Source organism: Scyliorhinus canicula, unplaced genomic scaffold (genome assembly GCF_902713615.1).
Source record: "Scyliorhinus canicula unplaced genomic scaffold, sScyCan1.1, whole genome shotgun sequence".
Classification (NCBI taxonomy): Eukaryota; Metazoa; Chordata; class Chondrichthyes; order Carcharhiniformes; family Scyliorhinidae; genus Scyliorhinus; species Scyliorhinus canicula.
In genome coordinates this window covers 1,813-73,901 of record NW_024055493.1, presented here as the reverse complement: position 1 = coordinate 73,901, position 72,089 = coordinate 1,813, and the positions used below count along the sequence as shown (strand labels likewise).

Here is a 72,089-nt window from a genome sequence, read left to right as displayed (position 1 = left end):
TTGCTGGCTTTGAAAGCAGACCAAGGCAGGCCAGCAGCACGGTTCGATTCCCGTACCAGCCTCCCCGAACAGGCGCCGGAATGTGGCGACTAGGGGCTTTTCACAGTAACTTCATTTGAAGCCTACTCGTGACAATAAGCGATTTTCATTTCATTAAAGGGGCAGGAGCAGAATGTGTACAACAGTGACTAAGGGACAGAATACAGTGTAGCTGTTAACAATTGTTTCAGATTGGGTGGGGTACAGAGTGTTATTCTCCAGTGGGTAATATTAGCAGCACTGCTTTTTCTGTTATATATTAATAGACAGGACTCGGAACTCGGGTTCACAGGATATGAATTGAAATGTTGCATTTGTCTCCCAAATTGACAATGTAGTAAACAGGGAAGAGGATTACATACATAGATACATAGAAGTTCGGAGAAGGAGGAGGCCTTTTGGCCCTTCGAGCCTGCTCCGCCATTTATCACGATCATGGCTGATCATCCAACTCAATAGCCTAACCCTGCTTTCTCCCCACAGCCTTTGATCCCATTCTCCCCAAGTGCTATATCTTGCCGCCTCTTGAACATATTCAATGTTTTAGAATCAACTATTTCCTGTGGTAATGAATTCCACAGGCTCGCCACTCTTTGGGTGAAGAAATGTCTCCTCATCTCTGTCCAAAATGAATCCTGAATCCTTAGGCTGTGACCCCTGGTTCTGGACACACCCATCATCGGTAACATCTTCCCTGCATCTACATTGTCTCGTCCTGCGGGAATTGTATCAGTCTCTATGGGATCCCCACTCATTCTTCTGAACTCCATCGAGAACAATCCTTACATAGTCAATCTCTCCTCATATGACACTCCCGCCTTCCCTGGTGTTGTCACAGGGATGCGTCCAGCCTGGCTGCAACAGGTCACTGTTTTTTTCATGTACACAGGCAGATAGGTGGCAGCTAAAATTCAATGCTGAGAAGTAATGTATTAAATCTAAATATTGGGGGGAGAGCGGTCGGTTGCATGAAAAATTAGAAAACCAAAGTTAAAAGAGAAGGTGAGAGTGCAGGTTAATGATCAGGACATTAACCGAGTAAAACGGGCCGAGGGCTTAGGGGAGGTTAGTAAAGTTTCCTGAACACGTACTAGAGTACCGAGTATGGATAGAGGCGTGTATGCAACTTCAGGCACAGCAGAAAAAGGGACAACGATGAGAAGGGATGGTCAACGCAGAACTGAGGGTGTTGTACCTAAATGTGGGCAGTATACGGAACAAGGTAAATGAACTCATTGCACACATTGAAATTGGCATGCATGGAAAAAGGGGGCGGGGTTACATTGTGAGTATGGAATGAAATTAACTCGATAGCAAGAAGCAATTAAGATTCCGAAGGTGTAGAATCCCTGTGGGCAGAGTTGACGAATCGCAAAGGAAAAAAGACCCTGATGTGAGGTATGTACAGGCCCCTAACCGTAGTCAGAATGTGGGGCACAATGTCAATCAGCAGATAGAAAAGGCACATAAGAGAGGAAATATTATAATAATCATGGGGGCTTCAGTATGGAGGAGGACAGGGAAAGTCAGTTTGGTAGCAGATCCCAAGAAAAGGAATTTTGTGAAATATCGACGAGATTTTTTTTGGAGCAGCTTGTGATAGATCCCAGTTGGGAACAGGTAATTCTGCATTTGGTGATGTATAATGAGACTTGAGTAGGGAATTTAAGATGAAGGACCACTCACGGGCAATGACAACACTATGATAGAATTCACCCTGCAGTTTGGGAGGTAGAAGCTGTAATGAAATGTAACGGTATTCCAATTGAATAAAGGTAACTACAAAGATAAAGGGAAGAGCTGGCCAGGTTTGATTGGAAAGGGAGCCCAGCAGGGAAGACAGTGGAACAGCAGTGGCAGGACGTTTTGGGGATTATTCGCGAGGCACTGCAAAAATTAATCCCAAAGAAGAGGAACCATGCTAAGGGGAGGACAGGGCATCCATGGTTGAAAAGGGAAGTCAAGGACAGCAGAAAAGCAAAGGAATAAGCATGCAATGTGGCGAAGATTAATGGGATGCCGGAGGATCCGGAAGCCTTTAAAGGCTGATGTAATGTAAAAGCTAATAAAGATTTTATTATTACCTTTGAACTGAGGGCACTGATGCTACGTTTTCAGATGATGCTCAGATACGTAGAGGGACAGATGGTGCTGAGGAAGCAGAGAGGCTGCAGAAAGACCTGGTCAGGCTAAGAGAGTGTGCAAAGCAGTGGAAGATGGAATACAATGTAGAAAAGTGTGAGGTTCTGCATTTTGGAGGAAACAGAGAGTATTTTCTAATTGGGGTAGAGCTTATGAAATCAGAAGCTCAAATGCACTTAGGATTTCTAGTTGACGATTCTCTTAAGGTTAACATGCAAGTTCAGTTGGCAGCTGGGAAGACAAATGCAATGTTAGCATTCATGTCGCGAGGGCTATATTACAAGAGCAGGGATGTAACTGTTGAGGCTCTATAAGGCTCTGGTCAGACCCCCATTTGGAAAATTGTGAGCAGTTTTGGTCGGCTTATCTAAGAAACGATGTGCTGGCCTTGGAGAAGCTCCAGAGGAGATTCACAAGACTGATCCTCGGAATGACGGACTTGTCATATGAGGAGCGGTTGAGGACTCTGGGTCTGTGCTGGATAGACTTTAGAAGGATGAAGCGCCGTGTGGGGAGTGGGGCGCGGGGCGGGGGGGTGGGGGTGGGGTCACACTGAAACTTACAGAATAGCGAGAGGCCTAGTAGGTGAAACTAGAACCCGAGGGCACAGCCTCAGATTTAAGGGACGATCCTTCAAAACTGAGAAGAGGATATATTTATTCAGGCAGGGGGTCTTGAATCTGTGGAACTCATTCCCGCAGAAGGCTGTGGAGGCCAAATCACTGAGTGTCTATAAGATAGAGGCAGACAGGTTATTGATTAATAAGGGGGCCACGGATTATGGGGAGAAGGCGGGAAAATGAGGATTAGAAACATAACAGTCATGATTGAATGCGGAGCAGACTCGATGGACTGAAAGGCCGGGTTCTGCTACTATGTTTTATGATTTTATGGTAGGAAGACAATCTATGGACGATATTAGAATAGATAGGTGCTTGATTGTCGTTGCAGAAATGATCGGTGGAAGGGCATCTTTCTATACTGTAAAACTCTCAGACTCCATGACCCTATGACAGAGTCCAAAGCAATGATCACTAATACAAAGAACAAAGAAAATTACAGCACAGGAACAGGCCCTTCGGCCCTCCCAGCCTGCGCCGATCCAGATCCTTTATCTAAACCTGTCGCCTATTTTCCAAGGATCTACTTCCCTCTGTTCCCTGCCCGTTCATATATCTGTCCAGATGCATCTTAAATGATGCCAACGTGCCCGCCTCGACCACCTCCGCTGGCAAAGCGTTCCAGGCACCCACCACCCTCTGCGTAAAACACTTTCCATGCACATCTCCCTTAAACTTTCCCCCTCTCACCTTGAAATCGTGACCCCTTGTAATTGACACCCCCACTCTTGGAAAAAGCTTGTTGCTATCCACCCTGTCCATACCTCTCATAATTTTGTAGACCTCAATCAGGTCCCCCCTCAACATCCGTCTTTCCAACGAAAACAATCCTAATCTACTCAACCTATCTTCATAGCTTGCACCCTCCATACCAGGCAACATCCTGGTGAACCTCCTCTGCACCCTCTCTAAAGCATCCACATCCTTCCGGTAATGTGGCGACCAGAACTGCACGCAGTATTCCAAATGTCCTATACATGCCTCACCAAAGTCCTATACAACTAGAACATAGAACAGTACAGCACAGAACAGGCCCTTCGGCCCTCAATGTTGTGCCGAGCCATGATCACCCTACTCAAACCCACGTATCCACCCTATACCCGTAACCCAACAACCCCACCCCCTTAACCTTACTTTTATTAGGACACTACGGGCAATTTAGCATGGCCAATCCACCTAACCCGCACATCTTTGGACTGTGGGAGGAAACCGGAGCACCCGGAGGAAACCCACGCACACAGGGGGAGGACGTGCAGACTCCACACAGACAGTGACCCAGCCGGGAATCGAACCTGGGACCCTGGAGCTGTGAAGCATTTATGCTAACCACCATGCTACCCTGCTGCCCCCTAACTGTAACATGACCTGCCGACTCTTGTACTCTATACCCCGTCCGATGAAGGCAAACATGCTGTATGCCTTCTTGACCACTCTATCGACCTGCGTTGGCAACTTCAGGGCACAATGGACCTGAACTCCCAGATCTCTCTGTACATCAATTTTCCCTAGGACTCTTCCACTGACCATATAGTCGGCTCTTGAATTAGATCTTCCAAAATACATCACCTCGCATTTGCCTAGATTGAACTCCATCTGCCATTTCTCTGCCCAACTCTCCAATCTAACAATATTTTGCTGTATTCTCTGACAGTCCTCCTCCCTATCTGCAACACCACCAATCTTAGTATCATCTACAAACATGCTAATCAGACCACCTATACCTTCGTCCAGATCATTTATGTATATCAAAAACAACAGTGGTCCGAGCACAGATCCCTGTGGAACACCACTAGTCACCTTTCTCCATTTTGAGACACTCCCTTCCAGCACTACTCTCTGTCTCCTGTTGCCCAGTCAGTTCTTTATCCATCTAGCTAGTACACCCTGAACACCATACTTAACTTTTTCCGTCAACCTGCCATGGGAAACTTTATCAAACGCCTTACTGAAGTCCATGTATATGACATCTACAGCCTTTCCCTCATTAATTAACTTTGTCACTTCCTCAAAGAATACTATTAGGTAAGACATGACCTTCCCTGCACAAAACCACGCTGCCTACCACTGATAAATCTATTTTCTTCCAAATGTGAATAGATCCTATCCCTCAGGGGTACAGGGTGTAGATGAACCTAAATTGAGATTGAAATGAAATGAAATGAAAATCGCTTATTATCACGAGTAGGCTTCAATGAAGTTACTGTGAAAAGCCCCTAGTCGCCACATTCCGGCGCCTGTCCGGGGAAGCTGGTACGGGAATTGAACCGTGCTGCTGGCCTACTTGGTCTGCTTCAAAAGCCAGCGATTTAGCCCAGTGAGCTAAACCAGCCCCTGGATCCCGTGCAGTGATTACTGATGCAGGGTATAGATTACCATAAACCGAGACAGGTTCTAGTGCAGCGATTACCGATACAAAGTTTCATTAACTTAAATGAGATAGGATCTAAAGCAGTGATTATTCATAAAGTATCTAGGATATTATAAACTGAGGCAGGGTCTATTGCAGTCATTCCTGGTCAAGGTCTGGATTAATATACGTGTACAGAGTTATTAGGCCAGATGATTAAAAATGTGGTTGATGAGGCCGGTTATGGGATGATTATAATAAGGGAATTGAGGTAACGAGGTGTAGGGAATGAATACCAGAGCTGAGGACCGAGACATATGAAGATATCGCAAAATCAACCAAATAATTCTGAAGATAACAATACGCCTTGATCGATTGGAGTTGCAAAAATTAAGAAAAATGTTTCACATGCACACCTACACTAACGGCTAATACGCTTTTGCAGCCATTTTAGTTGCTCTTCTTAACCAGATGAGTGTTTTATGATTGGGTGGACATTTCTCCTATGGGTGCCCACCATTACCATCGTGGCGATACTGTGAGAATACGGTTCTGTCTAACTCTGCCAGTGCACAGGTGATCGGTTAATATAAATCGAGGCAGGAAAATAATCATCATCGTGAAAAAATACTTTCCAATCGATAGAGTATAACACAAGAGTAAATTCATCATTTTGAACAAAACAGAGATTTCCACTAAATTTTGGAAATAGCTGTGCACCGGTGTTCACATGTAGACATGTCTCCCAAGACCAATTCATTACTGGGATAGTGGTAAAGTATTCAACTCAATATTGCCCACATGATAGCAGAGGAAATACACATTTAATACAACTACTTATAGATATTAACATGAATTAACATAATCTCAAAATCAACGATGATTGCACTTGGAGAAACAAGCAAACATGTCCAATAATTTATAATATCCAGACAGGTAACAGGAACATTGTCCGGTGTAATATCAACAGAGACAGGCCTTGGTGTAATGTGAAGATACAAATTCCTGTGGAATATCATAGAGGCGGAACTTAATGTGATCTAATCCTATGTATGTTCTAGCGTATTATTAATTGAGTGCAGCACAAACAGTACAGTGTAGTATAGACAGGGACAGGGGTTACTTTAATAGAGATAAAGACAGGGTCTCATTTAACATGAGAATAAACAGATTTGATGTAATACAGTGACAGAGAAAATAGAGCAGGGGTAGACCATTCTGCCCTTCGAGCCTGCTCCGCTAATCATTATGATCATGGCTGATCATCCACCTTAGTAACCTGTTCCCACTTTCCCCCATATCATTTGGTCCCTTCAGAGTTTTGATCCCCAAGAGCTTTATCTAACTCCTCCTTGAAAACATACAATACTTTGGAGTCAACGTCGTTCTGTGGTAGAGAATTCAACAGGTTCACAACTCCCAGGGTGAAGATATTACTCCTCATCTCAGTATTAAATGGTTTACCCCGTATCCTTAGACTGTGACCCCTGGTTCTACCTTCCCCGCCATCGGACACATCCTTTCAGCATCTTCCCTGTCCAGTCCTTTTACAATTTGATAGGTTTATAATGAGGGGGAAATTAATATTTCATAAATTAGTGTCTTCTGATTTCTGACCCTCCTGCCAGTGAATCAACTTTCTTCCTAATTAATCAAACAAAGCCATTCATAATTTTGACCATTTTTACCACGCCTCCCAAAAACTGCTCGGTTCGAAGGAAAACAATCCGAGCTTCCAACCGATGTGACCGTGCAGCTCATGCAGTGTGAAGACCCAGTTGTATATATGTTTCTGCCTTGCTTGTGTTCAGATGCTATTTTTGGAATTACTGACATTTTATATGGAGCCAGTGGAATTACCGTTCACCATTACCATCGTGTCCGAATTAGACACAAGACGGGGGCAGCATGGTGGTGCAGTGGTTAGCACTGCTGCCTCACGGTGCCGAGGTACCAGGTTCGATCCCGACTCTCGGTCCCTGACTGCGTGAAGTTTGCACATCCTCCCCGTGTCTGCGTGGGTTTCACCCCCAAAACCCGAAGATGTACAGGGTAGGTGGATTGGCTGCGCTAAACTGCCCCTTGATTTGGAAAAAATTAATTGGGTACTCTAAATTTATAACAAGAATAAGACACAAGACGAAGAAAAGACTAGCCTCTGAAAATTAAATTGACCCATGTAAGGCTGCACCCAGAATAAGAACTTTAGATACACTGAGCAATATTTCAGAATGTAATGTCAACATGCAAACCATGATAGGTTAACAGTCTTGTCTCAGTGGAATCAATATCACTTCTCACAACAGATACCTGAGCCCATGACCCAGATGTGATCCAATGCAGGAGTATTTTATGTTTCAGTTGCTCCATCTTTTAGATGTGATGATATTACAGTCCTAGGGGTGCTTCGCAATATATTACTGGACTGGTAATCTGGAGGCATAAACTATTAATCCAGAGACTCGAATACAAATTCCACCAGGGCATATTGCAATGATGTGAGCAGTTTTGGTCTCCTCACCTCAGGATAGATATTTTGGAGGCAGTCCAGAGAAGGTTCATTAGGTTAATCTCGGGTGTGGATGGATTTTCATCGGTAGCTGGAATTTCACAGCACAGAAAGAGGTTCTTCGGCCCATCGTTACTGCGCCTGTCATCAAATAGAGAGGAATCCGGCCCTGGAAAGTCTTGAAGCACAGACCTCTCGGTTTGCAGCGAAAAACGTTGACCAATTGCACCACAGAGACTGACATGAGGAGAGTCTAAGTTGGGAAGACCTACACGCATTGGAGTTTAGAAGAGTGAGAGGCGAACTTACTGAGATATGTAGTATTTTCAAGGAGCTTGACAGTATGGATGCTCGAGGTTGTTTCTGCTTGTGGGAGAGTCTGGGGCCGTAGGGCACCATCTCAGAGTAAGGTGTCGCTCATTTCAGACGTGGATGAAGAGGAATTTCGTCTCTCAGTGGGGAGTAATTCTATGGTGCAGAGAATTGGAGAGGCCGGGTCAATAAATATGTCCAAGACTGTGACAGACATATTTTTCATTAGTCAGGGAATCAAGGATTATGAGGATAAGGCGGAAAAGTGGAGTTGAGGATTTATTAGATCAGCCACGATCTCATTGAATGGCAGATCATATTCCATGGGCCGAATGGCCACCTTCTGCTCCTACACCATATGGTTTGAAAATGAAAATTGCTTATTGTCACGACTAGGCTTCAATGAGGTTAATGTGAAAAGCCCCTAGTCGCCACACTCCGACACCTGGCCGGGGAGACTGGTACGGGAATCGAACCATGCTGCTGGCCTGCTTGGTCAGCTTTAAAAAGCAGCGAATTAGCCCAGTGAGCTAAACCAGCCGCTGGTTTTATGGCAGCTGGGGGACTTTCAATTGGATGAATTAATAATTCAGAAATAAAATTGTTGCGTCATTCATAATACTCATGAAGCTAGCGAAATTTCTCAAAGCCCAGCAGGTTCACCAATGTCCTTCAGGAGAAGAAATCTTCCCTGCTTACCCTATCTGGTCTCAATGTGTCTAGTTCAGCAGTGATGTGGTTGACGCTTAACTATCTCTGATATTGCCGAGCAGGCCAATCAGTTCAAGGTCTGCTGCCACAGAAAGTCAGATGTGAATTCAACCATCGGAAGTGCACCTTGTCTAAAAGGTGGTTCACATCCGGCTTCTCAGGTTGGACAGTTAATGCTGACTTTGCCAGTGAGGGTTATATTCCGAGAATGAATGTTAAAAACTGTGCAAAGTGCTGCAGATTCCGGAAATGTAAAACAAAAACAAAACAAAAGGCTGCTCAGCAGGTCAGTGAGCAGAGAGAGGAACAGATTCACATTTCAGGTGGATTGCCTCAATGACATAATTGTAAAGAGTAGAGCTGCTTTTCCCAGTATCTTGGACCAACATCCGTTCTTGAACTAAAATCACAGATTAGCTGGTCACTTATCACATCTCAGTTTGTGGGAGCTTGCTGTGCGCAAATTCTCCGCTCTGTTTCCGACATTACAGCAGTAACTAAATTCAGCTAAAATACATCAGTGAGTTTGAAGGGCGTTGGGATGACCTGAAGTCGGGTAGAGCGTTTTACAAAAGCAAGCTCTTTCCAAACGTTTACATTTTAAAATGCAGGTTGCAACATGTTGAAAGATCTGAGATTAACGTGACTATGGGTCACTCCTCTGCCAGATGTTTTAATTTACCTCCTTTAAATCGGTTAATGTTTCAATTAAATTAATATTCAGTGGAATAACAGCCTAGTTAAAGATGATTTATTAATTGAGGCATCAGAACTTTCAGAATTAATACTTAATTTAAATTTATTTTTTTGATTTCAATTAAGTAACATCTGCTCTAATGGATGTTTCTATACGTTTCAACCAACTGTCAATATTCCTAAAATAAACCGCTATTTTAAGTTGAATCTAATCAATAAATGACTGTTTATCTCGTTTTGTTGATGCAGACACTTCATTGTAACCAGTGAGGTGTATATGTAAATAAACACAGAAATAGAAGTCTCAGATTAGATTATACACTGACGAAAGCACAGCAACTATTTCCCCACCGACACAGCACAGAAATAGAGGCAAAGACGCAAATAGATCAACGGATTCCAGTAATGATTTTTTTGACATTTGATTCTTCATCAGTTATATGAGAAAAAGGTCATCATGATATCCATGTTCAGAATTAGGAAAGATTCCCTCAATGACATGCAAAATATGTTCATAGAGTTTTCCAGTTCTCCTGCATCTGATACCTGTCCCTTTTCCTAACTGGTTCTGTCTCATGTCTCTCCACAATGGGTCATTGCCTTTAATCGACGACATGAAGTCAACATGTGCCGAATATAATCTCTCAGCCCAATCTCACCCCATTGGCTTCCAGCTAAATGGATCGAATCCAATGAATTGGAATACATAGACGGAGTTTTACTCTAAAATGTGGTTGGAGCATTCAATTACCTTGCAGTGTTTAATGAGAACTGTGGAGAAACATTTACCCTGTGTCTACCCTGAGCTGAAGAGGGTGGTGAGGATTTGATGTGGCAGTGTCGAAGGATCTTTCCCTCTTTCTAACCAGGCTAACAGAGATAGATAGTTTCTTGATTAATAAGGGATCAAGGGTTATGGCAAGAAGGCAGGAGATAGACTTTTCGAAACATAATAGTCGTGATTGAATGTGGAGCGCACTCGATTGGCCTAATCGTCGAATTCTGCTCCTGTGTCTTATAGTTTTATGGTAGGAAGACAATCTATGGACTATCTCAGAATAGATAGGTACCTGATTGCCATCGCAGATATGGTGGGTGACGGGCATCTTTCTGTATTGTAAACCTCTAACTCTCCGTGACTCTATGACAAGGTCTAAAACGATTTTCACCCACATAGGGTGGAGATTAACCGAAACTAATCTAATAATATTTTTATCACAAGTAAGCTGACATTAGCACTGCAATGAAGTCACTGTGAAAAGATCCCAGTTGCCACATTCCGCCGCCTGTTTGGGTACACAGATGGAGAATTCAGAATGTTCAAATTACCGAACAGCACATCTTTTGGGACTTGTGGGAGGACGCCGGAGCACCCAATGGAAACTCACGCAGACACGGGGAGAACGTGCCGACTCCGCACAGACTGGGACTCTGGCGCTGTGAAGCAATTGTGCTACTGAGATTGGATCTAGTGCAGTGATTACTGATGCAAGGTCTAGACTAACGTAAACCGATACAGGTTCTCGTGCAGACGAGATTACCCTTAAATGATATAGGATATAAAGCAATGATTATTGATTCAGGGTCTGGAATGTTATAAACTGAGGCATGCTCTATTGCAGTCATTCCTACTGCAGGGTGTGGATTAATATATGTGTAAAGACTTAATAGGTCAGATGATTAAAAGCTTGGTTATTTGGGATGATTTTATTAAGGGAATTGAGGTAAAGAGGAGTAGGGAATGAATACCAGAGCTTAGGGCCGAGACGTATGAAGACATGGCAAAGCGAAACAATTAATTCTGAACATAACTTAATGTCTTGATAAATTACAGTTGCAAAACCCAAGAACAATATTTTATATGCACACCTATGCGAACGGCCAATCCCTTTTTGAAGTGAAGTCACTTGCTCTTCTTAACCAGATGAGAGTTCTATGATTGGGTGGACATTTATCCTGTGGGTGTCAATCTGGTGATTCTGTTAGAGAACTGTTCTGTCTAACACTGTCAGTATATTAGGCGTTTAGTGAATATAAAACGAGGCAGGAAAAGAATCCTCATCATGAAACAACTTTCCAATGGATAGAGTATAATACAAGAGTAAATTCATCATTTTGAACAAAACAGAGATTTCCATTAACTTTTGGAAATTGCAATGCAGCGATGTTCACATGTAGACCTGTCCCTCAAGCCCAGTTCATTACTGGGATGGTGGTAAAATATTCAACTCAATATTACCCACATGGTAGCAGAGCAAATACACATTTCATAGAACTACTTATAGGTATTAACAAGAATTAATATAATCTCCAAATCAACAATGATTGTACTCGTACAAACAAGCAAATATATAATATAATTTATAATATCGAGACAGGCAACAGGAACATCGTTCGGTGTAATATAAACAGAGACTGGTGTGCTATTTTTGGAATAACTGATATTTTAGATGGAGCCAGTGGAATTCCCATTCACCATTGCCATCCCGTCAGAATAAGACCCAAGACTAGTAAAAGACCAGCCTCTGAAAATTAAATTGACCCATGTAAGACTGGACCCATAGTTTGAACTTTAGATTCACCGTGCAATATTTCAGAATGTCAAAATGCAAACCATGATAGGTTAACAGTCTTTTCTCAGTGGAATCACTATCACCTCCCACAACAGATACCTGAGCACATGACCCAGACCTGTGATCCGATGCAGAAGAAGTGTTTAATGTTCAATTGTTCCATCTTTTCGATGCGGTGATATTACAGTCTTCTGGATAGTCTCGCAATATTATTACAGAACGGGTAATCTGGAGGCCTGAGCTAATACTCCATACACAGGAGTACACATTCCACCAGGGCATATTGAAATGTTGTGAACAGTTTTGGTCTTATATAAGGATTGATATTTTAGCGGCAGTCCAGAGAAGGTTCTTTAGGTAAATCCCGAGTGTGGAGGGATTTTCAAAGGTAGGTAGCATTTCACGGCACAGAAAGAGTCTCCTCGGCCCATCGTTACTCTACCTGTCAGCAAATAAAGAAGAATCCGGCCTTGACCTTGCGGTAAACAGCCAAACACGCTGACCAATTGCACCATGGAGACTGTGGCCATGATGTGGAGATGCTGGCATTGGACTGGGGTGAACACAGTAAGATGCCTTACAACACCAGGTTAAAGTCCAACAGGTTTGTTTCAAACACTAGCTCTCAGAGCACTGCTCCCACCTGAGGAGGGAGTTTAACCTGGTGTTGTAAGACTACTTACTGTGACCACAGAGACTGAAATGGGGAGAGCTTAAGTGGGTTAGGCCTACACGAATTGGAGTTTAGAAGAATCAGAGGCGAAGTTACTGAGATATATAGTATTCTCAGGGGGCTTGACAGTGTAGATGCTGGAGATTGTTCCCACTTTTGGGAGAGTTTAGGACCATAGGACACAATCACAGAGTAAGGTGCCACTCATTTCAGACGAGGATGAAGAGGAATTTCTTCTCTCAAAGCGTAGTGCCTCTATAGAATCATTTGCTGTTGAGAGTTCGCCTGGTCAATAAATATGTTCAAGGCTGAGACAGACAGATTTTTAATCAGTAAGCGAATCAAGGGTTATGGGGATAAAGTGGAAATGTGGAGTTGAGGATTTTACCAGATTTGCCACGATTTCATTGAATGGCAGATCATATTCCATGAGCCGAATGGCCAAGTTCTGCTGCAAATCTTATGGTTTTGTGGCAGCTGTAGAGACTTTCTATTGAATGACTTAATCAATCAGCCAAAAATCGTCGCGTCATTTATAATACTTCCGAAGCAATCGAAATTTCGCAACGCCCAGCAGGTTCACCAGCGTCCTTCAGGAGAAGAAAGCTCCCTTCCCTACTCTGTCTGGCCCCTATGTGACTCTAGTTCAACAGTGATGTGGTTGACTATTAACTATCTTTAATATTGCCGAGCAAGCAAGTCAGTTGAAGGGAAGCTGCTACTGAAAGTCAAATGTGAATAAAATCGCTCGAAGTGCACCTCATCAAAAAGGTGGTTCACATCCGGCTTCTCAGGATGGACAGTTAATGATGGCTATATGGCGAGAATGAATATAAAACTGTGCAAAGTACTGCAGATTCTGGAAATCTAAAACAAAAACAACAAAAAAGACCGAGGAGCAGGACAGTGGGCATCAGCAGAGAGAGAAACAGATTCACGTTTCAGGTGGATTACCTCACTGATATAATTCTAAAGAGCAGAGCTGCTTTTCCCAGTATCTTGGACCAATGTCCATTCTTCATCTAAAATCACAAATTAGCTGGTCACTTGTCACATCTCAGTTTGTGGGAGCTTGCTGTGCACAAATTCCCTGCTCCGTTTCCGACATTACAGCGGTGACTAAATTCAGCAAAAATATATCAGTGAGTTTTAAGGGCGTTGGGATGACCTGAGGTCGGGTAAAGTGTTTTACAAAAGCAAGCTCTTTCCAAACGTTAACATTTTAAAATGCAAGTTGTAATATGTCGACTGATCAGAGATTAATGTGACTATAGATCACTCCTCTGCCTGATGTTTTAATCTATCTACTTTAAATCGGTTAATATTTCAATCAAATTAACATTCAGTGGAAAAGTAGCTGGTTAAAGATGCATTATTAATTGAGGCATCAGAACTTTCAGAATGAATACTTAATTTAAAGTACTTTTTTATTTCAATTAAGTAACATCTGTCCTAATGGAAGTTTCTATTCATTTTAACCAACTGTCAATATTCCTAAAATAAACCGCTATTTTGAGGTAAAACTGATCAATATGTGAATGTGTTTATCTCGTTTTGCTGACATGAACATTTCATTGTGACCAGTGAAGTGTTTATGTAAATAAACACAGAAATATAAGTTCCAGATCAGATTGCGGACTGAGAAAAGAGAAACAAATGTTTCCCCACCAACACAGCACAGAAATAGAGCCAAAGATGGAAATAGATCAACGGATTCCAGTAGTGTTTATTTTTCGACATTTTTTTATGAATCAGTTATATGAGAAAAATGTCATTATGATATCCATGTTCATAATTAGGAAAGATCCCCTCTAATCTCTAAATATAAGAGCATGCAAGTGTGTTCGTAGAATTTTCCTGTATCCGATCTCTCTCTATGTCTTTCTCATATCTGGTTCTATCTCATGTCTCTCCACGAAGGGTCATTGTCTTTAATCGACATGTGGCCAACAATAATAACAATTTAACTGTGAAAAGCCCCATGTCGCCACATTCTGGCGCCTGTTCCGGTAAGCTGGAACGGGAATTGAACGCGCGCTGCTGGTCTTGTTCTGCATCACAAACCAGCTGTCTAGCCCACTGAGCTAAACCAGCCCTCTCAGCCTGAACTCACCCCGTTGGCTTCCAACTAAATGCACCGAATCCAATATATTGGAATCCGGCGAGGAAGTTTTACGCTAAAATGAGGTTGGAGTATTCAATGATCTTGGGTTGTTTAATGAGAACTGTAGAGACAAGTTTCCTCTATATCTGATCTGGGCTGCACGTGGTGGTTGAGGATTTGATGTGGCAGGGCAGAAGAATCCTTCCTTGCACTTTATCCAGCTGCCGAGACCTTGGAGCATTTGACTGAAGAGTGTAGAGCAAGTTTACTTGCATGTAACGTGCACTGAACTTGCCCTGTGAGTGTTTGATCTCACTGTGCATAGGGAGATTTACTCCGTATCTGAACAATGCTGTACCTGACCTGGGTGAGTTTGATAGGAAAATGCAGAGGTGTCTTACCCTGTAACTAACCCCACTGTCAACCTGTCTTGGAGATCTCTGAAGGAAGAGGGCAGAAGAGGTTTTACCTGATATAGAACCTTTGGTTTTTCGGCCTTTAATGTGTTTGAGCGAGTTATGTAGAGGGAATTTCATTCTATATCAAAACAATCTGCAGCTGCTCTGAGAATGTTTGCTGGGGACAGTGTCAGGGAGTTTCTCTTTGTCTCCAACCTGTGATGCCCCTGTCCTGCTAGTATTTGAAAGGACACTAGGCCCTGCCGCTGTATTGTACCAGGCCGTGAGCCCGTCTCTGTTTATGTTATACTACCTTGTACCTTTGTCAGTTTATATTAAATAAGGGCCTATTTATCTTTGTTCATATTAAACTAGGCCACAAATTAGAGGACATGTCTTGATCAGCGAGGCATTCAGGAGTTATTGGGAGAAGGCAGAAGAATGGGGATTAGGAACATATTAGCCATGATTTCATGGCGGAGCAGTCGCGATGTGTCGAATGGCCTAATTCCGCTCCTCCATGTTTTGGACCCTGTTTGTCTCTCTTTACATTAACCTAGAACCTGACTCTGTTTCTAGTAATTTAAACCTGTCTCTGTTTGTATTACATTAGATGAAGCCTCAGTTCTGCGCTGGGCCATATCTCTTCATATTACCCGGCCTCAGTAATTGCTGCGGTAGACCATGCACAGTAATTTGGAAAATGGCTGAGGTGGAAATTGTGAAAATTAAAAAAAACTGAGGGAACAGTGATAGTCTAAAATTCTTTAGAGAGCAATGCTGATCTATGTCCAGATAAACGTCATACTCTGTCTTGTCAGCACCCTAGATGTGTGTACGTACAAACACAGATCTCTGATCTTCTTGCAGCCACTTCAAATTGTACAACTGAACTTTTATTGCCTGGGCCTAATGCAATAAACTAAGGGAATGGACTAGTTGTAATTGTGTAACATAAACAAAGGACCATTAGATAAATAACTGAGACAGAAGCTAATGTTACAGCAACTTCATTCTCTTCACAGCAGGCACACAGTAGCTGCACTGTGTAATATCGACGGGATGCACTACAGCAACTCGCCAAGATTTCTTCAACAGCACCTTCCATACCCGAGACCTCCGAGATTCACAAGGGCAACAAGCACATGGGAACACAATACTCTGCATCCTCCTACACATACAACTCTCTGGGGTAGGAATTGGTCTTGGGCACCAGCAAAGAAGAAATGATATCTTAAATTTAATTCTGGTGACTGCACTGAAAATGTATATCAAATGTTGCAGACCATACACTGTATACACTATACATCCGTTGCAGATTGTTACCATATACTGATTTATTGTCCAAAATATGGTTTATTATATTAGCTTTCCATCTCAAAGATATCTGCAATAATGCACCCACAGTTAAAAGCAGAGGCATCATTCAGTGCATTAATAAAAATGCGCAGGTCTCGGAAAAAGTAGGCAGATTCAGGATCAAATATAGAATCCTTACAAGGCAGAAGGCCACTCGGCCCATTGCATCTGCACCAACCCCTGAAATATCACCCTCCTCAATCCCCCGCCCTTGCACCATGACCTGTGCATCCTTGGACACCGAGGGGCAATTTTGAATGGCCAATCCACCTAACCTGTACATATTTGGACTATGGGAGGAAACCGGAGCACCTGGAGGAAAGCCACTCAGACACAGGGAGAAAGTAAAAACTCCACGCAAACAATCAGGATTGAACCCCGGCGCTATGAGGTAGCAGTGCTCCCAAATGCGCCACCCTCCGCCGAAGGCATAAGCAGAGACTGGGCCTAGTGCAATATCAACTGAATTCTGGTCTAGCGGAATGCAGATTGATACAAATTGAACATGATCAATGCAGCAATAAGAGGGATATCGTACAATCCAAGAATAACAGAGGCAGGGCCTAGTATTATATAAACAGGGGCATGCACATGTGCAGCATTAACTAAAGCAGGATTTTGTTTACTGGAATTTAACTATCTAGTAGAGTAATAACTGAGATCGAACAACTTGTGATGCAAACAGAATGTTGTTCCAGTTACGATGCACAGATAAACGTTCTGATGCTGTAACCATTGTGACGTGTTTCTTACTAGACTAACCAAGACATGGGTCAGTGCGTCATAATTACGGATTTGTAATATAAACAGGGTGTGGGCCCCGGATATTAATAACTGATATTCAGCCGAGTGCAGGAAAACTGAGACAGGACCTGCTGCAATGTGATAGAGACATGGCCTAGTGTAATGTAAACAGAGGTGGGGGCAAGGTGAATGTAAGCAGAAAATGATATGTTTAAAATGATTTAAAGGGATCTTGGAGTTGCCAGTAACGTCAACATTTGCTGTCAATTCCTCATTTCCCTTGAGAATGTGGTGTTGAGCCCTCTTTATGACCAATGCACTCCATACTGAGTACGTACACCCACAGAGCTGACAGGAAGGGAGTTCCAGAATTTTGACCAGTGACAGTGAAGGAACAGAGACATAGTTCCCATCAAGGTGGTGTGAAGCCTGGTGGGTAACTTGCAGGTCCTGTTGTTACAATGCATCTGCCGGGCCTGGTCCTTTTAGGCGGCTGAGTTGCTGTGTTGGAAGGTGTTATAGAAGGAGGCAGTTGCTGCATTAGATCCTTGTGCGTCGTTCAAGCTACTAGAATTGTGCACCCGTGATGCAGAGAGTGAATGTTGAAGTTGGTGGATGGGGTGTTCCTCGAGCCGTCTGCTCTGCCCTGGATGGCGTCGAGATCTCACGTGTCAAACACCTGACTTCTGCCGGATAGATGATGGATAGGGTTTGGGAAGTCGTGAGGTCAGTTACTCACCGCAGAAGTTCCACCCACTGACCTGCTCTTGTAGCCACATTTTTTAAATGATCAGTTTTTGAGCAATGATAATTCCGAGGATATTGAAAGTGGGGGATTCAATCGCGGTGGTATAATTTTAAATCTACGAGAGACGGTTAGAATCTCGCTTTTTGGGATGGTCATTGCCTGACACTTGCCAGCCCAAGCCTGAATGTTGTCCAAGTCTTGCTGCATTTGAAGACAAACTGCTTCAGTATTTGAGGAGTTGAATATGGTGCAGAACATCGGGTAATCATCAGCGAACATCCTCACTTCTAACCTTATGATGAAGGGTTAAGCTTGGGCCGGGGACACTATCCGAGGACACTGTACGTTACTGGGTGATCCTTGACACTTTTTCTAAAGTTTCTGATGGATCAAAGGCGGACTGATCGGGAAATAATTGGCTGGGTTGGATTTATCCTGCGTTTTGTGAACGGGTCATGTTTGGCAATGTTACACATTGTTGGGTCCATGCCAGTGCTGTATCTGCACTGGAGCAAGTTGCCTGGGGCCCAGCCAGTTCTGGAGCACAAATCATCAGTATTGTTGCTATAATGTTGCCAGGGCTAATGACGTTTGGAGCGCTGTCAGCCATTTCTTGATATCGTGTGGAGTGAATGAAATTTCCTGAAGACTGACATCCATGATGATGCAGACCACCGGAGGAGGCCGAGATGGATCATCCTCTCGGCACCTCTGGCAGGAACTTTCAGTCTTTTTTTTCACTGATATGCTTGGGTCCCCCATCATTGAAGAGGGGAATTTTGTTGAGGCTCCTAATCCGGCTATTTGTTTAATTGTTCATTACTATTCAGGACTGGATGTTGCTGAACTGCAAAGGTAGATCTTATCCATTAAAAATAGGATCACAGTGATTGTGTGACATAAACATTGGCATGTACTAGTGCAGTGTTAATTGAAACAGAGTGCCGTATAATATAAACAGAGACTGAGTCTAGTCTAAAAAAAACAGATGGAGCCCAATTTAAAATTAAAAGAGATTAGTGATTAGTGATTAGTGCAGTAATTATTGAGGCAATGTCTGCTTCATGTAATGCAAGGCATCTCGATTTAAATTCCATCTGCTGGCCAAACTTTGCAATTGCAGTTACTGTGAAAATGTTGCTGTCAGGTGTGATCCATGATGTTGATGGGTCAATAATTCATTTCCACAAATGTAATATCACATCGCCTTCTGCGGAGCCGCTAAAATCTCAGGTTTAACTCATTGCAGGTGTTGGTGGCTAATTCTTGCGCAGTGAGGTCAGTGCCAGAGCAAAGCGGCTGAATCCCTGGTCGCGCGTTTTTGTTCATGTTTGTTAAATGGAGGAGTGTTTCCTGGGCCCTTTATGGAGTCCATAGGAAATTTAACATTCAACTTAACGTACATGATGTTGGGGCGAATTCGTTGGTTCATTATACCAGCTGAAAGACGGTTGGGGTCATTGGCTCCAAAGCCTCCAAGGAAGTTAAGATGGAATCTTAAGTTGAAAGGGGAAATTGTGGGTGTGCGTGTAAGACAGAGAGAATGCATGTGTGAGAGACTGTGTATCTGTGTTTTGTGTGTGTGTGCGAAAGCACCCATGCTGTGTACAACTGAATGTCACTCAGGTCACAGGCATCCTTCAATTTCCAATAGATAACCAACAAATATCCACTGATTTCGAGACAAGTGTTGCACATGAAGCTCCCAATTGTCGTTCTGGGTTTCCATATTCTCGGTTTATGTCAATGTCAAAGCTGCTAAATCCACTGGTCCTGGTGGCTCACACCAGCCCACCGGAAGTGCCGCCATTTTATCCGTTTGCTGCTGGTGACACCCAATTGCGATGCTCAATATTTAGGTTTAGGGACATTATGTCACACTTAGACGAAACCTTGAAGTGGAATATCTGGCTCCCCACTGGATACGTGGCTCCGGCTGCTTCGCGAAGTGGAAATTCCTTTGTCATGTGACCATCTTCCATTTGGAGACCACAGTAGAACCGTGCAAACCACCTCTTTTTGATTGTTTTGAAGGGACTTGGAAGCTCTGTCTTTGAGAGCAATGCTGCATTTCTGATTTTGTCCTGCCAGTAAATGTCCATAATGCACTGCGGACAACAAAGATGAAATTTTTTGAGCTATTTTTCTTGACAGCTGCAAGCGTTCCTTGTTTCACAGACATACGACAAGGTTCATAGAATCATAGAATTTACAGTGCAGAAGGAGGCTATTCGGCCCATCAAGTCCCTTGGAGACAGCATCCTACCTAACCCGTACCTCCACCCTATCCCCACATCTCCACCCTATCTCTGTAATACCATCTGACCTTTTTTGGATGCTAATGGTAATTTAGCATAGCCAATCCAACTATCCTGGACATCTTAGGACTGTGGGAGGAAACCGGAGCGCCCGGAGGAACCCACGCAGACACGGGGAGAATGTGCAGACTCTGGATATTGAACCAGTGACCCGGAAGCTATGAAGCAACTGTGCTTGCCAATGTTCTAACTTGTTGACCTAAGGTTCTGAGAGTTTAGGCCTTATAAACCATTAGCTCATTCCAAAGCTTGATGTTATTCCATGGACATTTTAATGAGTCAAACAAAGGTAGTACCTGCTTTCCCCATGTCAGCATCATGTTCTACATCAAGGCAGAAAGTGCAACACCTTGTCCACGATCACTGTTTTCCTCATGCTTATGGCAAGGAAGAACAAGTTACAGGCATTGGGGACAGAGTCCATGAGTCTCTGTGGATGAGGTTTTGTTTGGATGATCGAATTTTCAGCGTGGAGGAATTCTCTGATGCGGATGCATTGTGATTTTGTCTCCGTTTTGAAGACTGAAAGGTTGTAGGGGTTGCAGCCTGACCGAGTGTGCTAGTGGATTTCATCCATATCTTCAGGGAAGGCAAAGATCAGCAGCTTGAAGAGAAAGCTCCCGAATATAGTTGGGTCAATCACACGGTCCTCTTTCACTCAATTATTCATTTAGAATCTGTCGGAAGTGGAATCGTCAAGCTGTACAATGCAGTGCATTTTGCCATGGAAGAAGTGAATGAGACAGGGGAGCTTTAGCAGACAGCCAATTATCCCCAAATCTTATAGTCCCTGCTCTGCTGACAGTGTCGAATGTTTATTGATGTTGATGAAAGCAAGTTGAAGAGGTAGACTTGTGGTATAGGGAACAGATCGCGCCCAGAGTAAATCTTGTGACATAAACACCACACCGTGCTTCCAGCTACATTCGGTCTGCAAGCAAATGGAGTGTTTAAAGTGTGAAGCCAGCAAAGCCCTTCCCAGTGGTGCTATGAGTGAGATATGTTAATAGTTGCTGCAGTCTTATCTGTCCACTTTGTTTTCAGATATTGGTTATGATTTTGCATCGTGAATCGCCTGTGGGATGGTTTATATCTTCCATCAGAGAAGGAGCAGGCCACGAATGTTCAGAAACATAGTAATTATATTCATCAATCTTCATTCAATTATGAATATAAGTAATTGAATTCACCAATTACCGTCGTTTCACAAAAATTGGTACAGTTTTAAATTAAGTTATATGGTGCGGGTGTCGCTAGTTGGGCCATGATTTATTGACCATCGCTAATTGTCTTTCACAAAGTGGTGGTGTGCTACCTATTTGAACCTCCGCAGTCACTCTGGTGTCGGTACACTGACGGTGCTGTTAGGGAGGGAGTTCTAGTCGTTTGAACCAGCAACACCGAAGATTCTGCGATATGTTTCCAAGTCAAGATAGTGAGTGATTTGGAGGGGAATTTCCAGGTCGTGACCTTCCCATGTGTCAGCTGCCTTTTCCTTCGAGAAGGTAATGGGCCTGGGTTTAGAAGACGTTTCAAAGGAGACTTGATGGGTTTCTGCGGTGCATCTTGCAGATGGTAAATTATTGTCATTGTTCGTCGGTTGTGGATGGAACCTTGCCTCGCACATCTCCTCTAAACTTTGCCCCACGGACCTTAAACCTATGCTACCTGGTGACTGACCTCGCCACCCTGGGAATGAGTTCCTGCCCAACCATTCTATCCATGTCCATCATAAGAGTGTTTGCACATAGGGTGACAATCAAGCGGGCTGCTTTGACCTGGATGGTGTCAAGCTTCTTCAGTGTTGTTGGAGCTGCACCCAGCCAGGCAACTGGAGAGTATTCAATTACACTCCTGACTATGCCTTATAGATGGTGATCAGGCTTTGGGAGTCATGAGCGAGTTACTCGCCACAGATTCCCTAGACCCTGACCAGATCATGTCACCTCAGCATTTATATGGTCAATCCAGGACAGTTTCTGGTCAATGTTAACCCATGGTATTGATAATTGGGGATTCAGCGATGACAATATCATTGAATGTCAAGGAGAGATTGCTAGATTCTATTTTGGTGGAGATGGTCATTCTTTAGCGCTTCCGTGGCGAATGTTACCAATTATCACAGCTCACAAAGTTAAATACTTATATTAGTCAATTATGATCAACTCACAACATAAATAATTACATTCACCTATTATTTTCCGCATTTGGTTTTACAAAATGTAAATGCAATTAATTTAAGGGAGGTGGATTTGAGACCAGGGAGAGATCAGCCAAGATGATTGAATGGCGGAGCGGGCTCGATGGGCTGAATTTCCGACTTCTGCTCCTAATTCCTATGTTTAACATAATTTATTGAGATTAAACTTCTTTGAGATAGCATTGACCATTCTGTCACCAACAAGTAACATCTGCATCAGAATTCAATGTGAAATGGAATTAAACCACACCGAGGATAATGTGCAGCTACCCAGCAGCCTCTGCGCTGTATTGGTCAGTAATCACCTCATCCTCACACAGAATCGCCAGACTGGAGGGTGAGATGATTTTTAAAGTGTCGGTAGAAATGAAAATACCTGTACCTGATGTGACGTTAATGAATCTTTAAATCCCGATTTGTTATTACACTGTTTTGGAAAGCCATTCAACGTCTGTATCTGTCCACTGAGTTTCACAGGATTTCTGTTTTCAGTCTGGTGTCTTCATTAAGTTGTGTCGGGACATCTGGAGTGACTTTTGTACATGAAAGGACCACATGCACACAATATTACAACCGTCCCTCCTCAATGTAATCATGTTCCCGCTTTCTGTCTTTGAAATGAAGATTCGCCATCAGTAGAGAAGAATCACTAGAACCGCAGGAATATCTCTCCTTTCGTCTTAGTGACGTCCAGCTCGTCAGTTCTCGATAGTCTGGGGATGGAATTCACCCAGAAAAGCTTCAGCCACCGAATATATTAGTCTGGCACTAATTATCATATTCATAGAGTATCATTCGGCCCATCGAGTCTGCACCGGCTCTTGGAAAGAGCACCCTACCCAAAGTTAACACCTCCACCTTATCCCCAGAACCCAGTAACCCCACCCAACACTAAGGGCAATTTTGGACGCTAAGGGCAATTTATCATGGCCAATCCACCTAATCTGCACATCTTTGGACTGTGGGAGGAAACCGGAGCACCCGGAGGAAACCCACACACACACGGGGAGGATGTGCAGACTCCACACAGACAGTGACCCAAGCCGGAGTCGAACCTGGGACCCTGGAGCTGTGAAGCAATTGTGCTATCCACAAATTATGAAGGACCTGCTTTAATTTATCAAGCGCAAAATTGAGAATGTGGAGCAACATCTTTCAGACCATTTATCCATCCATCCATCAACCACATTCACTGATTCCTCATTTAAAATATTCAGGCATCCAACCAACATCCATCCCTACATAAAAGCAGTCATCCCTTTATCTTTTGGCAGGTGGTGGTGTAGTATTCATGTTATTGTACCAGTAATCCAAAGGCCCAGTCTAATCCTGTGGGGACTCAGGTACAAATCCCACTATTGTCAGTGGTGGAATTTGATATCAATTAATAAATATGGAATACATAATAATGGTGACCATGAAATCCCCTCTGCATCATCAATGAAGGAAATCTGACATCCCTCCCTGGTCTCACCTACATGTGGCTCCAGTTGGACAGCAACATGTCTGACTCTTCAGTTCCTTCTGAGCTGGCCCACTCAGTTCAACAGCAATTAGGGACAGGGAACACATGGTGGCCTTGCCAGTGAGTCCCACATTCCATGGAAGAATAAAGGGAAAACACATGAATTACGTGTTTATCTATTACAAAATGTACCCTCTGTCTGATAGTCTGTTTGTATTTCTATCCATCATCACAATGTTATGAGGTGTGGGAGAGATCCTCCAGCCGGTTAGTGTTGTTAAGAGAGGCTAGAAAAGCTGGAAAAATCTCCTTTCCTTAGAGATGGGAACAGTTCAAATAAATTCGCAATTTAAAACATAAAATGATCTCCAGTACTGTTGCTGGGTAGATTTGTTTATAAATAGTCCTCATTGACAATGTTAAGAATTTGAAGTTGGCTTGCAGCCAAGCGGTCAGTACTGAGGAAACAGATCTTTGAAAAACAAATCCAGATGCTTCCTGTAAACAACATCGAACATTCGAGCCGCCCTGACTGCAGGCGGCTGGATTGCTGCCAAATACAGTGTGGGGCAGATTAGCCTGAATATGAATGGATAAAATGGGATTTATCCATTCAAACAATAAATGTTTCAGTCGCACATGAAGTAAACGTTTTAAATGGTGATCCATGCAAAGAAATATATTCACTGAATGTTTTGTTCACTATGAGATTAAACACAATGGGAAAATAGTTAACTGACCAGATGCTATTTAATTTATATTAGTTCCGAGGAAAGGTCACTCTAGTTATTAAAGTCCGTTTGTTAAGAGCCTAATGAAGTGAGAGTGAGTGGTGTTAATGGACCCAATCCACAAGTTCAATAAGATGACTTCAATTACAAAAAATAAAATAAAATGAATTTAAAGTAAATAAACTGCATTAAACTCGCGGGGATTCCTAGAATATTCTCCGAATTCTTGATCTCCTTGATCTCTTATACCCGATTAACACCGTGTTATGTACAGTTTAATTTGTCTGGATTTCAATTGTTTAACAGTCCCTCTCATTGCTGCCAATGAGTGGAGAAATGACCAGTTCATGACCTGCTTTCGTGGAGAATAAAACATTTATTCCTGTGATATTGTGTAATATGCCGCAAAGTCCTGATATCCTGTGTTCCCAACACCAGTGAATGTTAGACAGCCGGTGGTCAGTAAAATTAGCGGCAACGATTTGGATGCTGAAGGATAACTTTGCTGATCGCCGCGTCCGTTCTGATTCATTAACTTCTCTGTCAAAAGCTGGTGTGAATTTTATGTTTCTCTGTCAACTCATTGCTGAATTATCAGGCAAGCGGCTTCTTTTACCGCTAATGTTTACAGGACTGTCTGAGGCCCAGGGGTAGTTCCAGAAATGTAAAGAGAGACATTGTGCAATGTTAGAGTTTCTTCTTGTCGACAGGCCCACATTGTACAGTGATGGCCATCCGCACTGCAAATGTAATCACGTCATTCATTCCCTCATTTAGTTACATTTCGTCTCATAAATTATACTTTATTGTTGTAATGGGATAGAAACCGAGAGTGTTGCAAATCAGACAGACAGACGATTTATTCCCTGATAATGTAATTTAATCTGTTTATGTTCATCCTTTTATACTGGAGTGCAGAAATAATGAGACTTAATATATAATGACATTAGAATTTACTCAGAGATGCTCAAATATAATTTTCCATTCGGGTGAGGAGAGACATTACAATTAATCAATTTCTCCAAACAAATATACCGATACCGATCTAATGTTTGTTTTAAATAATAATCTATAGTAAATCTATGGGTCCATTCTGTTGGGGGTGTGGAAGGTGGGACGTGGATCCAGGCGCCGCCTCCACCAGGGAATCAACAGGCGGCGCCTGGAAAGCCGCCCCCTTCTGCCGGGTATTTAAATGCCGCTCACTGGGACCCGAATCCAACAGTCCGGGAGCTGGTTTGTTCACTGAGTTCCTGACACAACCATTTCCCCCAAATGACCAGAAGGATGAGGTGGGCCATTTCTCTCAGTCTGTTGCTGACTTTCTTATGCCGTGAGTAGTTTTTATTGTCCAAGTCTCTCACTGTTACTGTCTCAGTGTTAGTCTCTCTCTGGAATGTTCCAGAGTCACCAATCATTTCTCCAGCATTAATCCTCGGGCTTTTTGATATATTTTTACAGGTGTCCAGTCGGATGTTGTGTTGACTCAGCCAGAGGCAGAGACGGGGAGTCCCGGAGGCTCCCTGAGACTGACCTGTAAAACCAGCGGCTTCGATCTTAGCGGCTATGCCATGCACTGGGTCCGCCAAGTTCCCGGACAGGGGCTGGAGTGGCTGCTTCGGTACTATAGTTCATCCAACAGCAACTACGCCCCAGCCATTAAAGATCGATTCACTGCGTCCAAAGACACTTCAAACAACATCTTCTCTTTGGCCATGACGAACCTGAAGACCGAAGACACCGCCATCTATTACTGTGCAAGAGACCACAGCGAGAGGAACCAGGGCTGGACCCGCACAAGAACAGCTCGAGGTGGAATTCAGCAACTTGCACCTTAACCTGAAGGTCAGTACTTTATCCAAATGTAATATTAATGTCAGTGGTCAGAATCTAAACACAAGCTGCTTCTTACATAACTAACACAGAGAAAATTAAACAGTAAAACCGAACAAACCAATCGACATAATAGGATGAGCTTTTGCCTGTTTATATTTACTGTTCACAGTTTCAGCAAATACAGACTTGAATATAATCATCGTTTTATTATTTCTGATACTTGGAGAAAGTGTATTTACATTGGATTTGATAAACTGCTGTATAAATTGTAAATTAGATCAGAAGTAAACGTGTATTTGAAGTGAATATTGAGCGGTAAGACTGTACAGAGAGTGAGTGCAGTTTTTGTGCGGGTGTCTGTCACTGTGACTACAGTGGGTCACAGTGCTGTGCACAGCGACATCCTCATACAAAAACCTCAGTGATAGAGTTTGTTCAAATTGGTGATCAGCGTCACAGCACGAACGTTAAAGTAAATGAGTTTTAAATAAAACAACGTTTGGAAGTAATATTAGTTTGCAAAAAGGTATAAAAATCTTCCACTTTATCACTGTTGACCGACTCGCTAAATCTTCCCAGAGGGTTTAAAAGTGTTCCGATTTTCTTTATAAATTTAATGACACGGACAAGCTGAAATAATTCACCCATTCGCTCTTGGAAGAGAGAGAGTTAGTTTTTTGGGAAAGCAGTGAAATTAAATCTCTGTATTTTACAGTTAACAGTCTGCCACAGTATTTGACACGCTGTGTCTCACTGTGATACCTGGGGCACAGCAGTTACTATCAATACAAAAAGCCCCTCAGCACTAATTAGCTGAGGCTGGCTCAGTGCTCGCTTTTACAATCCAACTTTATTTACAGTGAAGTGTTATTTGATTCCAGCACTGACAAAATAATCAGAATTAATGTGGAAATTTGGTGGTCGTTATTTAGTCACAGTTGGTGTTTTCAGTAACATTTCCATGTCTGTGAAATGTAAAACATTCGGTCATTTATGAAGAGAGAACGGTATCCACAAATATTAATATAATTTCCTGAAAATTAATCGTGAATTCTCTTTGCCGTTGGTTTGTGAATGTTTAAAATAATGGTGGATTTCTGTCTATTTTGTGCAGATGCGGTTATTGTATGGAGCAGCCCAGGGAATGTGACACTGTGACTATCTAGACTACTGGGGACAAGGCACCATGGTGACGGTGACTGCAGGTAAGAACCATTCCGTCATTTACCAACTGTTTTACTTGAGTATTTGTTTTATATTTTTCTGTATTTTCAAAATCCATTCGTTCACTGAAATGTGTTTTGGTGGATCGTGTATTGAGATGTTGTTGCAATGTTTCATTTGATTCTGTTGAAAGGGGGTATAGAATCCCTCGGTTTCTTGACAGAAAGATGCTGCTGAGGGATTCAGTCCCTGTTTGCTCTGATCTGATGTTTATTTGCTGAGGATACTGTGTGGCTGGGTTACTTTAAATACAAAACGGCTGTTTTTACGATGTTTAATCTCGGTTCTATCCAATGTCTGCAGCTTGTACCGTCTTCCGCACAAGTGTATGAGATCGATCCCAATATTGACTAAATGTGCTAAAGTTTCTGTATTATCTTATTGAACATGTTCTGCTTACTGAAAGTGCTGATGGTATTATTCAAGTTTTCTGTTTAGTTTACCTGTTCATTCATTTGATGACATGAGGGTTTGGTGCATTCTAAATTGAGATGTTCTTGCAATGTTACATTTGATTCTTTTGGAAGGTTTGTAGAATTGAGCTGCTTCTCCATGATGTTTCACTCCTTCAGTGATGTGATTTGGTGTTTTCCTGCTGAGGAATGTTTTTGGGTGACTTTGTGTAGGAAAGTTTGTGAAACGGTTTGGTGTGTCTGTATTGTTTCAACCCGGTGACACTGAGCGGTTACACGTTTTGTGATTGAATGCAAAGAGTCTACGTGTTTGAAACTGCTTGTCGCAGGATTATCGGCAGAGAACAGGGAGGCTGTTAGTGCATCGTGAAAAAAGTGAAAATTGCAGATTAAACTAAGGCACGTTTTACGACAATCCTTTCCGAGCACAAGTTGTTGCTGCAATCAGTTTGCCGTTTGTGCAAAGTTTAATCTCGGTGGCATCTGATGGTTGCAGCTTTTACCATCAACTGCAAACATTAAAAGCATTTAAATGTGTTTGAAAAATGACTCAATATGAAAAAATGTGGTAAAGTTTCAATATTTATTTGTTGTTAATATTCCAGCTCCTCGCAATGCTATTGCTCTTAGTCCAGTTTTCTGTTTAGTTTAATAATTCAACATTTGGCGATGGGCTGGTTTGCTGGATATTGATATTTTCTTGCAATGTTAAGTTTGATCCTGTTCGATGTAGAGTTGAGTTGCTTCTCCATAAACGGGTTTCATTGATGTGATTTAGTGTTTTGTTCTGCTGAGGAGATTGTGTATCTGGGTGACTTTAAATGATTCAGATCTGTCAAACGGTTCAGCGTTTCTGCATTGTTTCTGCATTGTTTAAACTCGGTGACACTGAGCGGTTGCACGTTTTCTGGTTGAATGCAAACAGTCTCGGCGTTTGAAAATGCTTGAAAGGCGATTGTCGGGAGAAAACAGCCAAGCTTAAGAAAATAATCGAATAAAGATATATTGATGCATTTTGTAATTTTAACTGATGCTTCCAGATTAAACGAAATAATGACCGAAACGCCCATGCAGAACATAGTAACATTTATATAATTCAAACAATTGCAATGCGGTGATACAACTCTATATTAACCAAGGGTTATTTTAGATTAATATAATTCATCATTAATCACCTTTCACAATCCTGCTGTGTTCCGCACGAGGTTAACATGACCGGACAGGTTTCGAGGCTGGAAATACTCTGTAGTTCCAGTTATTCTATTATTTCTGTGGCGCTGCTACCATATTATACCTTCACTGTAATGCGTAGTTGGATAGCGAGGGAATTATCACTAATCTAACCTGAAACAGTTTTCTGAGATGTGGAAGTCGGTGCCAATCAATGAATTGTTCCCATGATTTTATTTGTATTATAGGAAAGTTCAGATTGCATATGGCAAGAGATTGAAAAGTAAAAGCTTGAATGTCAAACCGATGTATTTATTTAGTTACAAAAGTTTAACAGTACCTTTGCATTTTATAATGACATCCTGTCTCCCATAGCTGTGCTCTACACACGATAGAATTATAGGAAGAACAGATGATAGGAAAGTAAGAATGATTATATCTTAGCTTTCGGCTTAAATTTTATTAAATGCTAAATTCAACAACAAATTATCCACTCCACTTGTTCATAATGGGTGAGTTTTGCAAATGATTTGAATAAATATTACTGAGCTGTTCTCGTTATATTCATTACTTTCTGAGAATAGATGGAGTTTATGATTTATCAATGTTTCCAGAAAGGCGCATATTTTACACATTTGTAGGTCGAATAGAGCAATTGGAGTTTAAAGAAATGTGAATATGGTCAATTAAATGTTCAGATGTTTCCATCGAGTAATTTGGAGTTTACTGTTCAACATTATTTGATTGTCAGGTTGTTTTAATTAAACCCCAATTATTTCATAACGCTCTGGGTAAAAACAATTTGGGGATTATTGAATGCTATTTTTATTATATTTATTATCATAGTACAGATAATCGAATAAAGAATTAGCTGACAATTAACAATAACTTACAGTACAATATCAGTGAGAATTAATTCAACATAAATGATCTCCTACAATTGAGTTGTATACTGGCGTGCAATATCTCAAATGTTTTAGAGAATTTTAATAATATCTAAAATTAATTTAGGAAACCATACATTTCATTATACTGCTGTGTGCAGCTCAATTATTTTTCTGATTACATTCTTTTGCCCTGATTCTTTTTCTGATTACATTTAATTGTGTTTTTCGATCATATCAGTGGGTAATGTAAATGTTTCCTGGTTTGTTTAATTATTGCCCTGTCACTGAGTCTCTGTTCCGTCATTAATCTACCCTGAATCTGTAATATTTAACCTGCTCATTTTCAGCAAAACTACTTTTTGCCCAATTATCGAGTTTTGAGATAGACAGGGAAAAATAGTTAAAAACCGAATACAGTTTTGAAATTAATGTCAGTTTAATTTCAAATAAGTCACTAAATTATTGTTGTCGGAAGTTGACCATTGATAAATTAGAATCAAACAGTTTCATGAAACTGACAGATTGAACAGATCTATCTGCTGGAACTCTATTGTTGTCATTTGTGTCTGTTCAGTCTCTGTGCGTGCGGTCACTGTGCTGGGACCAGGAATCTTCCTGACTGGTTGTAAATCTTCTGCTTCATTTTCCAGTATTTCAGGGAGTGCAATTTGATCAATCTCTTCAATAAAACTTGTATCTGTGTGGAATGTGGAAATTATACTTGATGTTTGACTAGGCGACTCAGAAAGGGGATTCCAAACCCAGATTGTGACAGTCAGAAAGAATTCAGCAACGCCAGACAGGCTGGAGAAGGAGATTTGGTTGATTTTTAAGCAGTGATATATCGGTCTTGGGAATTTTTGATTCGGCAATCCAGAGAGCGATTTATTGGGTTACATTCCGTGCTATGGCAGTCCTTGATCTATTTAATGCGTCAGTGCAGCGGAGAAATCCCTTTGCATTTGATTTTTAATCCTATCCTAGGATTCTGGAGGCGCTGGCGAGGCTAGATATTATTATATATCCCTAAGGGTCCTTGGGAAAGTTTTGATGCGAAGTATCCTTGAATAGCTGCAGTCCATGTGGCGGAGGTATATCTGCAATATTGCTCGGGAGGGAGGTCCAGATTTTGACTCGGCCACAGTGAAGGATTGGCAGTATATTTCCAAATCAGGATGGTGAGTGTCTTGGAGGGGAACTTGCAGGTTTTGGTGCACCCATGCATTATCACAAACACATACACACTCTCGCTCTCTCATTCGCTATTTCTCTTACATACTCACATAAACTAATTATCTCACGCACATAATCACAATACTTCTTTCAAACATACACACTGTGCCTCACACGCAATCACACACTCACGATCTCACTCTCAGACACACTGTGATGATCTCTCACACACACATTCACTCACACGCGCTCTCACTCACACACGCTCTATCTCACACGCACTCTCCTTCACCAAATCTCTGATACACCTTGCCTCACTCTCACACCCACTCTCAAACACACAGACCGCCTCTCTCCCTCACATACATGCATAATCGCTCTTCAAATGAAAATCACAAATTCAAAATGAAAACGTAGCATTTTTTTCTTTCAGACTCTCTCTCACACACATTCCCTCTTATATACATATACAATATCTCAGACGCACACAAACTCACCAACACATTATTACTCTCTCACTCTCTCGCTCACACGCTCTCTCAAACGTGCACCCTGGCACATACCCTCTCTCTCTCTCATGGACACTGTCTCATTCTCTCTCTCTGTTGACAAACAATCTATTTCTCTCTTTCAGGCATGCAGTATCTCACACTCTCACATATTCTCTCTCTCTCTGACACACACACTCTCTCGTCCGCACATTCTTTCTCTCACACACTCCCTCTCTATGGCAGACACACTGTCTCAGACACACAGATCTCTCCCTCCCACACACAGTCTCACATCCATAATCGCTCTTCAAACATAATCATTCCTTCTTTCACACACATAATCTCAAACATACTATCTCTCTCCCTTTCTCTCACACACACTTCCACAGACACAAACACGCACCCTGTCACACACATACATTCTCTCACCTGCTCGCTCTCATGCACATTGTGTCACGTGTCTCTCTCACTCACAATCTCTCTCTTTCGCACATGCACACTCTCATACACAAACACATACATACTCACACAAGCACTTATTTCTCTCTCTGACACACACTGGTACATACATACCTCGTGAACACACTTTCTTTCACTCAAACACAGACATGTTGAGGGCATTTAAAAGTTTATTGGATAAGAATATGGATGATAATGGCATAGTGTAGGTTAGATGGCCTTTAGTTTTTGACTTCCCATGTCGGTGCAACATCGTGGGCCGAAGGGCCTGTACTGCGCTGTATCGTTCTATGTTCTATGTTCTATGTTCTTTGGCATACTCTATCACATGTTCTCAGAAACACACAAACGTGCCCACACATTCTGTCTCTCTCTGACACACGTGGTCTCTCTCTCACTGTCTGAGGTACACACCCACATGCTCTCTAATCTCTCACACACACTCACATACACACACAATCTCGAACTCACGCACACAATCTTCCCATTACACACACACACACATTGCCTCCCTCACTCACACACAAAATCTCTCTCACACACATCCCCTCACACACACTCACACAGAAATTCTCCCTTGCAAATTATTTTATTCTCCCTCTAACACCTATCTCACATACATACACGTACTCTGTCTCTCTCACACACAGGAACACACACATAGGGGCACACAGGAACACACACATATGTTCACACACACATACTCAGGAGCACACACACACTCATCACACACACAGCAGCACATAAACAGGAACAGATACACACACTCACAGACACACAGTAACACGCACACGGGGATACAGAGGGACACACACACAGGGACAGACACACGCTCACACACACACACATGAACACCTAGGAACACGCACACAGGGATACACACACAAGAACGCACAGACAGCTGAGTGTGACTGTTCGTGACATCAAGGCAACATTTGAACCAGTGTTGCATTAAGGACCCCGAACAAAACTGAAGTTTATGGGAATCGGGGGGAAATTCCCCGCTGGTTTGAGTCATACCGAGCGGAAAGGAAGACGGTTTCGATTGTTGGAGATCAATCATCTCAGTTCCAGGACATCACTGCAGGGGTTCCTCAGTGTCGGCCCCGCCATCTTTAGCTGCTTCAGCAATGACCTTCCAAAAGTCAGAAATGGGGATTTTGGCTGATCATTGAACGATGTTCAGCACCATTCACGACTCCGTAATTACTGAAGCAGTCCATTGCTAAATGCAGCAAGATCTGGACTATATCCAGGCGTGGGCTGACAAGGGGAAAGGAACATTCACACCAGACAAGTGCACGCAATGGACATCTCAAACAAGCGAAGATCGAACGATCACCCCAATGCCATTCAATGGAATTACCATCGCTGAATCTCCTGCTGACCATTGACCAGAAACTGAACTGGACTCGCCATATACACTGCGTGGCTGTGACAAGAGGTCAGAGACTCGGAATTCTGCAACAAAAACACCTCCTGACACCCCAAAGCCTGTCCACCATCTGCAACACCAGGTTAAAGTCCAACAGGTTTGTTTGGAATCCCTAGCTTTCGGAGTGCAGCTCCTTCATCAGGTGAGTCACCTGAGTGAGACTTCTTACTGTGCTCACCCCAGTCCAACGCCGGCATCTCCATATCACCATCTGCAAGGCACGGTTCAGGAGTGTGATGGAATACTCTCCACTTGTCTGAATGAATACAGCTCCAACGACACTCAAAAACTCAACATCATCCAGGACAAAGTGATTGGCACACCATCGACAACCACTCCCTCCCTCCACCACTGAGGAACACTGGCAGCAGTGTGTAACACCTACAACATGCTCTGCAGGAACTCGTCATGGCTCCTTCGACAGCAGCTTCCAACTCACAACAGCTACCATCTGGACAAGGACAGCAGACACATGGGAACATCACCAACTGGAATTTCTCCATTCAGCCTCTCACCATCGTGATCTCCAAATATCACATTGTTCCTTCACTATCCATGATTCAAAATTCTGGAGCTGCCTCCCAAACACCACATGGACTGCAGTGGTTGAAGAATGAAGCTCACCACCATCTTCTCAAGGACACTGAGGGATGGGAAATAAATGCTGGCCCAGCCAGAGACTCCTACAGCACAAAAATGAAGAAAACACTTTGACAAAATATAACAGCAATTTTACGGCCCGAAATTGCCATTTGTAAAATGAAAATCTCTTAAATTGCAGGAATGTTCATTGTTGAAGTTCCGAATTGTTTTGTACAAAATGAAATTACATCGGCATTAAAGCAGCTGCCCAGTGATCTACACTGCTGTCTGACTGTACACAGCCGGTGTTACTGAAAGTATTAAAGCTGCTGCCCAGTGATCTACACTGCTGTCTGACTGTACACAGCCGGTGTTACTGACAGTATTAAAGCAGCTGCCCAGTAATCTACACTGCTGTCTGACTGTACACAGCCGGTGTTACTGACAGTATTAAAGCAGCTGCCCAGTGATCTACACTGCTGTCTGACTGTACAAAGCCGGTGTTACTGAAAGTATTAAAGCAGCTGCCCAGTGATCTACACTGCTGTCTGACTGTACACAGCCGGTGTTACTGAAAGTATTAAAGCAGCTGCCCAGTGATCTACACTGCTGTCTGACTGTGCACAGCCCGTGTTACTGAAAGCTGATCAATGTGGAGAATCAGGACAGGATAGATGGAGAGGAAGAGGAGGTGGTGGAGGTGGTGGAGCCGAATGGAAGAGCCCCCAGCTCGGCTGTGGACAACAGGCAATAGGAAGCTGAGCCTGAGAGGAAACTTATCCAGAGGAACATCGTCCTAATGGGCTGGGAGCACCTGGGAAGGACCATCGCGGCCACTCACTCATCCACGCTCACTCGCCCTCACTCACCAGTCTTCACTCACTCACTCACCATCACTCATTCACCCTCATTCACCTAACCTCAATAATACATATTTCCTTAACAACCCTCACACCCACCCTCACACCCACAATCACACTCACCCTTACTCACTTACCCTCACTCAACCACCCTCCCCGACACACTCTCACTCAACCACCCTCCCTGACACACTCTCACTCAACCACCCTCCCTGACACACTCTCACTCAACCACCCGCCACGACACACTCTCACACAGACACCCTCCCTGACACACTCTCACTCACCCACCCTCCCTGACACACTCTCACTCACCCACCCTCCCTGACACACTCTCACTCCCCCACCCTCCCTGACACACTCTCACTCACACACACTCCCTGACACACTCTCACTCACTCACTCTCCCTGACACACTCTCACTCACCCTCCCTCGGTGACACACACTCACTGACCCACCCTCCCTGACACACTCACACTCACCCACCCTCCCTGACACACTCTCACTCACCCACACTCGCTGACACACTCTCACTCACCCACCCTCACTGACGCACTCTCACTCACCCACCCTCACTCACCCACCCTCCCTGACACACTCTCACTCACCCACCCTCCCTGACACACTCTCACTCACCCACCCTCCCTGACACACTCTCACTCACCCACCCGCCCTGACACACACTCACTCACCCTCCCTCACTGACACACTCTCTCACCCACCCTCCCCGACACACTCTCACTCATCCACCCTCCCTGACACACACACTCACCCACCCAGACGCACTGTCACTCACCCACCCTCCCTGACACACTCTCAGTCACCCACCCGCCCTGACACACTCTCTCACCCACCCTCCCCGACACACTCTCACTCATCCACCCTCCCTGACACACCTCCCTGATCCACTCTCACTCACCCACCCTCAATCACCCATCCTCCCTGGCACACACACACTCACCCTCCCTCCCTGACACACTCTCTCTCACCCACCAACCCTGACACACTCTCACCCACCCACCCTCCCTGATACACTGTCACTCATCCATCCTCCCTGACACACACACATTCACCCTCCCTCTCTGACACACACTCAACCCCACCCTCCCTGACACACACTCACTCACCCACCCTCCCTGACACTCTCTCACTCACCCTCCCTCTCTGACACACTCTCACTCCCCCACCCTCCCTGACAGACACTCATTCACCCACCCGCCCTGACACACTCTCACTCATCCATCCTCCCTGGCACACACACACTCACCCTCCCTCCCTGACACACTCTCTCTCACCCACCCTCACTGACACACTCTCACTCACCACCCTTCCTGACACACTCTCACTCACCCACCCTCCCTGACACACACAGACTCACCCACCCTCCGTAACACACTCGCACTCACCCACCCTCCCTGACACACACAGACTCACCCCACCCCCCCTCCCTGACACACTCTCACTCACCCACCCTCCCTGACACACTCTCACTCACCCACCCTCCCTGACACACTCTCACACACCCACCCTCCCTGACACACTCACACACTCACCCACCCTCCCTGACACACTCTCACTCACCCACCCTCCCTGACACACTCTCACTCACCCACCCACCCTGACAAACACTCTCACTCACCTACCCTCCCTGACACACTCTCACTCACCCACCCTCCCTGACACACTCTCACTCACCCACCCTCCCTGACACACTCTCACTCACCCACCCTCCCTGACACACTCTACTCACCCACCCTCCCTGACACACTCTCACTCACCCACCCTCCCTGACACACTCTCACTCACCCACCCTCCCTGACACACTCTCACTCACCCACCCTCCCTGACACACTCTCACTCACCCACCCTCCCTGACACACTCTCACTCACCCACCCTCCCTGACACACTCTCACTCACCCACCCTCCCTGACACACTCTCACTCACCCACCCTCCCTGACACACTCTCACTCACCCACCCTCCCTGACACACTCTCACTCACCCACCCTCCCTGACACACTCTCACTCACCCACCCTCCCTGACACACTCTCACTCACCCACCCTCCCTGACACACTCTCACTCACCACCCTCCCTGACACACTCTCACTCACCCACCCTCCCTGACACACTCTCACTCACCCACCCTCCCTGACACACTCTCACTCACCCACCCTCCCTGACACACTCTCACTCACCCACACTCCCTGACACACTCTCACACACCCACCCTCCCTGACACATTCTCACTCTTCCACCCTCCCTGACACATTCTCACTCACCCACCCTCCCTGACACACTCTCACTCACCCACCCTCCCTGACACACTCTCACTCACCCACCCTCCCTGACACACTCTCACTCATCCACGCTCCCTGACACACACTCACTGACCCACCTTCCCTTACACCCACTCATCACCCCCATCCACCCTGACAGACACTAACTCACACACCCTCCCTGACACACTCTCAATCACCCACCCTCCCAGACACACACTCACTCACACACCCTCCCTGACACACACTCACTCACATACCCTCCCTGACACACTTTCGCTCACCCACTCTCCTGACACAATCTCACACACCCACCCCATCCCTGACACACACACACTCATCCACCCTCCCTGAAACTCTCACTCACCCACCCTCCCTGACTAACACTCACTGACACACTCTCACTCACCCACCCTCCCTGACTCACTCTCACTCACCCACCCTCCCTGACACACTCACACTCACCCACCCTCCCTGACACACTCTCACTCGCCCACCCTCCCTGACACACTCTCAGTCATCCACCCTCCCTGACACACACACTCACCCACTCTCCCTGGCACAGTCTCACTCACCCACCCTCCCTGACACACTTTCACTCACCCACCCTCCCTGACACACACTCACTGACCCTCCCTCCCTGACACACACTCACTCACCCACCCTCCCTGACACTCTCTCACTCACCCTCCCTCTCTGACACACACTCTCCCCCCCCCCTCCCTGACAGACACTCACTCACCCACCCGCCCTGACACACTCTCACTCATCCATCCTCCCTGGCACACACACACTCACCCTCCCTCCCTGACACACTCTCTCTCACCCACCCTCACTGACACACTCTCACTCACCACCCTTCCTGACACACTCTCACTCACCCACCCTCCCTGACACACACAGACTCACCCACCCTCCGTAACACACTCGCACTCACCCACCCTCCCTGACACACACAGACTCACCCCCCCCTCCCTGACACACTCTCACTCACCCACCCTCCCTGACACACTCTCACTCACCCACCCTCCCTGACACACTCTCACACACCCACCCTCCCTGACACACTCACACACTTACCCACCCTCCCTGACACACTCTCACTCACCCACCCTCCCTGACACACTCTCACTCACCCACCCACCCTGACAAACACTCTCTCACCTACCCTCCCTGACACACTCTCACTCACCCACCCTCCCTGACACACTGTCACTCACCCACACTCCCTGACACACTCTCACTCACCCACCCTTCCTCACTCACTCTCTCACCCACCCTCCCTGACAAACTCTCACTCACCACCCTCCCTGATACACTCTCTCACCCACCCTCCCCGACATACTCTCACTCACCCAGCCTCCCTGACACACTCACACACTCACCCACCCTCCCTGACACACTCTCACTCACCCACCCTCCCTCACTCACTCTCTCACCCACCCTCCCTGACAAACTCTCACTCACCACCCTCCCTGATACACTCTCACTCACCCCACCCTCCCTCACTCACTCTCTCACCCACCCTCCCTGACACACTCTCACTCACCCACCCACCCTGACAAACACTCTCTCACCCACCCTCCCTGACAAACTCTCACTCACCACCCTCCCTGATACACTCTCACTCACCCACCCTCCCTCACTCACTCTCTCACCCACCCTCCCTGACACACTCTCACTCACCCACCCACCCTGACAACACTCTCTCACCCACCCTCCCTGACACACTCTCACTCACCCACACTCCCTGACACACTCTCACTCACCCACACTCCCTGACACACTCTCACTCACCCACCCTCCCTGACACACTCTCACTCACCCACCTCCCTGACACACTCTCACTTCACCACACTCCCTGACACACTCTCACACACCCACCCTCCCTGACACATTCTCACTCTTCCACCCTCCCTGACACATTCTCACTCACCCACCCTCCCTGACACACTCTCACTCACCCACCCTCCCTGACACACTCTCACTCACCCACCCTCCCTGACACACTCTCACTCATCCACGCTCCCTGACACACACTCACTGACCCACCTTCCCTTACACCCACTCATCACCCCCATCCACCCTGACAGACACTAACTCACACACCCTCCCTGACACACTCTCAATCACCCACCCTCCCAGACACACACTCACTCACACACCCTCCCTGACACACACTCACTCACATACCCTCCCTGACACACTTTCGCTCACCCACTCTCCTGACACAATCTCACACACCCACCCCATCCCTGACACACACACACTCATCCACCCTCCCTGAAACTCTCACTCACCCACCCTCCCTGACTAACACTCACTGACACACTCTCACTCACCCACCCTCCCTGACTCACTCTCACTCACCCACCCTCCCTGACACACTCACACTCATCCACCCTCCCTGACACACTCTCACTCGCCCACCCTCCCTGACACACTCTCAGTCATCCACCCTCCCTGACACACACACTCACCCACTCTCCCTGGCACAGTCTCACTCACCCACCCTCCCTGACACACTTTCACTCACCCACCCTCCCTGACACACACTCACTGACCCTCCCTCCCTGACACACACTCACTCACCCACCCTCCCTGACACTCTCTCACTCACCCTCCCTCTCTGACACACACTCTCCCCCACCCTCCCTGACAGACACTCATTCACCCACCCGCCCTGACACACTCTCACTCATCCATCCTCCCTGGCACACACACACTCACCCTCCCTCCCTGACACACTCTCTCTCACCCACCCTCACTGACACACTCTCACTCACCACCCTTCCTGACACACTCTCACTCACCCACCCTCCCTGACACACACAGACTCACCCACCCTCCGTGACACACTCGCACTCACCCACCCTCCCTGACACACACAGACTCACCCACCCTCCCTGACACACTCTCACTCACCCACCCTCCCTGACACACTCTCACTCACCCACCCTCCCTGACACACTCTCACACACCCACCCTCCCTGACACACTCACACACTCACCCACCCTCCCTGACACACTCTCACTCACCCACCCTCCCTGACACACTCTCACTCACCCACCCACCCTGACAAACACTCTCTCACCTACCCTCCCTGACACACTCTCACTCACCCACCCTCCCTGACACACTGTCACTCACCCACACTCCCTGACACACTCTCACTCACCCACCCTTCCTCACTCACTCTCTCACCCACCCTCCCTGAAAAACTCTCACTCACCACCCTCCCTGATACACTCTCTCACCCACCCTCCCCGACACACTCTCACTCACCCAGCCCCCCTGTCACACTCACACACTCACCCACCCTCCCTGACACACTCTCACTCACCCACCCTCCCTCACTCACTCTCTCACCCACCCTCCCTGACAAACTCTCACTCACCACCCTCCCTGATACACTCTCACTCACCCACCCTCCCTCACTCACTCTCTCACCCACCCTCCCTGACACACTCTCACTCACCCACCCACCCTGACAAACACTCTCTCACCCACCCTCCCTGACACACTCTCACTCACCCACACTCCCTGACACACTCTCACTCACCCACACTCCCTGACACACTCTCACTCACCCACCCTCCCTGACACACTCTCACTCACCCACCCTCCCTGACACACTCTCACTCACCCACACTCCCTGACACACTCTCACACACCCACCCTCCCTGACACATTCTCACTCTTCCACCCTCCCTGACACATTCTCACTCACCTACCCTCCCTGACACACTCTCACTCACCCACCCTCCCTGACACACTCTCACTCACCCACCCTCCCTGACACACTCTCACTCATCCACCCTCCCTGACACACACTCACTGACCCACCTTCCCTTACACCCACTCATCACCCCATCCACCCTGACAGACACTAACTCACACACCCTCCCTGACACACTCTCAATCACCCACCCTCCCTGACACACACTCACTCACACACCCTCCCTGACACACACTCACTCACATACCCTCCCTGACACACTTTCGCTCACCCACTCTCCTGACACAATCTCACACACCCACCCCATCCCTGACACACACACACTCATCCACCCTCCCTGAAACTCTCACTCACCCACCCTCCCTGACTAACACTCACTGACACACTCTCACTCACCCACCCTCCCTGACTCACTCTCACTCACCCACCCTCCCTGACACACTCACACTCATCCACCCTCCCTGACACACTCTCACTCGCCCACCCTCCCTGACACACTCTCAGTCATCCACCCTCCCTGACACACACACTCACCCACTCTCCCTGGCACAGTCTCACTCACCCACCCTCCCTGACACACTTTCACTCACCCACCCTCCCTGACACACACTCACTGACCCTCCCTCCCTGACACACACTCACTCACCCATCCTCCCTGACAGACCCGCACTCACCCACCCTCCCTGACACACTCACTCACCAACCCTTCCTGACACACTCTCACTCACCCACCCTCCCTGACACACTCTCACTCACCCACCCTCCCTGACACACTCTCACTCACCCACCCACTCTGACACACTTTCACTTCCTCACCCTCACACACACAGTCACCCATCCTCATTCACCACCACTCGCCCTGATTGACTCACCCTTTCAGGCCCAACCTAACTCGTTCACCCTCACTCACCCATCCTCAATGACAAACCTTTCCTTAACGACGCTCACACACACCCTCACACCCACGGTCACTCACTCACCCTCACTCACCCACCCTCCCTGACACACCCTCACTCACCCACCCTCACTCACCCACCCTCACACACCCTCACTCCCCTACCCTCACACACCCTCACTCCCCTACCCTCACACACCCTCACTCACCCACCCTCACACACCCTAACCCACCCACCCTCATGCACGCTTATTCACTCACCCACACTCACACACCCACCCTCACGCACCCTCAATCTTTAACCCACCCTCACTGATACATTCACTCTCCCCTCACTCAAATACCACCACCCACCCTAACTCCCCCACACTCACTCACTCACCCTCCAACCCACCATCGCTTTCGAATCTTCCCTCACACATCCACAATGACTCATTCATACTTACTCATCCAGCCTCACTCATTCACCCTCACAAAGACTCGCACCCGCCCTCTTTCAGACACCTTCACTCACAGATACTTACCCTTCCTCACTCACGCACCCTCACTCATTAACATTCCCTCATACACCCTTATTGAGACACCCTCACCAGACGCACCCACACTCTGTCACCCACTATCACTCACCCTCACTCACCCACCCATCCTCACACACCCTCATTTACCCACACCCATCCCCTCACTCACCCTGACTCACTCAACCACCATCACACACCCACCCTCGCGCACCACCCACACTCATTCTCTGCCACTCACTCATCCTCACTCATCCTCGCACACCCACTAATTCTCAATGACGCACCTCACTCACTGAGCCACACTTACATCCTCACTGACCCGCACTCACTCATACATCCTCCTTCATTCATCCTCACTCATTCACCCTCACTCGCCCACGGTCACTGACTCCCCCTCATTCATTCACCCACTACATTCACTCACCAGCAGTCGACCCCCTGACTCACCCAAACTCACTCACTCACCGACCCCCTGACTCACCCACCCTCGCTCACTCATCTTCATTGACTCTAACTACACAACCTCACTCACCCAGCGGCACTCATTCCTGCCTCTCACTCACTCTCCCTCGCCCATCCTGGCTCATTCGTGCTCGGTGACACAGCCTCACACATTTACCCTCACTCAGTCATTCACCCTGATCTGCCACTCATCAACACTCAGACATCCTCAATCAGCCAACTCACTCACACACACTCACTCTCCTACCCTCACTCAGTTACTCACTCACCCACACTCACTCTCCTACCCTCACTCAGTTACTCACTCACCCACACTCACTCTCCTACCCTCACTCAGTTACTCACTCACCCGCACTGACTCTCCTACCCTCACTCAGTTACTCACTCACCCACACTCACTCTCCTACCCTCACTCAGTTACTCACTCACCCGCACTCGCTCTCCTACCCTCACTCAGTTACTCACTCACCCGCACTCACTCTTCTACCCTCACTCAGTTACTCACTCATCCGCACTCACTCTCCTACCCTCACTCAGTTACTCACTCACCCACACTCACTCTCCTACCCTCAGTTACTCACTCACCCACACTCACTCTCCTACCCTCACTCAGTTACTCACTCACCCGCACTCACTCTCCTACCCTCACTCAGTTACTCACTCACCCACACTCACTCTCCTACCCTCACTCAGTTACTCACTCATCCTCTCTCACTGATGCTCAGGAAATGGGCAAGGGAGCATCTGCAGCGAGAGAGGAATAGAGAACTGGAGCGAAACTGATGTCCAGTGGCGCCCGAATGTGGCTGCATAACACGGGAGTGGCGAGAGCCGTAGGAAAGTGCCGAGAGCCGGGGGAAGGAGCAGGGAGCCGGGGGAAGGCGCCGAGAGCCGGGGGAAGGAGCAGAGAGCCGGGGGAAGGGGCAGAGAGCCGGGGGAAGGAGCCGAGAGCCGGGGGAAGGGGCAGAGAGCCAGGGGGAAGGAGCAGAGAGCCAGGGGAAAGTGCGGAGAGCCGTGGGGAGGAGCAGGGAGTCGGGGGAAGGAGCAGAGAGCCTGGGGAAAGTGCGGAGAGCCGGGGGGAGGAGCAGGGAGTCGGGGGAAGGAGCAGAGAGCTGGCGCAAGTGCAGAGAGCCGGACGAAAGTCCATAGAGTGGGCGATAAGCCATAAGAATCGGGGTAAAGCGTACGGTGCTGGCGAAATGTTCAAAAAGCCCGGGGAAAGTGCCAGGAAAGGTGCAGAGAGCGGGGGGCGGGGGGGGGGGGGTGAGTGGGAGTGCAGGAGCCGGGGGAAGTGCAGGGAGCCGGGGAAGGCGCCAAGAGCCGGGGAAGCAGCAGAGAGTCGGGGGAAGGAGGAGAGAGCCGGGGGAAGGAGCAGAGAGCCTGGGGAAGGCGCCAAGAGCCGGGGAAGCAGCAGAGAACCGGGGGAAGGAGGAGAGAGCCGGGGGAAAGTGCAGAGAGCCGGGGGAAGGGAGCGAGAGCAGGGGGAAGTGCAGAGAGCCGGGGACCGGGGGGAGGCGCAGAGAGCCGGGGGAAGGAGCAGAGAGCCGAGGAAAGGTGCAGAGAGCTGGCGCAAGTGCAGAGAGCCGGACGAAAGTCCATAGAGTGGGCGATAAGCCATAAGAATCGGGGTAAAGCGTACGGTGCTGGCGAAATGTTCAAAAAGCCCGGGGAAAGTGCCAGGAACCGGGAAAAGTCGAAAGAACTGGGGAAAGTGCAGCACACATGGGCAAAGCGCAAAGAGCAGGAAGAAAATTCAGAGCCGAAAGTGCAGAGATGCGGAGGAAAGCGCAGAGAGCCGTGGAAAAGAGCAGAGAGCTAAACGATAGTGAAGGGACTAGGAGGAAGGTGCCGCAATCCAGCGGGAACCGCAGAGAGATGGGGGAACACACAGAGAGCGCAGGGCGGTGCGGGGGGGATTGCAGACAGCCCGGTCTCAGTGACAGGCGGAATGTGAAATTAACTGCACAATCAACACAGGCAGGCTCTCACTGAATGGGGGAGGAGACTCCACGGATTGAATGACCTCCTCCGCTGTCAATGTGCATGATCCTAAAATTAGTGAATGTTGCAATTACTCAAATGTAGAGTTTTATTGTAATTATATAAAGGTGCATTCAGAAGGTGTTTTTGAAGCAAAGCCACTATTCTCTGGTTTGGGGAGTGGAGGTAGTGAGGTGGAGAGAGGCGGGGGCATCAGTCAGTTTGAACAAAGGGAATTTCCCAAAACTGCAAAGATACAAATGAAGAGACAACGTTTGTAAGACAAATTGATTGTGACGTACACAGCTCAGTCAGCTGGTTTGTGACGTACATAGCTCAGTTAGCTGGATTGTGACGTACACAGCTCAGTTAGCTGGATTGTGACGTACACAGCTCAGTCAGCTGGTTTGTGACATACATAGCTCAGTTAGCTGGATTGTGACGTACATAGCTCAGTTAGTTGGATTGTGACGTACACAGCTCAGTTAGCTGGATTGTGACGTACATAGCTCAGTTAGTTGGATTGTGACATACATAGCTCAGTTAGCTGGATTGTGACGTACACAGCTCAATTAGCTGGATTGTGACGTACACAGCTCAGTTAGGTGGACTGTGACGTACACAGCTCAGTTAGTTGGATTGTGACGTACACAGCTCAGTTAGCTGGACGGTCGTCACGAAGAGCGATCCCAACAGTGCGGGTTCAATTGCTGTACCGGCTGAGGTTATTCATGAAGACCCCCATTCTCAACCTTGCTCCTGGCCTGATGTGTGGTAACCCTCAGGTTAAATCACCACAGTCAGCTCTCAAAGGGAAAGAACAGTCTCCGGGACTATGGCCTCATTTGCATTTTATATTACATGGTGGCTGAAATAATGGAGAAAACGCTCTGCTCCTCTCTTTCAATCCAATGAAAGTTACACCATTCAGATTACATCAAAATATTTTTTTTATAGAGACGGAGAAAGAGGTGAGTTTCTGAAGAAGGGACAAAAAGTAGGTGATTCCGAACGATAGAACTGATAGAAGATTCAATGTGGATGTGGGATTTAATCGGAAATGTTAGGATAAAATCATAGTTCTAGTCAAATTATGAAATGCTTGGTTACTTATAAATCACAAATACCAGAGTCTAACTTGTTGAATGGGCCATTCTCCCCCAGTGACACCGACTCCGCCCACTCTCTACAGTCTGGTCTCCTCCTGTCAGCAACACAACATCGACGGCTCCGTGACCTACGGCTGTTTGGCGATGGACTACTCCCCAGAAATCACCAGCCTCACCTGGAAGAACGATGGGCAGCCGATCACCACAGGAGTTAAGAAATACACGTCAGTAAAAAACAAGAAGGGAACCTACACCCTGAGCAGCCAGTTAACCATCACCGAGTCAGAGGGGGGATGCAGCAAAATCAGCTGTGAGGTTCGACACAGCGGCTCAGACAAGAGCATTGGAATGGAATGTAAGTGTTGTGGAACCTGTGAGAAATAGAAAACCTATGATTACCTTATATAGGGTCTTGGATATAACTAATTTGTAATACTCTGCATATTCCTGATCCCTGGAAAATCCAGCTTAGTGTCTATTGACCACAAACATTTTTTTAAGTATATGAACTCATTTTGTTTATCAATTTCTTCTGCAAGAAATATCTCATTGTGTTTCTTGAAGGTCCCAAAATTTATGCTCCAAATGTGCTCATCACCGTGAGTTCCAGTGAAGAAATCACAAGACAGAAATTTGCAACCATCGTCTGTTCAATTAACGACTTCAAGCCAAATTCAATCACGGTAAAGTGGCTGAAGAATGGACAAGCCATGGGTTCAGGAATTGTCACCTCTTCCGCCTGTGAAGTAAATGGGAACTTCTCGGCGAGCAGTCGGCTGACAGTCTCTGCTGGGGAATGGTTCAGCAAAGCCGTCTATACCTGCCAGGTCACTCATCAAGAGGTCACCCAAAGTCACAACATCACCGCATCTGGTAAGAGACACAAACAGAGGAAACAATAAATCATCCTGCACTCTGATATTAATCAAAATCAGGTATTTATTAAAATCAGTACAAAGCACAAAATAACTTCTAATTTACTGCCATGTAGTTTGTGTTTCATTCTGATGTAAGAGCTACATTAGGATTGCTCACCATTCAGGATTTGATCAGCAGAGAAATAAATGTTTGCCTCTAATTTGAAATCATTTAGTGAGTGAGGTGGCCTTGATATCAGCTTTATCCTGAGACAGCTGATTATATTTGAGAGGCAGTGGGTGTCTGAACACCTTTATTGATAACAGCTCCAAGGTAAAGTGTTGGAAAGTTCATTCAACCTATTTATAAATCAGCCTTCCGTATTAGGTTTCCGAGATAAGGATTGGAATATTTGTATTGGGAATGCTGAAATACTCATTCATTAGAATGCCATTGGGGCTCACTGTATTTCACAATGAGAATCGTTTAAGGTGACAAAACTGGTGTACAGAAGATTAATGGCGATCATTAGAAGTTTCGAAGTTGATTTATTCCCATTGAGTGAGTGAAGGCTGAATCCTGCTGTCCTGATTCTGAAGCTGAAACTTGGGTTGATTTCCACTTTTTCATTCACAGATCCTTCCGGTTCCACTACCGCCTCAGTAACAATACTGCCACCACCAATAGAACAGGTCTTACTGGACGCGACTGTCACCTTAACCTGCGTCATTTCGGATGCTCCTTATGGAGTCAACGTGTCCTGGAGTGAAGCGAAGAAGCCGCTGAAATCAGAGATTGCCGACCAGCCTGGGGCAGATACTGAGAGCGTGGTCAGCAAATTAAACATCTCGACACAAGCCTGGCTGAGTGGGGCTGTGTTTGACTGTGTGGTGAGCCATCAGGACCTGCCAACTCCTTTAAGAATTTCAATCCACAAAAAAATAGGTGAGCGGTGAAACTGAAGCAATAAGTGAGTCATTGTGTCTATTTCTAGTGTCAGTGCAGCGGTCAGTATTTAGCATTCAGTGTATTTATGGTCCATTCTGATTGGTAATTCCACGAATAAATATTTTGGGCCTGTTGATCTTAAGGGGGAAATTGATACGTAGATGAAGGAACAATGAATTAAAAGCAGTGATATGGGGTTTAGACGGAGCTAGAGCAATGACCACAAGACTTAGGAGCAGACGTAGGCCATTCAGCCCAACAACACTGATACAGCCTTCAATGAGATCATAACTGATCTGATGTGATGGCCTTCAACTCCTCTTTCCCGCCTTCTCCCGCTGTTACCAGACACCTAAACGACCTCCTAACGGACTGACCTCATTAACACTACACCTCTGTATGCTTCACCCGATGCCGGTGTTAAGTAGTTACATTGTGTACCTTATGTTGCCGTTATGTATTTTATTTTATTTCCCTTTCTTTTCATGTACTTAATGATCTGTTGAGCTGCTCGCAGAAAAATACTTTTCACTGTACCTCGGTACACGTGACAATAAACAAAATCCAATCCCATATCTCTCATTGGTTGAAAATATGTCTCTCTCGACCTTGAACATACTGAACAACCCAGAATCTACAGCACCCTGGGTTAAATAATTCTACAGCTCCCCGACGCTCTGAGAGAGGAAATTCCTTCTCATCTCTGTCTGAAATGGGCGAACATTGACTATGTGATCCTGCACGCTGGTCCGAGATGCTCCCACAGGGGAAACAACCTCTCAGCGACTACACTCCAAAGCTCCCTGAGAATCTTTCATGTCTCAATTAGGCCGCCTTCATTCTTCTAAACTCCAATCAGTCCAGGCCCAGCCTACTTAACCTCTCCCTGTAAGAAAATCCCTCCATCCCTCGTGATCCTTCTCTGGACTGCCTTCAAAACCAATCTGTCTTCCTTAGGTAAGGGCACGAAAACTATTCAAAGTATATCAGGTGTCGTCTAACTAGTCTAACTAGTCTAACTTTGTATAGTTTGAGCCAGGTTTATATTCTATTCCCTTTGAAATAAATGTCAACATTCAATTTGTCTCCATATTACCTGCAGAACTTGCTTTGTGTGGTTTCTGCACGAGGGCCCCCAATTCCCCCGTTACTTCAGCTTTCTGCAGTCTTTCTCCATCTAAATAATATTCCGTTATGTTCCTCCTCCTACCAAAGTGTCTAAACTCACATTTTCCTACATTATGTTCCATCTGCCAAGTTTTTACTCAGTAACTTAAGCCACCTCTGTCCCTCTCTAGATTTTCTGTAACCTCACCACTTGCCTTTATATTTTTGTCATCTCCAGCCGTGGGAATAGTACATTCATTTATTAAACACAATTTTGAAATTCATGTATATTACATCTACTGATTCCCCCTTCTCCAGCCTTCTCCTTATCACCTCGAACAAGGGCAATAAAGTTTTCAGGCATGATTTCCCCTTCACGAAGCCGTGCTGACTCTGTTTGATTATATTATGTATTTCGAAATGCTCAGCTATTGGATCTGTTATAATGGACTCGAACCGTTTTCCACTGACAGATGTTAAGGTCCCTAGCCTATAGTTACCTGTTTTTGACACCCTCCCTTTTGAATAAGGGTGTCACATTGGCAGTTTTCTAATCCTCTTGGGGTAAGGTGGGAGGAGCCTGGTTTGGAGTTTAGACACCAGCACAGAATAGTTGGGCCGAATGGCCTGTTCCCCTGCTGTACACTTTCTGAAACTTTCGAATCCAATATCCGTAAATTCTCAGGGAAAAGGATTGTGTCCACCTCTGCTCCGAGCTGGGAAACTGGACAGATCCCAAAGTGGAAAATGGAAACCTTTAAAATCCAACACAAAACACATTTCTCTCACATCTAACCCGCGGTTCCATTGTCTCCGGAATTCCCCATTTTATTGACATTTATTGTACATTTTCTGCAGATCCCAATCCACGGGAACCGTCCGTCTCTGTCCTCCTGCCCCCGGCTGAAGACGTCTCCGCTCAGAGATTCGTCTCCCTCGGCTGCTTAGTGAGAGGTTTCTCCCCCCGAGAGATCTTCGTCAAGTGGACCGTCAATGACAAGCCGGTGAATCCCGGGAACTACAAGAACACCGAGGTGATGGCGGAGAACGGCAATAGCTCCTTCTTCATGTACAGCCTGTTATCCATTGCAGCGGAGGAGTGGGCCAGCGGCGCTTCTTACTCCTGTGTGGTGGGACATGAAGCCATCCCCTTGAAGATCATCAACAGAACGGTTGATAAATCCAGCGGTAAACCCAGTTTTGTGAACATTTCCCTCGCTCTGATGGACACCGTTAATTCATGTCAATGAGAATCTATTGGTTATATTTCGAACTAAAATAAAAATAATAAAAACGTTTTCCTCTAATTGTGATTTAAACATACAGCCACTTGATTAATGGTGTTTCCACTTTACTGATGTTAGATCTGAAAATGAAATGAAAATCGCTTATTGTCGCAAGTAGGCTTCAGTCAAGTTATTGTGAAAAGCCCCTCAGCGCCACATTCCGGCGCCTGTTCGGGAAGGCTGGTATGGGAATTGAACCGTGCTGCTGGCTTGTCTTGGTCTGCTTTAAAAGCCAGCGATTTAGCCCTGTGCTAAACCAGTCCCTGGTCAATGAGACCCGGATTTCTACAGGTCTCGGCCCCAAGTCTGATACAACCAGAGCTCCCAGCTCAGATACACCCTGGGTTAGAGACAGAGTAAAACTCATTCATTCCAGGATTCAGCAAAATATCTTCATTGTCTTTCCTCCAGCTGAGGAGAAATCGGACAATTTCTCATTTCAGACAAACAAACCCATCACATTTAGATCTCGGTGTTCCTGCTTCTTTCATTGTCCATCCCTTTAAAATTAATGATGTGGAGATGCCGGCGTTGGACTGGGGTGAGCACAGTAAGAAGTCTTACAACACCAGGTTAAAGTCCAACATGTGGAGATGCCGGCTTGTTGGACTTTAACCTGGTGTTGTAAGACTTCTTACTTTAAAATTAATGTCAGCTTTAAGTTGCTGTATCACACCCACTGGGAACTGAATTGAGGGTCACACAGAAACATGGACCAACAATCCCCTGCCAAAGAGAGGGGAAAGTGAAATTGTTAATCCACTGTACCCCCACCTCCCCAACAGAGAGAGTGGGAGGGGTATTAGTTAATCCAATGTACCCCCACTTCCTCAATAGAGAGAGGGGGGGCTTTAGTTAATCCACTGTACCCCCACTTCCTCAATAGAGAGAGGGAGAGGGGCTTTAGTTAATCCACTTTACCCCCACTTCCCCAACAAAGAGAGCAAAGGGGCAATACTAACCCATTTTACCTCCACTTTCCCGACCAAAAGAGGAGGAAGGTGACGAGTGAACTCTCTGTATCTCCACCTCCAGCAGGGAGAACCCAAAGGGAATTTGATGAGCTGACCAGAGAGAGGGAGATTATTAACTCAATATCTTCCCAGTCTCCAAGCAGGGAGTTTGGAAGTAAACGGTTCTCTGGACTAAGAACTCAGTTACTGACATTACAAGACGGCATGTAGCTTACTGACTGAAGGGTTTAAAAGACCATCATGATAAAGATGTTTTTACAATATTTATGCAACAGAATTCCTTCAACACCCTTCTTCCTCTTATCCGTATGCTGAAACTGATTCACCAGAATCCAAATCCAGACTGGTGATTGAATTCTCCCTGGGTTTTCACTGTTCTCTCCTGAGGCAACTGGCAAAGCTACAGGCAGCTGATACAGATACACAGACAGATAAACAGACACAGACACTGCACATACATGCACACAGACCCACAAACACGCACACGCTCACACGTAGACACAAACACACACATAGAAACACACATAGAAACACATGCATAAACATACACCCAGGCCCAACGAACCACACATATTTTGACACAAAAACACACGCAAACGTGCGCAAAAATTCACAAGCATGCACATAAACACAAAAAAGTACACATTTATACACACAGACACACGTACACAGACACACATGCACATACACACATACACACACAAATCGACACTCACAAGTGGCTACACAAATGTACACAAACAGACACATACACCTACCTGTCCACACAGATACACAAACATATGAAACGAGACAAGCAGACTGACTGAAGAATATGAAACACAAATGTAACCAATAACATATACATTAGCAGAATTTCACGATGACAGAAATATTTCCTTTCAAACAGAGACAATAATCCACATTAACACACTTACGGGCACACTTGGACACATATTAGCAGACTCATACACATTCTAGCACAAACACACATTAGTGCACATAGAGGCATCAATACACGTTAATAGATAGTTATAAAGAAGCATCAATGCATAAATAGCACTGCTGCCTCATAGCGCCATAAACCCGGCTTCAATTCCAGCCTTGGGTGATTGCGTGGAGTTTCCACGTTCTCCCGTGTCTGTTACTCTTTCCTCCGCGTGCTCTGGTATCCTCTCACAGTCCAAAGATGTGCAGGTTCGGTGGATTGGCCATGCTATATTACCCCTTAGTGCGCAAAGGTGGGGTTACGAGGTTCTGGGGTTAGGGCAGGGCCATGCGTCCAGGCAGAGTGCTCTTTCGGAGGGTCGGTGCAGGCTCAATGGGCCGAATAGCCTCGTTCCGCACAGTAAGGATTATACGATGATGATTCTGTGATGAATTACACGCATCAACAAACACACACACACACAAACGCACTTATCCAGACACAAACATTAAGACACTGACATGCATGTTGAACGTATAAAGACACATTAACACTTTTATTGCTTACATTCACCTGAGGAAGGAGCAGTGCTCTGAAAGCTCGTGTTTGAAACAAACCTGTTGGACTTGAACCTGGTGTTGTAAGACTTCTTACTATTATATTAAAACAGGCATTAATATATAAACATAGATTTCAACACAATCACACACACAAAATACTCATATATACACATTGACAGAAGATAAACAAAGTTCACATGCAGGGGCTGACACACAGATTGGCACATGAACACACACAATGACACTTATAAAGACATCGGGACACACAAAAGAGTAAAGAAACACGAATTTCGCATTTACACAGACACAAATGATAAAGAACAAACACAAACGTCAGACAAGGTGGCATAGTGGTGAGCACTGCTGCCTCACAGCGCGAAGGACCTGGGTTTGATCCCACTCCTGGGTCTCTGTCCCAGTGGAGTTTGCACATTCTCCCCGTGACCCGTGAGTCTCACCCCCACAACCCAAAGATGTGCAGGGTAGGTGGATTGACCACGCCAAATTGCCCCTCAATTGGAAAAATTAAGTTACAGAGATCGATTTCTGAGTGTCACGAACTCAACAGTAGATAGGCAATGACAAATATATTAAAGAATGAATTAGCAGCGGGAGAAAATGAAACGAGAACATTAAAAACATATCCTGGATTAATAAATAATCTGATTATATTTATTCGGCTCTATTCCCGTAGGTACCACAGACCACACCTGGACTGAAGACGATGAGGATGATAACGGGAACATCTGGACAACCGCTTCCACATTCATCACCCTGTTCTTCCTGAGCATTTCCTACAGCGCTGCAGTCACTCTGGTGAAGGTGAGAAGATTCAATCCACTCACACTTCAAACTGACAGAAGGTGTTTAAAAACACTAAATGTTTGATTGATTGAAAACTCTAACATCAATGTCCCAGATCATAAACATCTGCTTCATCATTTTCTCTCTCTTTTACAGATCAAGTGATGGGTTGACGTTCGGACGCTGTAGATTTCCCTCAGCTGTTTATTATGATCTGTGTGTGACAGAAATACAATATCTCCTCTTGGTGACTCTAACAGTAAAATTCTCTCAGTTTATTATTCTGCATCTGTAACTGAGACAATCATGGACAGTATTTCTGCTTTTCAGTTTAAAATGTACGAGATAATTTTGACTGTAATGTAATTGTAGTTAATAATTTCCCTCAATGTCATGTCTAAATAAGTAACTTACCTCGTACCTTATTCACAACAGTTACCTTCCCTTTATGCTGAGCTCCTGTTCTCTCTTGTGTCTGTTACAGTTGTACATACATTTGGCAGCTCAGAGGGCGTGTGTTCTGTTCTCACTGTGACCCTCAATCGTTATGTTCCCTTTTGTAAACATCAAAATAAACTTTTGTGTAATATTTTCTCTGAAATTTTAATAAATATTGAATGAAAAATGAAGAAAATAAGACTAATCTGAACTCCTTTCTCTATTGTCCATCGGCACTGATCCTTTGCCCCGATTATACAGTTTTCTCACCTTTCCCAGACAGATATTTCTCACCAGGCCTGTCTGGGATGTGTCTGAACTCAAGGCCCCTCAGTGAAACAGCCACTGCGCCACCAAGCGGCCCATCCGGGTTAAGACACCTTCACCTCTGACATTTTGTGGTAAACTCCAGAGACAGAATGCCAGCTAAAGAATTCCACAGATTCACTACCCTCTGATGGAAGAAATGTCTCCTCACCTCTGTCCTAAATTTGAGACCCCTTACTCTGGGATTATGCCCTCTGGTCCCAGACTCTCCCACAAGAGGAAACAAGATGATTTTTCAGGCTGTGTAACTGGTTGAAGCTCTTTCCACAGTCAGTTCACTGGAACACTCCCACTCAGGTGTGTGTGGGCCTCGGGGCTTTTCCAGTCACACTGATGTTTGAAATCTCTTCCCACAGTCAGAACAGACAAACACATTGACAGTTTGTGATATTTAAGTCCTAATGAATTGAGTCAGATCTTGATGTTATATTTGGTTCGAGTTGCCCAGTTGCCAAACCTCCCGTTCAAATGCCTGAAAAAGAAGTTTTGAACCAGAATATTGTTCCCAGTGTCTCTTAAACACTCTGTCCGCTGAGGTAGCCACTGGGTGTGGAAGGTGTCACTCATTCCGGTGGATACCACATGCTCCCTCTGCAAACTGTGAAGCAACAGTGCTATCCTACCCCACCCAGCTACAATGCACTGTTTTAACCAGACTCAAAGTAGATTCAAGATGTCACGCTCAGCACAAGAATATTAGATATTATAGACTGTCAGATCCACAAACTCTGCCAAAGTGGCTGCAACTGAACAGGTTACTGTGGATATTAAACTGTGGGCAATATTCGATGCTGTGACCAATATTTAATTAAACACGGACCTGAATAAGGGAACTTTGCGGCCACCTGTGAAGTTTAAATGTGTCGTTGTGTCAGGATGAACCAGCATTTGAGGAATATGAAATCCCGGGACTGTTGGTCTCCAAGTGCCGTATTGAACACAGGAGAATGACCTTGAATTGGGACAGAGATAAGCGTGAGTGAGCATCGTAAACTGCTATTGTCTCGGGGTGTTCTGGGCCCCAAAGTTTTAACCTTGCAGTTAATTGGCAGGGGTGCAGTATAATAAACCCGGAACAAAGCAAATGTGTGTGTGTGAGAAGCATCTGAAGCACCAGGAACCAGCTGAACCAGCAGAGCTGAATGTCTCCCAGTGCAGCCACAGGACTGAACTTATTCCAGCTTCCAAGCCCACCTGAAAACCAACCTCCTGGCTATTCATCTACAAGAACGTTTGAGGACTCTAGGTCTGTACTCGCTGGGGTTTAGAAGGATGAGAGGGGATCTTATTGAAACTTACAAGGTACTGCGAGACCTGGATAGAGTGGACATGAAGAGGGTGTTTCCACTTGCAGCAAAAACTAGAACCAGAGGACACCATCTCAGACTAAAGGGACGATCCTTTAAAACAGATGAGGAGGAATTTCTTCAGCCAGAGGATGGTGAATCTGTGGAACACTTTGCCGCAGAAGGCTGTGGCGGCCAATTCACTGAGTGTCTTTAAGACAGAGATAGATAGGTTTTTTATTAATAAGGGGATCACGGGTTATGGGGAGAAGGCAAGGGAATGGGGATGAAACAATATAAACCATGATTGAATTGCGGAGCAGAGTCGATGGGCCAAATTGCCTAATTCTGCTCCTATGTCTTATAAGAAGCTTCAGAGACTCATGAGAATTATTTGCTTTTAAAAACGCTTCACTCCAACGAAAGGATCAGCTCAATAAGAAGACATCAGACCTGCAGCGATATAAAGATTGCAGTCTACATTCCATTTTCATCATTGCAGCTTCAACTTGATCTGTACCTAATTTCTGTGTATGTGTCAGTGAGTAAAAGAGCTGAGAGACTTAGATGCTCAAACATCCAGGGAAAGGTTGTGATAATAAATAACCTTTATTCCTTTAAAAATCACCAGTAAGCCTGCTGCTGAACTGTATTTTAAATAAAGAAATATCACACTGAGGGTCAGAAAATATCACACAAACATCCTGATAATGGACGGGAAAGGACCACGAAATGTAATCAACCGTTGTATAACCCCCTTCAGGTAGCTATATAGAGGCTGCAGCCTCTCACACTGAATGTCTACATTATCCAGAGATACCTCCAGCCTGCAAACATCACCTGAAGCCTGGGAGTGGGTGAAAGATCTTAAAAACCTTTTGTCCGGAATCTGCCCGTGCACTGGGACCCGGATGGGAACAGAAACCTTCAGATCCCGCCCACCAGCTGTTGCGTCACCAAGACGCCAGCGCATGCGCTCTGCTTCTCCGGTGAACCAAGATGGCGGTTGTGAAGCAGGGTCTGGTCCCGGGAGAGAGAGCTGACCGGCGGTGATGTGACCTGAGGATCACCACACCTCAGGCAAGGGGCCAGGTTGGGAAGGAGGTCCTTTCAGGAATAACTGGGAAGGTGATGTTTGGTCAGTTGCTGCAGTCTGTGTAGTGAAGGTGCTGTCACAGTGGTGTGAGGTAAGGAAGTACAGGATTATCACCCAGCAATGATGAATTAAGGGGAATGTAAATCCAGCTCAGGCTGCTTTCAGATTGGAAAGGGAGCTAAGGTGAGTCCTTAGAGCTGGTGAATGTTGGGGCTTGGGCAGTTTCTCTGTAAAGTCCTTCTCATTCATTCCCTCTCTTTACAGCACGGATAGAGGCCCTTTGGCACATTCATAATAATCTTTAATATTAGTGTCACAAGTAGGCTTACATTAACACTGCAATGAAGTTGCTGTGAAAATCCCCCACTCGCCTGTTCAGGTACGCAGAGGAAGAATTCAAAATGTCCAATTCATCTAACAAGCTAATCTTTCCGGACTTGTTGGAGGAAATCGGAGCACCTGGAGGAAACCCACACAGACACGGGGAGAACGTGCAGACTCCGAAGCCGGGAATCAAACCCAAGTCCCTGATGCTGTGAAGCAACAGTGCTAACCACTATGCTACCGTGCCGCCCAGAAGATTATTAGATTACTAATTCTGGATGAATTGTGTCCCAGGATGCTGTGGGAGGTGAGGGAGAGATTGCAGTGGCTCTGACCCAAAGTTTTAACCATAAATTAGGCCTGTGATCCGTAGAATTTAGAAGGCTAAGGTGTGATCTGATTGAGGTATTTAAGATATTAACAGGGTAGATAAAGATAAACTATTTCCACTAGTTGGAGATGCTAAAAGTAGGGATCATTGTCTAAAAATTAGGGCTTGACTGTTCAGGAGAGATGTTCGGAAGAACGTCTTCACACACAGGGTGGGAGAGGTTTAAAACTCTTTCCCACAAACAGCGGGTGAAGCTGCATCAGTTGTTAAATTTAAATCTGAGGTAGAGTTTTGTTAAGCAAAGATAATAATGGATACGGAGTTAGATCACAGATCAGCCATGATCTCACTAAATGGCAGGACAGACTCGAGGGGCTGAATGGCCTACTCCTGTCCCTATGTGTATTTCTGTAATTCTGAAACACAGACAATAATATGACAGGGGCAGCACGGTGGCACAGTGGGGTTAGCCTTGCAGCCTCACGGCGCCGAGGACCCAGGTTCGATCCCGGCTCAGGGTCACTGTCCGTGTGGAGTTTGCACATTCTCCCCATGTCTGCGTGGGTTTCGGCCCCACAACCCAAAAATGTGCAGGCTAGGTGGATTGGCCACACTAAATTGCCCCTTAATTGGAAAAAAAAAAAAATTGGGTACACTAAATTTAAAAAAGATAGTATACCATGACAGGGAAAGAGTTCGGATTAGAACCTGAGTTAGTCCGAGCTGCAAACCATCCCTCCAGATCCTGGCCCTTCATGGATTTAATGAAGACCAAGGCGATAGTTGGATTATTGAAAGACTTGATGGAGTTGTTGGATACCATTTTTTGGGTCTCAGGATAAAGCCTGACGTAATTCACTCCCCACAGCCTTGAGCTGCCTTTGAACTTCATCGAAGCCTCGACGCATCGTTTGTGTTGCTGCTGAAAGTCCTGAATCGTCCCTCTCTCCTGGAGCCAGACGCCACCTCACCGTTCCCTCTCCAGGACATTCTGGCGATCTTTCCAGTTGTGGAAGTGAATGATTATAGGCCTGGGATGAAAACTATCCCTCAGCCTCAGAGACAGGATACGATACATCCTTTCTAATTTGAAACACCCAGGCTTCACATCCAGCTTGAGAAAACGTGGCTTCCGGTCCTCGAAGAACTAACGGGAGCCTTACCATCCACACCTTCTGACAGGCCGTCAACTCGGATGTTCTTTCTCCGACATTCGGTTCTCCAAATCCTCTAGAACCTCCGCCAGCCACTCGGCTGGTTCTCAAAGGATTGAATTCTTGCCTCCGTGGAGGAGGCATCTTGCTGAATGTTCAGGATTCTCTCCTCCGGATCATCGAGCCTCTTCCTGGTGTTTTGCAGCTGGGCCTCATGAGCTCACAGATATTGAGTCAGCACACTCAGCCTCTGGTGAATAACACGGATAATGTCGGCAGTCATAATTTTTGCCACCTCTTGAGAGAGCCCCACAGAGCGCGGGATCGTGAGACCTCCTGAGGGTCAGGCCGCATTGTTGAAAAGGCGGCTTCATTCCCGCTGAATCCACCTGCGCTGTTTTATCAGCGCATTTCTTCACTTTTTACAGCATAATCCTTCCAGACCGAACCCAGAGTCTGCCACGGACTCGATAACAAATATTAATTCAAGGATTAGGTAGATGAGTGCCAGGCAATCAGGATAACTGTCAGATTATAGGTCAGTGGCACCAGAACCTGCGGAAAACAAGCTAATCCCAATCCGGTGGGTGGGATTTCTTCACTCGAGGATGTGGTGAAGCTTTGGAATTCTCTACCTCCGAGGATTCTGCAGCTTCAGTCGTCAAGTATGTTCAAGACACAGATTGACAAGTTTCTGGATATTGAAGATGTCGAGGGATATGGGGATAGTGTGGGAAAACGGTGCTGAGGTAGATCGGCTAAGGATCCCATTGAATGGTTCAGGTTCAATGGGCCGAATGGCCGACTGCAACTCATTTTTGTTATGATCTCCTGGACAGGAAGCTGTGAGTTTGGATCTGTCAATCAACATGAATCAGCACCTTCAGGAGAATTGGGAGGGTGAATATTAGATACAGCAGAGTGAGAATGGAGGGAATGTGTGGGATGGAGATTTACAGCTTTCAGGGAATAAGAGAGAGGAAACAATGGGACATAGAAACTAGCATTGTCTGTTCTGAGTTTCAATCCTGTACTGACAGTGATGAATTTTGTAAATTGTTTCTTCCAGGATATTAGACAAGGAGGAATTACAGCTAGAAATCTCAAATGTTACGTCCCGATCTGACAGCCACTCCCTTCTTTGGAACCTGAATACCATCGGGCTTTCAACCTAGAAGGAGAAATGTTTACCCAAACTGTTAGCTAAAGATTTCAACCATTTGTGCGACTGGAAAAGCACCGAGACCCACACAACACACACCCGAGTGAGAGAGTTCCAGTGAACTGACTGTGGAAAGAGCTTTAACCAGTTACACAGCCTGAAAAACATAACATTCAGAGTGAGGAGAGACCGTACCCGTGTTGTGGATGAGGCTTCAACTGATTGTCCAACCTGGAGAGACGTGAGGAGACCCAAAACATGGAGAAACCATGGAAATGTGGGGATTGTGGGAAGGGATTCAGAGTCCCATCTCAGCTGGAAATTCATCGACGCAGTCACACTGGGGAGAGGCCATTCACCTGCTCGAAGTGTGGGAAGGGATTTACTCAGTTCTCCAGTCTGCAGACACATCAGCGAGTTCACACTGGGGAGAGGCCATTCACCTGCTCTCAGTGTGGGAAGGGATTTACTCGGTTATCCACCCTGCAGACACATCAGCGAGTTCACACTGAGGAGAAGCCATTCACCTGCTCCCAGTGTGGGAAGGGATTTACTCAATTATATCACCTGCAGAGACACCTGCGAGTTCACACTGGAGAGAGGCCATTCACCTGCTCTCAGTGTGGGAAAGGATTTACTCGAGTATTCAACCTGCAGTCACACCAGCGAGTTCACACTGGGGAGAGGCCGTTCACCTGCTCTCAATGTGGGAAAGGATTTGCTGAAGTATCCAACCTGCGGAGACACCAGCGAGTTCACACTGGGGAGAGGCCATTCACCTGCTCTCAGTGTGGGAAAGGATTTACTCAATTATCTCACCTGCGGACACACCAGCGAGTTCAGACTGGGGAGAGGCCATTCACCTGCTCTCGGTGTGGGAAGGGATTCACTCGGTTATCTCACCTGCAGTCACACCAGCGAGTTCACACTGGGGAGAGGCCATTGATCTGCTCTCAGTGTGGGAAAGGATTTACTCGTTTATTCACCCTGCGGAGACACCAGCGAGTTCATACTGGGGAGACGCCATCCACCTCTCCATGTGAGACAGGATTACATGTTTCATCGCACCTCCTGTGACACCAACAATTTCACAATCGATTACAGGGGTTGGATTCTGCTGTTATTGTTTCTGCTCTACACCCAGGACTGCATTTTTTCATTCTGACAGGTGGTCAGTGGGGATGGTTGGAAGGTTTCTTTCTGCTGTACTGGCTGGTCTCACCATTTTGCCTCCAGTGGGCTGATGCTCTTTGAGCCGTGTTGCTAATACCTGGCTTCAAATTGCACAAGGATCACAGAGTGAAAGGGTGTTTGGAAGTTTGAAGATATTTCGTTTCCATTTCTGTTTGGAACCCCCAAAGCATGCCATGTTGCCATGGAGATGGGCCCTGGTGGTTACATGGTTCTTTTGTATAATTTTTCTGGGTGTTCCTCACAGAAGAAAACTATCAGGTTATGAGGGGCAAGTTGTCTGAGGTGGACTGGGAAACTGATTGGTACGGGGAATACCTAATATTTAAGGAATTATTACATATTTATCAGGGGGTCGGTCAGCTCAGTTGGCCGGACGGCTGGTTCGTGATGCAGAGCGAGGCCAACAGTGAGGATTCAACTCCCGTACTGGCTGAGTTTATTCATGAATAAACTTCTCAACCAGGCCCCTCGCCTGAGGTGTACTGACCCTCGGGTTAAATCACCTCCAGTCAGTTCTCTCTCTGTCAATGGCGAGAGCAGCCTATGGTCCTCTGGGAATTTTGTGACTTTTATTTCACATATATACAACAAATAAAGATTCCTTTAAAGAATAAAAATCCAACAGGAAAAGTGATGCCACCGTGGCTAACAAGGAAAGTTAAAGATTCCATGAGATCCATTAGAATTCAGCAAAGGAGGATCAAGAAACTTGAGAGCAAACTGATGAGAAACATAAAAACCGACTGGAAAAGCTTTGACAGGAATGTTAAAAGGAAAAGATTAGCAAAGACCAATGTGGGTCCATTCCAGGCAGAGACAGGAGAGTTTATAATGGGGAGTAAGGAAATGGCAGAGAAACTGAACAATGTGTGTCTGTCTTTACGGAGGAAGATGCAAAAATTTCCCCCAAACCCTAGAGACCCAAGGGGCTCGTGAGCACAAGGAACAGTAAGAGATGAGAATTAGTGAAAAAGTAGTACTGGAGAAATTAATGGGGTTGGAAGTGAATAAATACCCAAAAGCTGATGATCTACATCCCAGAGTGTTGAACAAGGTGGCTTTCCTCATTCTAAATTCTCCTGACTCTATCTGTAACGGACAAACGTTTCCTTTTTACGTACCTATAGAAACCTTTACCACCGTCCATTTTTATGTAGTTTGCTGGTTCACATTCATATTCTATTCTCCCTCGCTTTCTCGGTGTCTTGGTCCTTTGCTCTATTATAAAATCGTCCCAATCCTCAGGTTTATTCCTATTTCTGATAATATTATCGGCCTTTTCTTTCAATCTTTTACAAAACTTCACTCCTAGGGGCTGGTTTAGCTCACTGAGCTAATTCGCTGGCTTTTAAAGCAGGCCAGCAGCACGGTTCGATTCCCGTACCAGCTTCCCCGGACAGGCGCCGGAATGTGGCGACTAGGGGCTTTTCACAGTAACTTCATTGAAGCCTACTCGTGACAATAAGCGATTTTCATTTCATTTCCCTCTGGTAGTCACGGTTCTCTGACCTTTTGGGGTTCTTGTGCCTTGAAGGAATGTAAACTGTGTAATAATTATTGAAAGTCTATCCATTGCCTGTGGACTGTCACACATTTTAATTTACTTACCCCAATCCACCTCAGCTAATTTATCCCTTCTACCTTCATAATTTCCATCAAACTTAATACCCTGGCTTCGGATTGGAATACCTCAGATTCAATATTCTGGTCACTCATCCCTAAAGATTGTTTTCAGCGCGATTATCAATTAGCCCTTTATCATTGCATAATATTAGATCTGCAAAGCCTGTTCTCTAGTCGGTTGCTCAACTTACTGCTGTAGAAAACTGTCCCTAACACACTCCAGAAACGTGTCCTCCACAGCATCAGTGTCCATTAGGTTAACCCAGTCTATATGCAGATTGAAGTCACCCATTAATGTTTTACCCATGCTACATACTTCTCTAATCTCTGATTAATACCATGTCCCACACTACCCCTACTGTTTGGTGGCCTATAACAGCTCTTACCAATGTTTCCTGCCCCATGCTGTTTCTTGGCTCCATCCAAACATATTCCACGTTTTGTATTCCTGATCTGAGATCCACCCTTACTAATGTTCTGATGCCGTCCCTTATTATCCGAGCAACACCACCACCTTTTCCTTTTTGCCTGCATCATCAGCAAACTAAGTGAGCATACCTTTGGTCCCATCATCAAAGTCATTGTAAAACGTTGAGGCTCCAGCACTGATCCCTATGACACACCACTCATTACATCTTGCCAACCAGAAAATGGCCTATTTGTGCCGACTCTCGGTTTTCTGGCAGCTGGCTAATCTTTCACTGTGAAAGACAGTTCTGGGATTAAAGGTTGCCTAACTGTGAAAAGAACGGAAGTAAATCCTCGGGAATGACTCATTAATTAGGACTGGTTCTGAGATAATTCAGTTTCGACTTGCAGGGCAGAGTAACCATAATTGTACAGTTCGAATTTAGATTGCGTAACTTTAATACAGTAACACAGTGGTAAGCACTGTTGCTTCACAACGCCAGGGTCCCAGGTTCGATTCCCACTTGGGTCACTGTTGTACAGAGTCAGCACGTTCTCCCCGTGTCTGGGTAGGTTTCCTCCGGATGCTCCGGTTTCCTCCCAAAAGATGTGCTTGTTAGATGAATTTGGCGTCCTGAATTCTCCCTCTGAGTACCCGAACAGGCGCTCGACTGTGGCGACTCAGGGATTTTCACAGTAACATTGCAGTGTTAATGTCAGCCTACTTGTGAAAATAATTAAGATTATTATTATTAAAAAAGAGCAAAGTTCTGTGTGTAGGTTAAAATATCTTCTAGTTTGTTTGAAACATAGACTTTACAGTGCAGAAGGAGGCCATTCGGCCCATTGAGTCTGCCCCGGTACCGGCTCTTTGAAAGAGCACGCTACCCAATCCCACCTTCCACCCATAACCCAGTAGCCCAACCCAACACTAAGGGCAATTTTGGACACTAAGGCACATGACCAGTTCACCTAACCTACAGATCTTTGGACTGTGGGAGGAAACAGGAGCACCCGGAGGAAACCCACGCACACACGGGAGAACGTGCAGACTCCGCACAGACAGTGAACCATGCCGGGAACCGAACCTGGGACCCTGGAGCTGTGAAGCAATTGTGCTAACCACCATGCTACCAGCGTGCCCATAAAAGTTTGAACACCGAGCCAGCCAGGAATCGAACCTCGAATCTCCTGATTCGTAGTCAGACGCATTATCCATTGCGCCACTGGCCCACATGTAACAGTTTGATGCATCAAAAGTCATAAAACTTAAAGGTCCATTGTGTGATTCTTTAATTTGTTGACTGGGAATTCAATTTCTTTTAAAGAAGTTGCTGACATTTATGGAAGCCCTAATCCACAAAATCTGACTTCGGATTTGAACATCGGGTACCGTTATGTTTCTATTGCTTGTGTCAAAGGCAGCCAGGTGATGGAGCTGAGGGCTGAATTTAGCTGAGAATAAAGGGGCCTGTTCACTAATAGACAGGAAGGTATTGGAGGCCTGACTTGTGAAATTGACCTCCAACTAATCAGGGGTGGGGTAAGCCTACTTGTGGCAATAAAGATTATTATTATAAGTGCTTTGCTACAAAATCTTTGGCAATGGATTCTAGACTTTCCCCCACTGCCGATGTCAGGCTTACTGGTCGATAATTCCCTGTTTTCTCTCTGTATCCCTTTTTTCAATAGTGGAATTACATAAGGCACACTCCAATCTGCAGGAATTGTTCCAGGGTCTGTAGAATCCTGGAAGGTGACCACCATCTATTTCTACAGCCACTTCTTTTAAGTACTTTGGGTTGCAGATTATCAGGCCCTGGGGATTTATCAGCCTTCAATCCCATCAATTTCCCAACACCATTTCTCTCCTAATATTGATCTCCTTCAGTTCCCCCCCCCCCCCTCACTAAATCCTGCTTTCCCTAACATTTCTGGTATCTGATTTGTGCCCTTATTTGTGAAGACAGAACCAAAGTATGTATTTATTTGCTCAGCCATTACTTTGTCCCCAATTACACATCCCCCTGTTTCTGACTGTAAGGAACCTACATTTGTCTTCCCCAATCTTTTTCTCTTCACATACCTATAGAAACTTTTACAATCAGCCTGATTTCCTGTTTTATGCCATTCCCAACATCACCACTGCAGTTTGGGGGTCTATATACGATGCTCACTAATGTTTTTGCCCCTTAGTGTTTCTCAGCTCCACCCATACAGATTCCACATTGTTGGAGCTAATATCCTTCCTCACTATTGCATTAATTTCCTCTTTAACCAGCACTGCCACTCCACTGTCTTTTCCTTTTTATCTGTCCTTCCTAAATACTGAATATATTCAATTCCCATCCCTGGTCATTCTGCAGCCACGTATCCATAATCCCGATTATAGGACTGAGTATAGGAGGAACTTCTTCACCCAAAGGGTTGTGAATCTATGGAATTGCTTGCCCAGTGAAGCAGTTGAGGCTCCTTCATTAAATATTTTTAAGATAACGATAGATCGTTTTTTGAAGAATAAAGCAATTAAGGGTTATGGTGCTCGGGCCGGAAAGTGGAACTGAGTCCATAAAAGATCAGCCATGATCTCATTGAATGGCGGAGCAGGCTCGAGGGGCAAGATGACCTACTCCTGCTCCTAGTTCTTATGTTCTCATATCACACCTGTTCATGTATATTTGCGCAATTCACTTGATTATGCCATCTGCAGTCACACCAGGGAGTTCATACTGGGGAGAGGCCATTCACCTGCTCTCAATGTGCGAAGGGATTTAGTCATTCATCGCACTTCCTAAGACACCAACAAGTTCACAACTGATTACAGGGATTGGATTCTGCTGTTCTTGTTTCTGGTCTCAGTTACATCCAGGACTGCATTTTGTTCATTCTGCTGGTCAATGGGGATGGTCAGAGGGTTTCTTTCTGCTGGACTGGTCGGTCTCACGGCTTCACCTCGAGTGTGCTGATTCTCTCTGAGCCTTCTTGCAAATATCTGGTTTCACATTTCACATGGATCAAAGAGTGAAAGGGTGTTTGGAGGTTAGAAGATGTTTCATTACCATTTATGTTTGGAAACCCCCAAAATCATGCCACATTGCCATGAAGATGGGTTATGGTGGTTACATGGTTCTTTTATTTAATTTATCTTGATGCTTCTCACAGAATAAAACTATCAGGGTGTGAGGGGCAAGTTGCCCTCGGTTAGCTCAGCTGACTGGATGTCTGGTTTGTGCTGAGTGACACCAACAGCACAGGTTAAATTCCCATAGCGGCTGAGGTTAGCCATGGTCTGTGTCAGTATTTATGCTCCACATGATCCTCCACCCACCCCTCTACATCTCCCCCATCAGCATCTCCTTCTATTCCTTCTCCCTCATGTATGTATCTAGCTTTACGTTCAATGGATTCGTGCTATTCACCTCAACCACTCGCTGTGGTAACGAGTTCCACATTCCCACCACTCTCTGGGTAAAGAGGTTTCTACTGACATTCCTATTGGATTATTGAATTCCTTCATAATCTGAAAGACGTCCATCAGGTCACCCATCAGTCTTCTCTTTTCCAAAAAAAAAGCAGCCCCAGCAGTTCCTGAGCGTTAAATGCTCTCAGTTCTGTATATTATGAATGTTTGTTGCACCTTATCCAGTGCCTCTATTTCCTTTTTCTGAATGGAGATCATCAATGTTGAAAGTGCTCCCAGTGTAGTCTAACCCTGAGCTTATCAATTCTGTCCTGTAGAGTGGAAACCTATATATGGGCCCCACACTTTGGGAAAGATGTGAAGTTCTTAGAGAGGGGTAGAGGACATTTACGAGAAAGGCACCAGAGATGAGGGACTCAGTTGGAGTGACTGGAGCAGCTGAATTTCTCTCCTGAGATCACAGCATGTGGAGGGTGGGGAATGGGGCCATTCAGCCCTTTGGGACCATGTCAGCTCTCTGTTTAGGAAGCCAGTCTGTCCATTGCCCCATTCTGTCCCCGAATCCCTATGGGTTCATTTCTCTGCGTGCCTGTCCAATCCCTGTGGGTTTATTTCTCTGTGTGCCTGTCCAATCCCCGTGGGTTTATTTCTCTGTGTGCCTGTCCAATCGCTGTGGGTTTATTTCTCTGTGTGCCTGTCCACTCCCTGTGGGTTTATTTCTCTGCGTGCCTGTCCAATCCCTGTGGGTTTATTTCACTGCGTGCCTGTCCAATCGCTGTGGGTTTATTTATCAGCGTGCCTCTCCAATCCCTGTGGGTTTATTTCTCTCAGTGCCTGTCCAATCCCTGTGGGTTTATTTCTCTCAGTGCCTGTCCAATCCCTGTGGGTTTATTTCTCTGCGTGCCTGTCCAATCCCTGTGGGTTTATTTCTCTCAGTGCCTGTCCAATCCCTGTTGGTTTATTTCTCTGCGTGCCTGTCCAATCCCTGTGGGTTTATTTCTCTGTGTGACCCTCCAATCCCTGTGGGTTTATTTCTCTGCCTGCCTGTCCAATCCCTGTGGGTTTATTTCTCTGTGTGCCCGTCCAATCGCTGTGGGTTTATTTCTCTGCGTGCCTGTCCAATCGCTGTGGGTTTATTTCTCTGCGTGTCTGTCCAATCGCTGTGGGTTTATTTCTCTGCATGCCTGTCCAATCCCTGTGGGTTTATTTCTCTGTGTGCCCCTCCAATCCCTGTGGGTTTATTTCTCTGTGTGCCCCTCCAATCCCTGTGGGTTTATTTCTCTGTGTGCCTGTCCAATCCCTGTGGGTTTATTTCTCTGCGTGCCTGTCCAATCGCTGTGGGTTTATTTCTCTGCGTGCCCGTCCAATCGCTGTGGGTTTATTTCTCTGTGTGCCTGTCCAATCGCTGTGGGTTTATTTCTCTGCGTGCCTGTCCAATCCCTGTGGGTTTATTTCTCTGTGTGCCTGTCCAATCCCTGTGGGTTTATTTCTCTGCGTGCCTGTCCAATCCCTGTGGGTTTATATCTCTGCGTGCCTGTCCAATCCCTGTGGGTTTATTTCTCTGCGTGCCTGTCCAATCCCTGTGGGTTTATTTCTCTGCGTGCCCGTCCAATCCCTGTGGGTTTATTTCTCTGTATGCCTGTCCAATCCCTGTGGGTTTATTTCTCTGCGTGCCCGTCCAATCCCTGTGGGTTTATTTCTCTCCGTGCCTGTCCAATCCCTGTGGGTTTATTTCTCTCAGTGCCCCTCCAATCCCTGTGGGTTTATTTCTCTGTGTGCCTGTCCAATCCCTGTAGATTTATTTCTCTGTGTGCCTGTCCAATCCCTGTGGGTTTATGTCTCTGCGTGCCCCTCCAATCCCTGTGGGTTTATTTCTCTGTGTGCCTGTCCAATCCCTGTGGGTTTATTTCTCTGTGTGCCTGTCCAATCGCTGTGGGTTTATTTCTCTGCGTGCCCGTCCAATTGCTGTGGGTTTATTTCTCTGTGTGCCCGTCCAATCGCTGTGGGTTTATTTCTCTGCGTGCCTGTCCAATCCCTGTGGGTTTATTTCTCTGTGTGCCTGTCCAATCGCTGTGGGTTTATTTCTCTGCGTGTCTGTCCAATCGCTGTGGGTTTATTTCTCTGCGTGTCTGTCCAATCCCTGTGGGTTTATTTCTCTGTGTGCCTGTCCAATCGCTGTGGGTTTATTTCTCTGCGTGCCTGTCCAATCCCTGTGGATTTATTTCTCTGTGTGCCCCTCCAATCGCTGTGGGTTTATTTCTCTGCGTGCCTGTCCAATCACTGTGGGTTTATATCTCTGCGTGCCTGTCCAATCGCTGTGGGTTTATTTCTCTGTGTGCCTGTCCAATCGCTGTGGGTTTATTTCACTGCGTGCGTGTCCAATCCCTGAGGGTTTATTTCTCTGTGTGCCTGTCCAATCGCTGTGGGTTTATTTCTCTGTGTGCCTGTCGAATCCCTGTGGGTTTATTTCTCTCAATGCCCCTCCAATCCCTGTGGGTTTATTTCTCTGCGTGCCTGTCCAATCCCTGTGGGTTTATTTCTCTGCGTGCCTGTCCAATCCCTGTGGGTTTATTTCTCTGCGTGCCTGTCCAATCCCTGTGGGTTTATTTCTCTGCGTGCCTGTCCAATCGCTGTGGGTTTATTTCTCTGCGTGCCTGTCCAATCCCTGTGGGTTTATTTCTCTGCGCGCCTGTCCAATCCCTGTGGGTTTATTTCTCTGTATGCCTGTCCAATCCCTGTGGGTTTATTTCTCTGTATGCCTGTCCAATCCCTGTGGGTTTATTTCTCTGTATGCCTGTCCAATCCCTGTGGGTTTATTTCTCTCAGTGCCTGTCCAATCCCTGTTGGTTTATTTCTCTGCGTGCCTGTCCAATCCCTGTGGGTTTATTTCTCTCAGTGCCTGTCCAATCCCTGTGGGTTTATTTCTCTGCGTGCCTGTCCAATCCCTGTGGGTTTATTTCTCTGTGTGACCCTCCAATCCCTGTGGGTTTATTTCTCTGCCTGCCTGTCCAATCCCTGTGGGTTTATTTCTCTGTGTGCCCATCCAATCGCTGTGGGTTTATTTCTCTGCGTGCCTGTCCAATCGCTGTGGGTTTATTTCTCTGCGTGTCTGTCCAATCGCTGTGGGTTTATTTCTCTGCGTGCCTGTCCAATCCCTGTGGGTTTATTTCTCTGTGTGCCCCTCCAATCCCTGTGGGTTTATTTCTCTGCGTGCCTGTCCAATCCCTGTGGGTTTATTTCTCTGCGTGCCTGTCCAATCGCTGTGGGTTTATTTCGCTGCGTGCGTGTCCAATCCCTGAGGGTTTATTTCTCTGTGTGCCTGTCCAATCGCTGTGGGTTTATTTCTCTGCGTGCCTGTCGAATCCCTGTGGGTTTATTTCTCTCAATGCCCCTCCAATCCCTGTGGGTTTATTTCTCTGCGTGCCTGTCCAATCCCTGTGGGTTTATTTCTCTGCGTGCCTGTCCAATCCCTGTGGGTTTATTTCTCTGCGTGCCTGTCCAATCCCTGTGGGTTTATTTCTCTGCGTGCCTGTCCAATCCCTGTGGGTTTATTTCACTGCGTGCCTGTCCAATCGCTGTGGGTTTATTTATCAGCGTGCCTGTCCAATCCCTGTGGGTTTATTTCTCTCAGTGCCTGTCCAATCCCTGTGGGTTTATTTCTCTCAGTGCCTGTCCAATCCCTGTGGGTTTATTTCTCTGCGTGCCTGTCCAATCCCTGTGGGTTTATTTCTCTCAGTGCCTGTCCAATCCCTGTTTGTTTATTTCTCTGCGTGCCTGTCCAATCCCTGTGAGTTTATTTCTCTGTGTGACCCTCCAATCCCTGTGGGTTTATTTCTCTGCCTGCCTGTCCAATCCCTGTGGGTTTATTTCTCTGTGTGCCCGTCCAATCGCTGTGGGTTTATTTCTCTGCGTGCCTGTCCAATCGCTGTGGGTTTATTTCTCTGCGTGTCTGTCCAATCGCTGTGGGTTTATTTCTCTGCGTGCCTGTCCAATCCCTGTGGGTTTATTTCTCTGTGTGCCCCTCCAATCCCTGTGGGTTTATTTCTCTGTGTGCCCCTCCAATCCCTGTGGGTTTATTTCTCTGCGTGCCCCTCCAATCGCTGTGGGTTTATTTCTCTGTGTGCCTGTCCAATCCCTGTGGGTTTATTTCTCTGCGTGCCTGTCCAATCGCTGTGGCTTTATTTCTCTGCGTGCCCGTCCAATCGCTGTGGGTTTATTTCTCTGTTTGCCTGTCCAATCGCTGTGGGTTTATTTCTCTGCGTGCCTGTCCAATCCCTGTGGGTTTATTTCTCTGTGTGCCTGTCCAATCCCTGTGGGTTTATTTCTCTGCGTGCCTGTCCAATCCCTGTGGGTTTATTTCTCTGCGTGCCTGTCCAATCCCTGTGGGTTTATTTCTCTGCGTGCCTGTCCAATCCCTGTGGGTTTATTTCTCTGCTTGCCCGTCCAATCCCTGTGGGTTTATTTCTCTCCGTGCCTGTCCAATCCCTGTGGGTTTATTTCTCTGTATGCCTGTCCAATCCCTGTGGGTTTATTTCTCTCAGTGCCCCTCCAATCCCTGTGGGTTTATTTCTCTGTGTGCCTGTCCAATCCCTGTGGGTTTATTTCTCTGTGTGCCTGTCCAATCGCTGTGGGTTTATTTCTCTGTGTGCCTGTCCAATCGCTGTTGGTTTATTTCTCTGTGTGCCCCTCCAATCCCTGTGGGTTTATTTCTCTGTGTGCCTGTCCAATCCCTGTGGGTTTATTTCTCTGTGTGCCTGTCCAATCGCTGTGGGTTTATTTCTCTGCGTGCCCGTCCAATTGCTGTGGGTTTATTTCTCTGCGTGCCTGTCCAATCGCTGTGGGTTTATTTCTCTGCTTGCCTGTCCAATCCCTGTGGGTTTATTTCTCTGCGTGCCTGTCCAATCGCTGTGGGTTTATTTCTCTGCGTGCCCGTCCAATCGCTGTGGGTTTATTTCTCTGCGTGTCTGTCCAATCGCTGTGGGTTTATTTCTCTGCGTGTCTGTCCAATCCCTGTGGGTTTATTTCTCTGTGTGCCTGTCCAATCGCTGTGGGTTTATTTCTCTGCGTGCCTGTCCAATCCCTGTGGGTTTATTTCTCTGCGTGACTGTCCAATCCCTGTGGGTTTATTTCTCTGTATGCCTGTCCAATCCCTGTGGGTTTATTTCTCTGTATGCCTGTCCAATCCCTGTGGGTTTATTTCTCTGTATGTCTGTCCAATCCCTGTGGGTTTATTTCTCTGCGTGCCCCTCCAATCGCTGTGGGTTTATTTCTCTGCGTGCCTGTCCAATCGCTGTGGGTTTATTTCTCTGCGTGCCCCTCCAATCCCTGTGGGTTTATTTCTCTGTGTGCCTGTCCAATCGCTGTGGGTATATTTCTCTGCGTGCCTGTCCAATCACTGTGGGTTTATTTCTCTGCGTGCCTGTCCAATCACTGTGGGTTTATTTCTCTGCGTGCCTGTCCAATCACTGTGGGTTTATTTCTCTGCGTGCTTGTCCAATCGCTGTGGGTTTATTTCTCTCAGTGCCTGTCCAATCGCTGTGGGTTCATTTCTCTGCGTGCCTGTCCAATCACTGTGGGTTTATTTCTCTGCGTGCTTGTCCAATCGCTGTGGGTATATTTCTCTGCGTGCCTGTCCAATCGCTGTGGGTTTATTTCTCTGCGTGCCTGTCCAATCCCTGT

The 72,089-nt window shown here is 45.9% G+C and overlaps 1 gene segment (V, D, J or C); it reads left to right on the top strand.

Moving 5' to 3' along the window:
- The first annotated feature begins 26,460 nt into the window (after nt 1-26,460).
- On the top strand, nt 26,461-50,422 carry LOC119960240. The segment is given in 6 exon segments: nt 26,461-26,534; nt 27,640-27,730; nt 46,258-46,557; nt 46,767-47,075; nt 47,697-48,005; nt 49,974-50,422. Coding segments are annotated over 5 exon segments (1,329 nt in total).
- The last annotated feature ends 21,667 nt before the right edge of the window (nt 50,423-72,089 follow it).